A 70958-nucleotide genomic window follows, 5' to 3' on the forward strand; every position below is an offset into this window, starting at 1 on the left:
CAGAATAATGTCTGTTTAGATCACAGTTCCACAGAGACATCCTCCAATGCTTTACATGCACCAGGTTTTGAAGATCAATGCAGTCGTCTCTTTTTTTTTAACTTTTATGAGTCAGACTTTGCAATAGCCCAAGAATTACATTTTCCTCTGAAGTGAAAGTGTTGCTGCATTTTTAGCCCTAACCCACTACAGAAGATATGCTCATTATGCTGTGTCCTTAAATATAAGTTTGGAACAAAGTTCTTAAGACAAAATACTATGGGCAAAGAAAAACAGAGGCTAGCAGGAACTATCTGTAGAATTAGGTCAGGCATCATGAAAGAAAAGACACTCAATGGTTCCAAGACAAATCTGGATACACTTATGACATATATTGTATGGGGTCTTATTTTTGTCTCTCAGTCATGTTTTGCCCAACTCTTAGTTATTGGGGGGGGGGGCGCAAAGGGACCTCCTTCCTGGGAAGCATCAGGGATTGCCAGAGCTCCTGATAAAATGCTGAGTGTTGACTGGCTTCTACCCCAATGAAAAAATAATGTTGGAGAGACCCTTCTACCCTCAGCTTTAAGTAGATCAAAATACATGGAGGAATTCTTACTCGGATCAAAGGGGGTAGTAATCCTCTCTTTGACCAGCAATCAATAGTCCAGCTGCTAGAAGCATGTAGAGCTCTGCATTGTGCACAAAAACTAACTTTGGGGTAGGTACCTTGTTCATTCTTGCTCTTTGCTTACAGCGCACTGTGGTCTGGATTATGTGGGTTAATTTAGCTCTTAGGAAGCTTAAGCAGTAGCCTTCCCAGACAGACATTCTCCTCTCATTTTGAAGCATCTGGGCTTAGAAAGCCTCTCCACCTGTCAGGGCTGAGCCATAGGGAGTGGTAGGAGATGAGCCAGAAGTCGGGAGCCATGGGTTGCACCAGGGAATCAGAGGTGAGGAGCAAAGCCAGTACTCAGAACCATAGGGGAAGCCAGGAGGATTGAGCCCACAAGAAGCCAGGAACAGGGGACAATCTCTCATTACATCCACACCACGTGTAAAAAGCACACGGCTCTCCCCACAGAATCCTGGGAGCTGTAGTTTGTGAAGGGTGCTGGAAATTGTGGTGGGAGCATTACAGTTCCCAGGATTCTTTGGGGGAAATCATGTTCTTTAAATGTCTGGTGTGGAGGTGACCAAAGGATCCAGGAACATACTAAAGCTTGGGAATACTGTGTCCAGCCCATCTGACTGAGCTAGGAAGCCCTCCTTGTACCTCTTCCCATTTGGGAGGATCCAGTGGTAAACTGGGTGCATGGAGTCAGTCCAAGGCCTGCATAGACAGGTGCTGCAACCTGAAGTTCAGGTGTACTGAGTCCCAGCAGCTCCTTACACAACCTACCATGTTGTCCCACCAAGGTATGGGGCCATCTTCCCCAGGAAGAGCAGCTCTTTGAGCTCATCCGCTTCCCAATGCTTGCCAGATGTGTTGCAGGTCACATTAGGTGAACAACAGAGAGCCTTGTGGCACTTGAAAGAGAAGCAAGTTTTATTAGCCATAAGCTTTTGTGGACTAGTTGCAAGGAAGATTTGTTTTTGCTGCAAAAGACTGCTAACCCTCATTCTTAAGTGCAAACCTCACTGAATTCAATGGGACTTCTGAGTGCATATGCATAGGATTGCACTGTTGAATACTTACTCTCAGCTTTGTCTCTCTCACACAATGCCATTTAACTTATTGAACAAAGAAATGCTGGAGGGAAATACTAATCATACCAAGAATACACAAAGGGGAAAGAGGCCCACCAGGGTAATGGAACAAAGTCCAGAAGACAGGGCAACTGAGATAACGAGGCTGAGTTTCCAACCTCAGTGAACCCAAATAGCAGATTACTCCTTAGCTAGCAAGGGCTTCGTGGGAACTGTATCTTTATAATGCCTGCCTCAACATTCTTGAGAAAATATGCAGGACTTTTGGATTCTATAGAGCCCCTGTACATGTTCCTTTAATTACTAGCAAACAAGGGACAGATGATATATTGCAGAATGAAAAAGGGATGCCACCAGGATTACTTGGGCACACCATATTGTATATGGGTGTCCCCTCCTGCAACAATCTATGGGCAAGAACTGCTGCTTATGTATACAATATATATTTACTTAGCGTGGCCTATCACACAGGACTATTATTATTTATGTGATTTCTTACATGCCCTTCTAACATTACAGTTATAGGAATAAGATGAATCATGAATCCTCAAATTATAGTCACACTGCAGCTACCACAGCCATAGAGACGGGGCCTTCCCATTGGTGGCTTCTATCCCATGGAACTCCCTTCCAAGAGATACACAGCTGACTACAACACTTCCAAGTTCTAGATCCGTGGTTCCTACACTGAATTTTTTTATTGATAAGAAATACGTTGGAAAGCGCAACTAGGATCATCCTCAATATCACTTGATGCTCTTGCTCTCATTTTGAAAAGATATCTATCCATATTCTGGAAATAAAAATAATATCTTGATACTCTATTATAGTACACTGAAATACTTAAATGTTCCTTTGATTGCCCTTGAACCTTCCTGCCACACTTGCCACCCTCTCCTGGCACACCCTTTGAGAGCCACTGTTCTGGATAAATGTTTTTAAAAAAACAAAGCCAAGACCTCTGCTTCCCCTGGCTTTTAACTGAAGTGTTTATTATTGTACATGCTTCTGCAAGAAGCGTTTGCCGGGTGTCAGTTTCTGCTACTTGGGACTTCAGGGCTTGCTTAAACCCGCTGCTTTGTTGCAATCCGAACGGCGTCTTGCAGCTTCCATGTTTATTTATTTCTTGGTGGGGCTGTCTTTTCGCTGTCAAGCGGAAGCCATCTCGAGAAGGCGTTCAAGCCTCGAAAGGCGACTGGGGGAAGCAGCTAACATAAATAAAAGCAAAGGAAAACTAGAGGGAGAGGGAGGAGAGGGAGGGACAGGCGCTCTGCCTTCTGCTCGGCTTTCTCTGCCATTGGCTCCCTCCGCCGGTTGAGGCTGCACAGAAAGCTCTGTAATTAGGACCCCGCTGGCGGACACAGAAGAGGAGCCCGTCTCCTGGGCGAGGAAAAGACGCAGCAAAGGAAAAGGAGCGGGAGGGGGGGGAGTCCGGACACCCCTCGTTTCCCTGGTTTCGTTTCTTTCCCCGGCATTCAAAGTTCCCACCGCTGAGGGCTGAGCCGGGAAGACTCCTGTTGCCAAGGCAGGTGGAGCGCGCGGGGAAAGAGCTCCTCGCCGCCTCCGCCTCAGAAAAAAAGCAGCGTCGAGGGCGCGACTGGCTCCTGCCGCTGCGTCCGCCTCCTGCGTTCCCTCAGGAAGGAGCCGAGCCCGGGGGGGAATCCAGGGCGGCAGCAGCAGCAGCAGGTAATGAAGGTGTCCGGGGTGGCTTTCCGCTGAGGAGGCCGGCGGTTTCCTGAGGGGCCACTCTCGGCGCCCCCCCCCCCGGGAAGCCTGGGGGCTGTGGGGAGGGGGAAGCAGCGGGCTGGGTTGCTGGTTTCCTGGTAGAGGAAAGGGACGGGAGACGCCGCCTGCGACCTGAAAGCTTGTTAGTCTTCCTTAGCTGGAGGAGCACCTGCTCTGCTGGCAGAAGGGGCCTGGGGGTTGGGTCAGTCCCCGGCGTCACCAGGTAGGCCTGGGGGAGACACCCCCCCCCGTTGAGAACAGCTGCCGGTCAGTGTAGGCAGTACTGAGCTAGAGGGAGCCGTGGTTTGAGGCTGGGCATGAAGTGGTTCAGTCCTGTGCAGGTTTACCAAAGTGCTGTAACAAGGGGGTAATGAGGCTCTGTTAAAACCAGTGCAATTGTTGGACAGACTCTGGATTGCACCAGCAGCACCCTGGAGGTCTTGTGTCTGGAGAGAGAGAGAGAGAAACGGATAGTCTGGGATAAGGGATAATCCTTTTAAAATAAGGGACATCTGCTGATGTTTATTTTTCCCAGATTGTTGTTGCGAGCTTCAAACTATTTACGGTAAAGCTGCAACCCTTACATGGGAATAAGAGATCCCTTGGAGCTCATTGGAACTTCGACCCTGGTAAGTAAGAATAACGTTTCGATCCTAATTGGTCACAAATATCACATTTTGTTTACTTGGGATTACAGGTTACATCTTTAGTCCTCTTCTAAATCTTTTGTTGCAAGTGAGTGTGTACTTGTGTACAGGCGGCCTGTAAAAATGTTTCCTGCCTTGATAGTTACTGAAAACAGAACCAGATGATGATAATTTGGATGAGAAAGAAATATTTCTTCATTAACCCTCACCTGTGGACAGAAATAACAAGACATGCAAAACCTTTCCCCTCTTTGTGGCTCCATAGGGTACAAGTTACATTATTAACGTGTGGCTGCACCCATGTCTGTTTCATTGCATATACAGGAACATGTTGCCAGCTGGAACCTCCTCTAGCATGCGCATGGAGCAAAACTTGTGCATCCACCACATGTGTATGCATAAGATCAGTAGAAGACAAGTTAGTTAGTGACAGCAGCACACAATCTGAAAGGTATGACCCAGGGTGCATTGCAGCAAAGTCAAAGATGCTGGGGTACATTTTTTTAAATAGATTGCACATTGTCTGGTTGGTAACTTCAGAATATTGCAGCCTTGGAACACACATAAGGTACATGTGAGTTTCAGTACAGAGGATATACCCATGTAGAATTTGTGCATTTGTGAAATATGCCCCTTTCAAAAGGTGGGCCTGTAGCCTTTTATTCCTAAAGCAGCCTTTGCCAACCTTGTGCTCTCCAGATGTTTTGGACTACAACTCTCATCAGTCCTAGGCTGGGGATGATGGGAGTTGCAGTCCAAAATATATAGAGGGCACTAGATTGGCAAAGGTTTACCTAAAAACTACTTTCTCTCTGTTACAGAGTTTAAAATGAAATCTGGAGAAGACAATGAATAGATTGACAGGTGTATGTAAATGTTAGGTAGTTGTTTTGAGTATGAGGTCTGCTGAGATTTGTGACTACAGTGCTGAGTCTAATTGCATTCAGGTGCATGGTGATCTGTCCTGGGCAATCTACATTATTGACAGGTGCATCTGCTGGTGCAGCACTGATAGGGGACCTGAAATAATGTCAAGATTGGTGTATCTGCCAGGTTTTTCTGTATTGCTCCAAAAAGAATTCTGATAATTTGAGAAGTACAGTTAATACTTCCTTTAGGGAAACAGGAGCTGTCAGGGCTTTAGTTTAAGCTTGCCTGAACTTTTAAAACCTGGAAATCTTTCCCTTCAATTCAGATAAAGGAAGGAAGGCTGGCTCTGCTTACTCCGACTTCCCTTTTAACTGCATTCTGCACATGCTCAGGGGGTGTTCTTTCTCAGATTCATCACATATTCCCAGAACGGGCCCTGTCAATGAAACAAGTTTAGAGTCTAAACTAGGGTGGGGAACATCAGACCTGGGGGTGAAATGTGCCCACCAAGCCTCTCTATCTGGCTCTTGGGACTCTGCATGCCACATACCCTCCCTAAGCTCCTCCAGCCCTTGCTGGCTCTGCTTTGCATCCTTCTTAAACGTTTTTGTCTGGCAGGACTATGTTCTTGGAAGGATGATCATGCCGCTTGCTTGCTTGCCTGGATGAAGAGCAGAAAGGATTGTATAAAGATTTAATTTGCATTCATTGCTCCACCATCTTTTGCTTCTGGCACCACCCACTACTGGCTTGTGGCTCTTTTGCTGGAAAAGATTATCCACTTCTGATGGTCACCTTCTTGGGTTAAGCCTGGGCATAATGTGTCCCACTGCTTTGGATCTACTAATGTATACATTACCTATGTCAATTATATTTTAGGGAGATTTCTGTTGGAGAGTGGACTAACATCAGGCTCCTCAGTTAATTCTGTAACGTCGAGGTCAATCCCTTCCCCACAGCCAGATAGTTCCTAACTGAGGTTGGTGCTATTATTTGCAGGGGGAGCTGCCAATAAACAAATTTTCCCAGAATTAAAAAGTCAGTGCCCAGGCTAAAATTAACAACCCTAATTCAGAACTATTGAGGTCCCCGCCCCCCGTAGGATTCTGGTGGAAAGGGGAAGCCCACAATCCAAAGCACAAGTAATTCCATGTTGGTCATGAGTAACTAAGTGAGACTTATTTCTGAGTAAACCTGTTTAGAATCAGTCTGCATTAACCCTTTTAAATGCTGGAGGCAATCTTTAGGCTGCAGATAGGATGTGTGCATGGAGTTTAAGTGTTCTTCAAAACTCCCTGCAAATTCATCTTCCAAAGGAAAAAGCTCCTGTTTAACCCTCTGCCTGATGTGCTAATTTTCTTCATGCGAGGAGGTTACATGGGAAAGCATTCAAAAATACAATCCCTTACGTGTAGTCATCAGCAGTATAGCCCTAAGAGGATATAGATCAGCCACTAATAGTGCAATCCTAATCATGGGTGGGATCTTGTTCACTCATTACATGACTGCAAGTATTTACATGTGTGCAACAGCACTTCCCTCCCTCCATCTGCCATGAGTACCCCATGCCTTCCCCAAATCTGCTCTGGGGTGTTAAGGAAATCTCAAGAACAGATTAGGGGGTTAGGCAGAGTAAAAGGAGTGGGTTTCATTGTTGAAGCAGAAATCATTTTGTTTATGGAGTGAATCAGGTAGCACCACTTTAGATACAATCCCATGCCTACTCAGAAATAAGTCCTATTCTGAGTAGACATGGTAATTGTTCCTTCAGACATTGCAATCAACAGTAGCAGGTGTATGATTGTTCACGGTAGGTAATTCACAAAATCAAGATTCAGAGGTTGTTATCACAAGGTAGTTATCCTGAATACTGTTTTCCATTCACACAAGCAAGTAATTCCAGACTATTCTAGATATACCCCTTTGCTGTCCACTGAGTATTCTAAATATCAGTGGTTAAATTTGGGGCACCCAAAAAGATAATCCCACCTTATTTTTTTTAGTGAAAAATACAACCTGAAAAAGAAATGAGTCCAAAGTTTTTTGTATTGTTGGGAGTGGTCGCTCTTTGTCAAAATGTTTCATCTGATTTATTGTAGTAGTCGTAATAATAATAATAATAATTTTATTATTTATACCCCGCCCATCTGGCTGGGTTTCCCCAGCCACTTTGGGCAGCTCACTGCATATATCAGAACATACTAAAACATCGAACATTAAAAACTTCCTGATACAGGGCTGCCTTGAGATGTCTTCTAAGAGTCAGATAGTTGTTTATTTCCTTGACACCTGAAGTGAGGGTGTTCCACAGAGAGGGCACCACTACTGAGAAGGCCCTCTGCCTGGTTCCCTGTAACCTTCCTTCTTGCAGTGAGGGGACTGCCAGAAGGCCCTCAGCATTGGAGCTCAGTGCCCAGACTGAACGATGGGGGTGGAGACGCTCATTCAGGAATACCGGGCCTATGCTGTTTAGGGCTTTAAAGGTCAGCACCAAAACTTTGAATTGTGCTTGGAAATGCACTGGGAGCCAATGAAGATCCTTTAGGATCAGTGTTACATGGTCCTGTCGGCCACTCCCAGTCACCAGTCTAGCTGCCGCATTCTGGATTAGTTGTAGTTTCCGGGTCACCTTCAAAGGTAGCCGCACGTAGATCACATTGCAGTAGTCCAAACGGGAGATAACTAGAGCATGTACCACTCTGGTGAGACAGTCTGCAGGCAGGTAAGGTCTCAGCCAGCGTACCAGGTGTAGCTGGTAGACAGCTGCCCTGAAAACAGAACTGACCTGCGCCTCTATGGATAGCTGTGAATCCAAAATGACTCCCAGGCTGCACACCTGGTCCTTCAGGGGCACAGTTACCCCATTCAGGACCAGGGAGTCCTTCACACCTGCCTGCCCTGTCCCTCAAATACAGTACTGTCAGAATGCAACCTCAATCTGTTAGCCGCCATCCATCCTCCAACTGCCACCAGACACTCACACAGGACCTTCACTGGTTCAGATTTGAAGGAGAGGTAGAGCTGGGTATCATCTGCTTACTGGTGAACGCCCAGCCCCCCCCCCCCGATGCTCTTTCCCAGCAGCTTCATATAGATGTTAAAAGCATTGGGGAGAGGACGGAGCACTGAGGCACCCCACAAATGAGAGCCCAAGGGTCTGAACACTCATCCCCCAATACCAATGTCTGGACACAGTCCAGGAGGAAGGAGCAGTGCCCCTAGCTCCTCTAGACTGTCCAGAAGGATGTAATGATCAATGGTGTCAAAAACCGTTGAGAGATCCAGCAGGACCAGAAAACTGCTTCCACCTCAGTCCCTGGCCCGCCGGAGATCATCAACCAGCACAACCAAGGCAGTTTTAGTCCTGTGATGAGGCCTGAATCCCAGTTGGAAGGGATCCAAGCAGTCCACATCCTCCAGGCATGCCTGGGGTTATTCAGTGACCACCCGCTCAATCATCTTGCCCAAGAATGGAAGATTTGAGACTGGGTGATAGTTGGCCATATTGGCTGGGTCCAAAGATGTTTTTTTAAGAAGTGGTTTAATAACCGCTTCTTTAAGCAGGTCTGGGAAGACACCATCACAGAGGGAGGCATTCACTACCCTGTGGAGCTCACCGCCCAGCCCTTCCCTTTTATGATCCAAGATAGGCAAGGATCAAGGAGACAGGTGGCCGGTTTCACTTGTCCAAGAAGCCTGTCCACATCCTTGGAGGTAACAGGAATTGACCCCACGCAACTTGACCTACCACAGTGGAATCTATGGTACCTCTTTCTGAATATGAGCAACTTTATCAGCAAAACACTTTGCAAAATCAATGCAGGAGATCTTGGGGTCCTCACTAGACCCCAGTGGCGAAGTTGGTTCCATTAGATTGCGGACCACCTGAAAGAGTCTCCTGCTGCTGTCTTCTGCAGATGCAATAGAGGTGGCAAAGGAAGTCTTCTTAGCTGTCACTATCGTCACTTGGTAAGCTTGACGTTGAGCTCTAACCTGTGTTTGGTCTGATTCAGAATGAGTTTTCCTTCACCAGCGCTTTAGCCATCTCAGCAATTGTTTTCTCTCCCTCAGCTCTGGGGAAAGCCACTGGGCCGTCCAGGCTCCATGAAATCAGAAGGAGCTTTGGAGCCAAACAGTCAATAGCCCTGGTTAACTCCACATTCCAGCAGGCCACCAGGGAATCACCAGAAAGGCCATCAACATGCAATAAACATCCCTTACCACTCTTTGGAAACCGTTTGGATCCATTAAGTGGCAGGGGTGGACCATCCAAATTGGTCCCACCTCTCTGCAGAGGGTAAGGGTCACAGAGAAGTCCAGTTGCACCAGGAAGTGATCCAACAATGGCACTTCTTTTGATTCACTTTTACTTAGTGTCAGATCACCCATGTCCATAGAGGTGAACGCCAGGTGCAAGGCATGTCCATGGCTATGAGTTGGGCCACACTTATTCAGGGACAGCCCCATGGAGGCCATGCTTTCCATAAAGTCCTGAGTGGCCCCTGGTAAGGCTGTGTTGGTATGGATGTTAAAATCCCCTAGGACAACCAAACTAGATGTCTCTAAGCAGGCTATATAGTGTTGCCCCAGCAGCTGGACCACGCCCAGCTGGGGCAGCAACTGTTCCCACTTTGCTTGCCTTCCCTTTTTTTTTTTTATTAAATATTTATTGGTATTTTTTGGTATTTTCAAAAAAACCTTCCCAGGGACCTGGTCTCTGCAGTCTTTTCTGCAGTCCTCTTCTCTTCTGTAGCAGCAGCAGTCCTCCAAGTGGGGGAGACAGTAGTCTCCCCTACAGCTGCCGCCGCTACAACAACAACAGAAGTCTCTCAGTGGGGAAGATGGCAGTCCCCCCCCCACAACTGCAGCAGCAGTTATCCCAGGATAACTGGTTGTATACATAAGAAAGTGCTTTTGAGGTTATTATGGTTGTGTTGCAACTTCAAGGTCTCGTGGTAATTTTGAATGTCATGTTGTTTTCCCCCTTATGCTGTTTCTTACCCACAGTTTCCTTATGCTATCACAGCACAGAGGTGTGTTAGGGTTTGTCTACCCTGCAGCCTCAGCCTCTTCCTGCTAGGTGTGGTGTCAGTTGTGGTTCATCATGAGAAGATTGCAGCCATTCCCCAGTTGGCATTCGCTCTGCTTCCCCATCTCAGCTACAATTCTCTTTTTTTATTTTTTTATTGCAGAACATTATTGTTTCTGATTTATACAAATCTGTTCTATTTGCTTTGGGGGAAAATTTGTTCCTCTTTGAAGAGATACAGTTTGGCATGAGATAAGACCATGCTGATACCACACCCAGGCTGATTACAGCTGTAAACTGAAAACATTGTTTTCAGGATGATGTTTCGGCCGTGGGGGGTGCTGCATGCCACATTGCAGCTCCGAAAGTCAAATGCAGGTCAGGATGGAAATTAACCTTTCCTTTCCACACAGTGGGGGCCAGAAGCACAGCCTTCGATTCATAGCGCCAGGTGGGAGTCATGGGAAAACACGGCAGATTGTGAGCATGAGCACAATTTCCTCTGGTGATGCATTCTGGATGTTTGTGCTGCTAGGGATTGTAGATATGAAATAACACCTGCCGTGTGTTTTGTCCAGGGATACTTCTCAGAGTTTCGACTCTTCTTTCCCATCCCTCCTTCCTTCTGATTCAGTGAATCCAGATCTTCCGCAGATACCAAGGATTCATGTGATGACAATTGTTGTTTTTGCTGCATATGGCTTTGCGGCTTGTCAAGAGAAGACCAATGTTTTTCATCACATTGTGGTCTGGGAGGCAGGTATACCTGTGTATTCTAGTAGGCAGGAATAGTATGATGTACATCAGAGGAGGTTTATTTAGAGTTAGGCTTTATTATTGGAGGCTACAAAACAGTAAAGTAGAACATTCTTGCCATCAACTCTAGCATGTGAGGGGGGCAGTTTAATTAAATTGTATACAGTCGTACCTTGTATCCCGAACGCCTTGCAAGTCGATCGTTTTGGCTCCTGAACCTTGCAATCCCAGATGTGAATGTTCCGGTTTTCGAATGTTCTTTGGAACCCGAACGTCTGACGGTGCTTCCATGGCTTCTGATTGGCTGCAGGAGCTTGGTTTCCAAACATTTTGGAAGTCAAACAGACTTCCGGAATGGATTCCGTTCAACTTCCAAGGTACCACTGGTGATGGGAGTGGAAGTAATTTGGAAGTGGAGTAGGAGGACAGGGTGAAGGAAGACATGAATAATTGTATTAATCGGATAAAATTGGTGTTGTTATAATGAGGCTGCTATTGGAATGATATTGGAAAATCAATAAAAATATATTTTTAAGAACATTCTCACCATTTTGCATGGATAATCTACAGGATGGATTTTCATGTTATACTTCTATAATAAGGGCAATGCAGATCAACAGAGAAACGCAGGTGTGGTGGGTTATTTTCCTCACCATTGTTGAAACTTCCCTTGCCTGGCCCAGGGCTCCATTAGAGGGGAATATAATAATAATAATAATAATATCATTAATATCATATAATATCATTGCAGAAGATCTTTTAGATAGATCACTTGAAGAACAGAGGGTGCAATTTTCCTTCCCATTGCAGAAATGAGCCAGACAGGAAAGGTTTAAACCTGTCCTCTCAACCTGGTGCTGCCGTTTTATTCACACTGTTGCTTTGGTTTGGAGTGCCTTTGGGACTGGACCTGGCCTATGGGTTAAGAGGTTCACCACTCATGAAGTCATAAAAAGAGCTTGCTGGGTCAGGCCAATGGACCATCCAGCCCAGCAATTGTGTTCTCACAGTGGCCAACCTGATGTCTATGGGAAGCCCACAAGTGTGACCTGAGTACAAGAGCACTCTTCCCTCCTGCGGTTTCCAACACCTGGCACTCGCAGTTAGAAGGATACTGCCTTCAACAGTGAAGATAGCCATTGTGGTTGGTAGCCCTTGAAAGCCTTTACCTCTTTCAAAGCTGTCCCAAGTTGCGGTGGCGTAGCGTGGGTTGTCAGCACCCGGGGCAAGGCAAGTAATTTGCGCCCCCTAACCCGTGGATTTGCGCCCCCTAACCCGTGGATTTGCGCCCCCTAACCCATGGATTTGCCCTAACCCCAGATGTTGCGCCCGGTGCGGCCGGCCCCCCCTGCACCCCCCACGCTACGCCACTGCCAAGTTGGTGGTCATTGCTGCCTCCTGTGGGAGTGAAGAAGTACTTTCTTTTCTGACCTGAATCTTCCAATGTTCAGTTTCATTGGATGTCCATGAGTTCCAGTGTTAGGAGAGAAGAAAAGAAATTCTCTGCCTACTTTCTCTGTTCTGTGCCTAATGTTCTACACTTGTTTTGTATCACCTCTTACTGGCCTTAACTAAAAATCTCCATATGGTGGGCAACCTTTCCTGATAGAGTTTCTCCATCTCCTTGATCAGTTTGGTTCCTATTTTCTGAACTTTTCCAACTCTTTTATAAAGATGCTTTCTGGGTGAGGTAACCAGAAATGTATACAGTATTTCAAGTGCAGTCGCACCATAGATTTGTGTAATAGCTTTTTAAGACAGTGGTTTACAACCAGTGTGCTGTGGCACTTTGGGGTGCCTTGAATGGTGGCCAGGATTGTTCTTTATTGTGTCTTGTGTCTTGGAGCAGCACTGCCTCTGCTTGCTGCTCCAATCCTGTTATTCCAGTGTTTGGCCTACAGGTTTCTAATCAGACTTATTTTTACTAAGTTCATTGTCTTCAGCATTGTTTCCTCTGAGCATAGGCTGTCCTGGAAAATCCTATAGATGGATATTAAATTTGGTGATGGGGTGGAAGTAATTTGGAAGTGGAGTAGGAGGACATGGTGGAAGAAGACATGTGCTAATTACTTCCATAAAGTAACAATTTCTCTTTATACTGTTCATATGGTTTGTTTGGGTTTTTTAATGTACTTTTGGTGGTGGTGGCTGCTTTGGTTTTTCATTTTGAAAGGAAAATGGGATGTAAAGTGGGGAAAGGAGTAAGTTTAGTAAAGGAAGCCATTCCCTTTGAGCTGGTAGGCAGGATGGAATTTACTAATTACCAGGACTGATTACAAAGAATTGTCAACAGCCAACAGCCGGCCTGATTGATTAGTCACATAAAACCATTGAGTTAGAAGCACATGAAAGGATTAATTCTCACGGAAGGATAGTTGCCAGATTAAGCCAGATGGTAACACAGTTTTGTTTATTCTTTCAGCTTCGTGTTGTGGGTTCACAACATTTTTGATGAGTTACACTTTCTCCCCAGCCACCCCTGAATTAAAATTGAAGGCACATTTCACCCTTACATTGCAGAAGATTTATTTCAGATTATACAGGCGACAACCATTCCATGCAGGGGTTCCGTCCCTGTACCCTGTGTGCATCGGTGGAGCTTGTATAAGTGCCCTCCCCATCCCATTTTGCCCCGTTCTTCCTTCCTCCGGGTCCAACCCGTGTGTCTGCGATTACACGTCAGTTGGATGCATCTAAAATGGTCATGCCTGTATAAGAATAAAGGTTATCCACCCTCAGCAATGTTTCTGTATGAGTTCCTGTTTTAGGCATTACTTTTGACTCAAAGAACAATGATATAGGGCCATCTTCTCTGAGGCTGGATTAATCTGCTATGCACCTGCATCATGAGTGACTGAATGAGCAGGTACACCTGATGGTAGAGACATGGTTGAATCACCATGCCCCAGCACAAACTGCTGATTAAATACCGTAATACAGACAGGAAACTTATAACCTCTTGGGTGGGTACTTGGTTCTCTCTAGACCCCTTGTTTTGACTGATTTATTTCTCACAGCATCTCTTTCTCTCATCACCATAGCACACAGTTATCAGAATGCCTGTTTTTAACAAGTGCTACTAAAGCTTTCTAGCTTTATGGCGCTGCTGGAGACCACCCGAGCCATAAGCAAAGCAGGTAGTGCAGATGTCATTGCCACTTCTGACCAGGTGGAAGGTGGGAAAGCTTGGGTTTTTCCATTGCTCAGTCAACCTACTTTGTCATGAGAGAATGGATGGGGTGTGCTTAAAACAGGTGTAATAATTCATCATATATGTGACCCGCTGAATCGCAGTCCAGTGCTGGCTGAGCTCCAGTCCAGTAAAGCATCCTTTGTTAAGTATCCTGTCATGGGGCATTACAATAGGGATGGTCCTCCCAGCTAGGAATTATCCACTGATGGTGTTCTAGGACTATTAGAGATTAATTATTTCCGCTTCCAGCTATTCAAATACCATAAACTATGGTGGGGGAAAGCACAAGCTGTTTAAAATTGTTCTTTTAATTTGTATTTTTGCTTTTGGACCCATGATGGTATTTATAGGTGAGGACCCAGGGTAGCAAGGCTGGTCTTGCCCGTATGTTATGATTGCAATGTGCAAGCTGTTTCAAGTGTGGATCCCCCTTGCTCACGACACGGACTCTCTTCACACAATGGCAGTGATCCACCTGGCAACCTATACAGATGCTGCATAGAAAAAGCTGTCAACTGAAAGCTGTCTCAAGTGACTGTCGTGTGACAATTGTACTAAGTCAACAGTTGCCTTCATGTTTTGTGGGTGGTCAAGGTGTATGGAGCTTTTAGTTTTGATCCAAGGCCCCATCCTGCAGAAATCTACTTGCAGAGAGAATGGGCATTATGTGCTGTAGTGTCCTGAATTCATAACTGAAAAAGCTTTGAAGCAAAACAGATGTAGGGAGATAAGTGAGGTTTTTACTCTATTCAAATCTCTCAACAATTTGCTGAACAAGATTGCATCTCTTGAATCCCTGTTGAATATGCATTTTGTGGTGCAAGGTTCTTCTCACCTGCATGATTACACCACCTTCTTTGCATGATAATGCCCTCCTGGTGAAATCAAGCCGGGCTTCGTTTTTACATGTTAAAATGTACTGGACTTGGAGAGAGATGTGATATACAGCTAGACAAACCTTAACATGGTTGTTTCTTGGAATCCAGAGAAAGAGCAGTCTTCCATGCCTTTTATTCCTTAGCTAGCACTTTAAAGATTAACAACTGTATTATGACGTAATTTGTGTTTTTTTCATCAGATGAATGAAGTGTAATCCTAAATTAGCAAGTGGAGGGGGGATGTAGAGGAGTGAGATCAGAGGGAAATTAAACACAAAAAGAACAGACATAGAAATTACCTGAAAGCAAAATTCTTAGGGTCATCAGTCAACAAAGCACTATTGGTGATGCTGGCATTGGTAAACTAGTTAACAAAAACAATGTGGTGATAAACCCCCAGTCTTGATTATAGCCACAGCTGGTAGAATTTAATTGTCTGATAAAATGTATTTCAGCGGTTTCCTGCTGAAGGTTCTCTTCCATTCAATGTTCCTTTATTCAGTATGGCCATCTTAGAAAGTGCCCTGGTGGGATTACATTTTAGGCTTTTGCTCCATGCAGTCTGGTGGAGCAGACTGTGGTTCACAAAACAAATCTACTGTAATAGATATGTTGGTCTTTATGGTGCCACAAGACTGTTGTTTTTTCTACAACAGACTTTGGCTGTGAATATGTCATACATCTAAAACATATTCCCCGTCCCCAAGAATCCTGGGAACTGTAGCTTAAGGGTGCTGCAGTTGTAGCTCTGGTGGGGCAAACAGTTCCCAGGATTGTTTAGGGGATGTGTGTATACGCAGCCTAACATGACTACCCTTCTGGAAACTCCTAAGTTATCTGTGCTACTACTGCATTCTGGGAAGTAAGGTGCTGGGAACCAGCAAAATCTGAACTTTTTGTTTTCCCTCCTGTTTGCTAGCTAATTTGCTGAGTTAATTATTGACCCAGGTGCACAGCAGCATAACCCGAGCTCTCTGCGCTAATTACATTGGAAGAGACAGCTCTGAGCCAACGACACGCATGTGTGGCTAGACCCGAGAAAAATAACAGCCTGCTTATTAGGCCAAGGGATTTCAGTTTGAGGCTGAAGCTGAAAGTTTGCAGCTTGGCTCTTCCATTCTCTAAGCTGCAGTTTGCTCCTTCAGGTGCCTAGTTGCCCAGTGTACTTCTGTGAATGGTGTTGAAAAGGGTGAGAGTAATGGTATAACTAACAGGACTGTAAGGGTGAATTTGTGCAAAGCTGTTTTCAGTCTTATGTAAGCTAACCATAGAGGTCAGGGAATATTTTTATTAAAGTACAAAGCACGTGTGTGTATGTGTGTGTGTGTGTGTGTGTGTGTGTGTGGTGTTAAACTATAAAACAGACTTTCTAGAACCCCTCTGTGTGTGGCTCAGTGAAATGTCCCTTAAACAACCTTCTGCATGAAACAAGCCCTCCAGAAGTTTGTTGCCTACGGTTTCCATCCTTCTTGACCATTGGCCATGCTGGCTGGGGCTGATGAGAATTAGAGTCCAACATTCATCTGGAGGGCCACAGGCTATGGAAGGCTGTCTTTATATCAGACAGAACTCCTGTGTGTCTGCCTCTCTGACTGGACAAGGAATTTTGTGCTAGTTAGACAGAAGGAGCTTTCACATCCCTGCATGCTGAAACAGTATCCTTGTTGTTGTATATATGATCTTGTCACCTCCTTCCACTCTTTTTCTAAAAGCATGGCTGCTGATCATTCATCATGACTCTGTTGCATCTAACTAACCCTTCCCCAGCCCCCATCCAGAATCATCTCTTTTCTCTCCTTCATTTGGAGCTGGGACAGGAAATCTAGCTGGAGAGTGTTAGACTCTGGGAAGACATCCAAGCAATCACAGCAGTTGAACTGAGCCATCAAACTGCAATCTCTCTTTTGTTTTGGAAACAGATACACGGGAGGAAGGAAATGAGCAAGTTCTGGAAAAGAGAATTGGGAGATGAGTCCACTTCTTTCCATGGTGTAACCATTAACCAGGAAAGCTACCCAGTGTAAGCCCCCAGTGCCCCAAGCTTCAGGGAATGATTAACGCTGCAGGTTTGTAAGGGTGTGGAGGGGAAAAATATTTTTCCCCCCACAGAGGGGAAGAATAGATTACAGCTCATCCTAATGCCCAAAGTCAAAGTGTGCCTGTCTCCCGAAAATGAATTTATGGGCAGCAGCAACATACTTGGCTTGCAATTATGGCAGCACTAGAGAAAATAAAGCAGAGTTAGCTCTGACTCACACAACCTTTTTGAGAAGATTCTATGGCAGCCTCATCTGAATTAGCACAGTCACAGTGTTGATAGGTTTGCTACACACCCAGATGCCAGCATACATATCAGCAACTGTATAACATTTTGCACACAATGGTAATGGATTATGCTGGTGATCTGGGCATGTGCCAAGCATATGAAGGCAACCAGTCACAACACGAACATTAAAAGTGTGTTGATTGAAATTTCTATCCCGCCTCTCAAATCCCTGAGGAGGCTTAAAGACCAAATAAAAATAATTGCAGCAAATTGGCAGTATTGAAACCCTAAAGTAGCAAAATTAAAACCGCAGCTAGATTTCCAAAGGCTTGCCTAAAATGGCAGGCTTTGCAAAGCATTAGGCCTAGTTAACAAAAGCAACAAATGTTCCTGGACTTTACCATTTCAGACTGCAGGCAGGGGATGCCGGAGAGACAAATTCCAGCTTAGCCTTCTCTCACATCCCAACCCCCAAAACAGAAAAGCATTCAACCATCCAATTTCCCTTCCACAATCTGAAGTGCTACAGGTCTGCTACAGTTTTGTACTTCATTGGTTGCTTGTGTAAACTGTTTGGCTTTACATCAAGGGGGTAGGGGAGAGAAGGTTTTAAAGGAAAGTTATCAAGGTTTGATCCAAACTTTCAGCAGTTTTTAACACCCTTTTTTCTTTTTAAATAATTCTTTTTTTAAAAAAAAATCTTGGATTACAAAAGTACATACAGCATCTCTGTTTTCCACTTCTGAGGGTCCTTTTTCAGAAAAACAGAACCCTTATATTTTGATGTAACAGTGCCATCTAGAGTGTCTGGGGTTTCAAACTAAGGTAGCAGATGGAAAAAAGGACAGGGGCTTCTGCACCTTGTAACAGCTGGAGAAAACTGACAAGCCACCTCTGCTGGAATTCTGTCTTCTACACAACTGTTAAAGTTCACCTGGTAACCCTCTTTAGAACCCCTGCAAGGAATTCCTAAATGGACCAATATCATGGATTTTATTTCCAATACAGTACATCTTTCTAGTGAAATGCTTTTCATACAACATCTCAGCTGGTCTACACTGGCTAGTTGTTCTGTAATGGAAGTTCAGAGCTATTAAGAAAATGGAACCCGTGTCTTTCTGATTGGCTACTTATACCAATGACATCAGAGACAGATAGCTTGTTTCTCCATTGGTTCACACCAGTGGTTGCTTGTGAGGAAGGGAGGCATAGGCAGTTGGGTCTTTGCTGGAGGCCACCACCACTCCAGAGTCCCCCCCCCCCCGTGTCACAACCGCCTCATCCTGCTCCATCGCCATATCAACAAATGTAACAGAATTACTGCAAGAAAGATGCTACTGCCTCTGCTCAGTCCTGTCACAATTCACTGCTGGCTCATACTGTATTCTTTCTAAGGAAAAGGTCTCAACTTCCTATAAATGTGTGAAGTATTTTCTTAGCTGCCTTTTCTCCTTGGAGCTACCCAAAGACCAAAGATGCTCTGTAGGGACTTGCACTCTTTCTCTGAACATGTTTTCTGCATCTTTTTTTAGCATTCATCTCAGGGTCCCAACACTACTCAAGTAGATAAACCCCAAGACACTGCTTAAGAAGCTAAAATGCAGCTAGGTCATATTGTTCTTTTTATTTTGAAAATCTGTGTGTGATTTGTTGCCTTCATTTCCCCCCAGTGAGCATTCTGCACACATAACTAAGTCCTTCAGGTGATACTAAAATGACAACAGCACCTGAACTCTAACCCCTTGCTAGTTATGGAAGCAAATCTCCAAAATTTTGTGCAGCACTTGGGAGGATCCCGGTTCCAGGAGCCCATGCAGCACAGTGTTCTTCTGGATATGGCAATATTTTGGCTGTGCTCTTATTTTTGTACTGCATTAACTCCCTGCCTCTTACTGTACACCAAATGATCCTGCTATAGTTTTAATGCTCCTAAAGTTCTCAGTGATGCTTCCCATTGAACAGATGGATGACCGAGATGATCACAGTTATTGGTGACTTTGCTATGTGCATTTGGGGAGTCTATCCAAGAGGGGCCCAGTCACTTCACACAGGCACTTCTTTTCCAGCGCTTCCGTTCTGCTGATGTCTCAACCAAGCCCTACTTGGTCCCAGAGAGAGAAGGCTCCATGCGGTGGAACACTGGCATACCTACTACCTGCTTCATCTTCAGACAGTGATTCTGGCTGCGCCCTGGAAGATTACTCGGGGCCTGTCACGGAAATTCCCCCAGCAGAGGTAAGGCAGAACTTGATGATATATTTATGTGGAAGACTGTTCTAAATGTTGCAATAGTTTTTCCTGGAAATCTCATGGCAAGTTTGCCTTTTCTCCATTTTCATCACTTCTAATTGCTGACAATGGCAAGGCTGCTGTTGATTATTATTTTACTTCCCTCTGGGGTTAGAAACCAAAAGCACCCAGGACAATTCCAGACAACCTTTTTTATTGAGCATTCATCTTGATTTGTTTGCAGGTAGATTAGACCAGGGATCAGCAACACTTTTCAGCCATGGGCTGGTCCACTGTCTCTCAGACCTTGTGGAGGGCCGGACTATATTTTGAAGGGGGGAAGATGAATGAATTCCTATGCCCCACAAATAACCCAGAGATGCATTTTAAATAAAAGGACACATTCTACTCATGTAAAAACATGCTGATTCCGCGAGCCGGATTTAGAAGGCGATTGGGCCGGATCCGGCCCCCGGGCTTTAGGTTGCCTACCCCTGGATTAGGCAATGTTGTCTATTTAATGAGTGAATTCCTTCTTATATGTCTGTGGGGAGGTTAGATGACATTGCGTCAAAACAAGTTGTTGTTCCACACTTTCCACTGCCTGTCCTCATCACCTTTCCTCATTCCCTTGTTACTAAAAGTCCATTCTTTTGGTTAGGTTGCACAAAACTCCCAATCAACTCTAATTGTGCAATCTGAATTTGATGGTATGTGATTCAGCTCCACTCCAAAGCAGCAACAGCTTGGAAGTACCCCCAGATCTGTTCCATCAGTGCTGTGGCATACCCTACCTTTTCTGGGTTCTGATTCCATGGAAAGAAGAAGAGTTGTGGGTAGGGCAGTCAAAAACAGCAGAGCAAATTTGGCTGTCTATTGCTGCTTGCCCAAGTACAAATGCAGCAGAGAAAGGTTAGCTTTTGAGAAACACAGCCTTTTGGGGGATAGGTTTCTATGCTGTAAATGCATGCTAATGCAGACGAATGCTAAGCCAGCTCTCCTCTCCTTATTCTGCCAGTTCCTTTTCATTAGTCCTTCAGCAGGAGACCCAGTTCCATTGGGCTTTACCCTTTCCCACGGGAAACATCTCAGATCTCCAGCCAACTCTGCCAGGGGGAGGGTTGTGAGGGAAGACAGCGGTGCAAGCAGGCATTGTTCCCTAAACTCATAGGGAAAACACAACTCCATCTCTGCTTCTCAATCTTGTTTGCTTTTGCAGGTGTCACCAAACTTTGACTCTCACTCATCAGATGCAGTCCCTGTTGCCACCCAGAACCAGCTCCGCATCAAAACTCTCCTTCAGCAGCTGCCCCCGCAAGACTGCGATGTAAGATTCCCATTCTTACATTCTGTCTTCATTAGGCAATCTTGCCTTGGTTGGAAAAACTGATTAAAACTCTACTCTTTTCCAGACCACAAATAGTTGGGTACTCATTTTATGCACTAATAAATGTTAACACAGCCAGTGCATCTAAAGTGGTTTGGGACAGATTTGTGCTCTTATTTATAGTCTTGGAACCACACTGTAATTCTAATTAAAGTCTAACCACACAGCTTCATAGTTGTTCTATGGAAGTACTGCAAAAGAAGCCCCTTTATAAGTGAAGGTAAAAGTGTAACATTGGTTCAGTTCAAATCTTCTACCTTCATTTCCTTCCTCTAATGGAATAAGACAGGTAAAGGGTGCTACTGGGAAGGAAGAACAGGAAACGAAGATTGACTTATTTAGCCCTTGCTATTTGTTCCCAAAATTTAGCATTCAGAAATTTAGAGACTGTGTACTTGTTTCTGCACTTGCTGATCCCCTTGGGTAACATACATATTCCTATCACAAATTCTTTGTTGCCTCAAAAGTTTTGTAGCTCTAATGACATACTAGGACCAGTAAGCCAGAGTTTGCTATAAATACTGTACTAATGGAAGGCTTTATAAGACACACCAATTAGGAAGCTAGACAGAACAGCTACAGGAAAATCCTGACTCCACCTGTCAGAGTCTGCTGCCACCTAGTGACCGGACCATGCAGTGACACTGTCCACACAAATAAGTTCTCCTTGCACTGTTTGAAAGACTGGCTCAATTAAACCCAATAGTGCAATGCCTTTGTTCTTTTAAAATCTTAGTGTAAAGATGTATGTGATGGACAAAAACATTCCAAGGCACTAAGGAAAGTCAGTTAGCCTGCAGTCATATTCAACATACTTGTTAGAAGTCAGTCCCATTGAGCACAGTGGGGCTTGCTGAATAGACACGTGCAGCATTGCATGTGTTAAGAGTTGGGTGACAGTTGTCCACGGTATCAGGATTTACTATTAGAAATAAAGTAGAATTTACTTTGTTATGTACTGAAGTTCTCACCCTGGGCCAGCAGGGGGATACTGTAGATAGTTTTCACTCGGGTCCACATATGCAAATAAGGGATCGAAAGTGACGTTCAATGATTGGATAGTTACAGAGAATGGTTACTGTTGCGTTCTAGTGGAGCTCCATCTAAGCAGGCTGGCTGAACACTTCAGTTCAGTTCTGTTCTGGCCTGTGAATAAACAAGAGCTGTTTGAAGAATCGCTGTGTCGTCTGATATGTTCACCGACAGCTTAACATATTTGATGTCCAGTTCTTCTGAAATCAATTATGGATTGTTTGATAGCAGCTGCCTGCCTGAAGAAAATCTGAATGCTCTTTTGGGTCTTGACACAATCTTGTGCTTTTATTTAAGGCAAGATATTGCCCATCCATTGGTGAGGAGGAAAGGGAGCAGCTACGGACATTTGCTTCACAGCGACGGCAGGAATCCTTGGGACAGGGAGTCACATGCCTGGTGCCCCCCATAACTCACGGGTGCTTTTGTAAAAAGGTGAGCCATCCTTTCCTTAAAACTGAACACTAGTGTTCTCATGACTGAGATACCCAAGTCTAAGATCTGGGTTTGCTTTCCCCTGGCTAAGCATAAGAACTGGAGAAGATTGACACCACACACACGTTTTCTATGGATTGCCATTTGCTCCAGTTGAGCTGAGTGGGTTTTAGTGGGGAAAGGTCCAAAGCTGTAAGCTGCCCAGAAATGCTGTATACCACCCAGAGTGGCTGAGGAAACCCAGCCAGATGAGTGGGGTATAAATAATAAAATTAATTATTATTATTATTATTATTATTATTATTATTATTATTATTTATTTATTTATTTATTTATTATGCAAAGGGGGGCTCTTAGATGCAGAGCTTTAAAGTGCGGACTGTGCCAGGAAAGGTAACTGTGGATAAGCCTTTTATTATGTATTAATTTTCACTAATGTCAGGAACCTTGGAAGCCTGTTGTGAGGCAGAAAGACACAATATTTAACGAAAAACTTTTTCACAAAAAATTGTTGAAACGAAAAAGTTGATTTCCCTCTCCCCCCTCCCCAAAAGGCTAATAAGATGGTATCACATGTCCATGAAGATCACAACCTGGGTTGTGGGTAGTCAGCAATATTGTATTGCAGGAAGAGCAGGTAACGATGCACCATAGATAAAAAGGTCCTTTCTGCTTGATTTACAGTGTGGTAAGAGGTTGATCAGAGGTGAAAAGGGGGTGTATGCACCTAAGCTGGGAGACCAGAGCTACTGGCATCCTGCCTGTTTTGTCTGTCACACCTGCCACCAGCCCCTAGTAGATCTCATCTACTTCCAGCGAGATGGGAAGATCTATTGTGGCCGGCACCACGCAGAATTCTTCCGCCCACGCTGTGCTTCATGTGATCAAGTAGGTATATGCAGAATAAAAACACTTGGGGTCTTGTGTCAATTCCTAATCTCTGCTTGAAACTATTGATGATCTTAATCTACCACCTTGAATCGGGTTAGGACTTGCAATGAAAGATTGAAAATTTCATAGGGATTGCAAGATTTCTTTCCAGAGATCACCAGTCACCTTATTTATAATCACCACCTATCCACAATGAGGTGGTTATTTGCTGTCTCCAAAAAACCAAACTTTTCTCTCTGTAGTAAAGTAAAGGACCCCTGGACAGTTAAGTCCAGTCAAAGGCAACTATGGGGTTGTGGCGCTCATCTCGCTTCAGGCCGAGGGAGCTGGCACTTGTCCAGACAGTTTTCCGGGTCATGTGGCCAGCATGGCTAAACTGCTTCTGGCACAACGGGACATCGTGACAAGTGCCAGAGCACGGAAACACCATGTAGCTTCCCACCACAGCGGTACCTATTTATCTACTTGCACTGGTGTGCTTTCAAACTGCTGGGTTGGCAGAAACTGGGACAGAGCAATAGCATCTTGCCCCGCCGTGCAGATTCAACCTGCCAACCTTCTGATCAGCAAGCCCAAGAGGCTCAGTGGTTTAGACCACAGCACCACCTGCATCCTCTACCTTTTTCTGTAGTGAGAAGTATCAATTAAAACAATGTTATATTGTAAGCAGGGAGGTGAGGTTTGTAGTTATACACGGGAATGAAGTTTCATCCACCTTGTGTGTTCTTTTGACTATCCCATGAAGGCATCCAGATAGCGTGGAGGAGCCCTCCTAAATTTAATCTGAAAAGTGCTATAGTGGTATCTTACAGCAGGCCCACTGGTTCTCTGTGGTATGACCTGCTAAAGGCACAAAACTTATTTCCATGCTAAGTAAATATAGGCATACCTTGGAGATATTGTGGGTTCAGTTCCAGACCACCATAATAAAGCAAATAGCACAATAAAGCGAGACACACTATTTCTGGAGGGTTTCCTGGTGCATATAAAATTTACATTTATACTATACTGCAGCCTGCCCACCCTGGTTGCGGATGTAGGAGGGGGAAAACCCAGCTCCAGCCCTAGCCAACTCCATTGCTGTAGTGGTGTGGGGCTTCCTTCCACAGGAAGTGGCCGGGCTGCCTGCAGCTGCACCTGTGTCTTTGAAAGAAGCAATATCTGCAAAGTGCAACAAAACTAGGTCTGTGTGTATATACTAGGCTTGAGGCTAGTGCTATACATTCTGCATTTCCACAAAAATAATAATACCCAAGTTTGAAAATCTGTTCTGTTTTTATGAGAGTTGGTGTTTAAATTTCTGTAGTTGCGAAGATAAGTTAGAAATTACATAGGCTGGATTTGGTGAAACCTTCAAGCCTTAAATTCCAGTAGCCAGGAAATAAGTGTTACGGCACAGTTCCCATTAAGGGAAAAGTCAAAATAAAACAATGCATGAATAAATATATGATGTTTCCACAATGTGTTCAGTTCAGAGAATTTTATTTTGGGACAGAGTAGGGACGCGGGTGGCACTGTGGGTTAAACCACAGAGCCTAGGACTTGCCGATCAGAAGGTCGGCGGTTCGAATCCCCACAACGGGGTGAGCTCCCGTTGCTCGGTCCCTGCTCCTGCCAACCTAGCAGTTTGAAAGCACATCAAAGTGCAAGTAGATAAATAGGTACCGCTCTGGCAGGAAGGTAAACGGCATTTCCGTGCGCTGCTCTGGTTCTCCAGAAGCGGCTTAGTCATGCTGGCCACATGACCCGGAAGCTGTATGTCGGCTCCCTCGGCCAATAAAGCGAGATGAGCACCGCAACCCGAGTCGGCCACGACTGGACCTAATGGACCTTTACCTTTATCTTTACGTACAGTCTTGCTTTTAGGTACAATAACTATGCTGCCAATTTTGCTGAATGTAGTAAAGCTTTGGTGCAGAAAGCTTTAATTTCTTGGTCTACAATGACAAAAGTACCTCAAAGAATTAGGAGCCAAAAAGGACCCCTCAGTACACTGCATGCTTGATATCTGGCATTCTCTTTGCCTCTTTAGCTGATCTTCACCTCGGAGTGCATGGAGGCAGAAGGCATGCGCTGGCATGAAGAGCACTTTTGCTGCCTCGAGTGTGACTTGCCCCTGGGGGCACGGCGCTATGTCATGAAGGGTGGCCAGCCCTGCTGCTGTGCTTGCTTTGAGAGTCTGTACGCAGATGTCTGCCAAGCCTGTGGAGAGATCATTGGTAGGTGCTGAGCATTTCTGTGGTCTTGCATAGAATGCAGTAGTGTCTGGCTGCTCAGTGACAGATGGACCTTTTCTGTTGTAACTGCAGTCCTATACTGAGTAATATCCAGTGAACTCAGTAACCTGTTGCTCACATAATACAAAGCTAAACCATGCCTTTGCATGAAGCTGCCAGCCAGGATATCACAGCTGCTTTGCTCTTCCTCTAGTACTGCTGCCTACTGAGCCGTGGTTTGACTTACCATGCTTTTCACACATAACCTGGTGGTTTGTCTCACTCCAGCCAAACCGCAAATCATAACAAACCTTGGTTACGGCTCATGGTTTGTCTGAAATGTAACAAACCATGAACCCAGGTTCAGATCCAAATAATGGATTGGCTCACAGCAGTAGGACTGGAGAAGGAGCAAAGTGGCTGTGATCTCCTCTCTAGGGGCCCACAAGCCTGCACACTGACTAAGCTATGGCTTATGTTACTGTAGCATGCAAGATGAGCCAATGGATCTTCTGAGTAAGGTATTGCACTGCACTATTATTCTCCATGCATTTCACTAATCCCAAACCTTCTAAAATAGTGACCACATTTGCAGTATTTGGTTTAATCATACATAGTATGGTTTTAGAAAGCTTTCCCCTTGGTATAAGCATTTAAAGCAATCTTATAATAATCAGACAGATTCTAAACCTTTCAGTTAATATTATTCACAAAATTGTTAAATGTAAAAGTCTTACAAAAATCCAGTCAACCCCCCTCTTCAAACTAGAGGCAATCTGGTAAATGATGAAGAAACACTGGTATGACTCTGTAGCACCATTGGCACTACAACTTAACTCTCTTTGTGATCAAGCAGATGGATGGTAAAAGTTTAGCTTGTATCATGCAGGGGCTCCTGGTGGAGAATGTGATAAACCATAGGCTGGCTGGGTGAAGTGGCCAAATTAATTTTCAGCCTGTATTATCTCATCATCATACTGTCTTAGCAGTATGAAAGCCAGTTTTCCTTTTACTTCCTCATTTGGGGTCTGAAATGTACCTGGACATATCCCCTATTTAACCGGGGGGGGGGGGCGGCGAGGAGGCCACATCAGCAATAAATGCAAACGATGTTCTGCATTGAAATTGCCTATAGTTAAACTAGTGTGCTTTGTTCTGCTCTTGCAGGTGTCGACAGTGAGCAAGCCACCCTCCAAGGCCAGCACTGGCACGCCAAATCCTGCTGCTTCTGCTGCAGCATTTGCAAAAAAGCACTGCAAGGCCAGCTGGTCACTACTCAAAATGGGCTTCTCTTCTGCTCTGAGGCCTGCAGCTTAGAGAAGGAATCGGCCTTGTCTTCCACTGGCTCAGATTCCTCTGACTCCGCTTTCATCTCTGTTCCATCCCCTGACTCAACACCCATCTCTAGAATTAGATACAGCAGCCCAGGCTGCTCCTCTGCAGCTGCAAGAACCAACCCTAATGCCTGTGAGGAAACAGCAGATTCAGATGGTAAGATGCCTGTGGTGATCAGCCTTCAGCAGCAGGGATAATGATACAGGCACCTTTGAGCCAAACCAATAGAAGGCTTCCCAGTCCTACCTTATTCTACTCCAAATGTAGATTCCAGGTGTTTTTTTTAATGGTGCAGGGGGGTCTCTTGAGTGACTTAGTTAGCTGCCCTCACCGAGTGAGCTTGCTGCCGTAACCACAGTACATTTGCTTGCCATGAGGCCCAATCCACACCGTTGCACAGAAGGGGCAAGAGAGGCTTGCTTGCTCCTCCCTTGTCAAGGCTCAAAAAGAGGCCACACACACACACCCTGCCAGGCCTCACACTAGCTTCCCAAAGCTGGGTAAGCAAGATGCTGGGCTTTGGGAAGGAGGCATGAGGGTTCTGACAGGGTCCTTGCATCCCTTTCCCAAAGCCCGGCACCTTGCTTAGCCAGCAGTTGTGTGTAAAATTTTGGCCTTGCTCCCACTTCCCCTTTGGTGCCTGCAGGTCCCATGTCAAAGTACTCTTGGTATATAAAGTTGGACTGCCCTTCTCTAGATGTTGCTGGACTGCACCTTCCTTCATTCCCAACTAGTTTGTCATGCTGGGTAAGACCAACAGCTGGAGGAGAAGCCACACAGCCTCCCCCGCCCTTGCCTTATAGACTTTATTCAGCAGTCAGACTTGGGAGTTTAGGGTCGTCATACAGGTGACTTCTGTCTTTTCAGACCCAAGACCCACTATTAAAGCAAACCTGTATTTGGGGATCCATTTCTTAATACTTTACCATATATTTGCATGGCGGTGTGGCTGCTCCTGTTGCAACCCACCTTGGATTAAGGCATGGCCCACCAGTTGAAGACCAGTTCTCTAATATATGCTTGTTCTTCTTATTACCAGCAATGGAAACACTTCACACATCTGGGGATTCATCACTGTGTCCTGAGTTCAGGAGCCAAGAAGAAGCAAGCAATATTTTCCGAAAGAGAGTAGCTTCCCAGCAGTTTGATAAAACTGAACTTCTGACTGATTCTCCTCAAGCAGAGTGGGGAACCTCTAGCCCCTCTAGGCTAGAGGTAGTTCACAGCACAGTCAGTTTAACGGAGAACCAACTGCTAGGGTCCACTTTCCCACTAACACCTCAGCAGCAAGTTGGAGACGATCCCTTTAGGGGCAGCGCCTCCGAAGCCCCATATGCATCAGTGTGGAAAAGGGACTTCTCACAAATGCCACCCGAGGACAGCACGGGCAAGCAGGAAGCTGTGGTGGAACAAGACGATGCTTGGTGCCCTACTTGCTCGTCCTCTTCAGATTCTGACTCTGAGCCAGATGGCTTCTTTTTCGGAAAGCCCATCCCAAAGCCTGGGGCCAGACGGATTGTTCTACCCGATATGGAGCAAGAGACACTTGGCAAAGGCATAGGGTGGGCAGCCAGAGCACGTTCGAGCAACAAACACTGCAGTATATGTTAGTTTGGGCTGGTGGGGAGGAGGGAGAAGAGAAAGGGAACGTAGTTCTTGGATACCCGAAAAGTGTTTGCGGGGGGGAGGGGGAGTGGAAATAGTGTCACAAGCAGACATCTTACGTAGCAATGCGGTTGATGGGTGTGTGTGCTGAAAAGTGAAAAATCATCTCCCTACAAGTGCAAAGCTGAGGAAGAACTGCGAATAAGCAGACTTGAGTGAGAAGCCAGACTTTCACATATACAGAGGTTTGCATTGCCAGTTTGGTCACATTGTGCATTTTCAGAGGCTTTAGAACTGGCATTTTCCTCCTCAAAGGCCTGCAGCTCCTCCTTCCCCTTTTTTCCTAGTTGCACAGGGAAGAAACATGTAAAGATTAGTATAATTCAGCAGAGTCTTGTGGGCAGGACACTCTCAGCTTCTAAACTCTCTACTACAGCATGAATACTTACAAGAAGCTCACTGGCCAGCACATGCTGTAGTGTAGAGCGTGTGAAACAAGCCTGTACCCCTTTGTTCACCACCTGCACACATTTTGCACAAGTTCCAAGATCCTTCTGGCTCCCTACCAGCTCATCCTTCCAATTTCTATGTTTTCAAAAGGTGCAGTGTGAAGAATAAATAGGTTAACCCTGCCTTAATCATTGAATGCTTGACTTGGCAACCGTAAGCAGGATGCTAAAAAAAAGTTATACAATTTTATCTATAGCTGTCTGAACAGTGATAGTTCAGGGAAGCCACACTCAGCAAATAAAGGCAGCTCCAAGAGATGTGTTGTCTCCATCAGTCATTTTTATTTAAAAAGATGTTTTAAAGTTCTTGGGAAACAAATCTAAAAGGCATTTCACAAGAGTTTTGTGGGTGGGGGGCTACTAAAGCTTCCGCACTGGCAGGAATCCTCCATTTTTCTCTCTGCAGGAGAGCTGTGTTTAAAGAGATCTAAAAAATGCAAAATTAGCCACCCTACTTGGAAATCTTGATGCAAGATTAAAAGGCAAACCTTTCCAATAGCTAACCCTAACAGGGTAGTATGCCAAAACCAGCTTACCACTCCCATTCTACTTACTCCTGCAATGAATTTCTGACACCTTCAGAAGTCCCTGGGGTAAGTCAACACTTCTCAAAACAATCTACTTCTGAAAAAATATCCTTATGAGGTGGTATTCTTTTTCTCCCATACTCTTAAGTATCTGCACAATACTTTCAAGCCTCACCCTTGCTGCTGCAGTCAAACCCCTTGAGGTTTCTCATCTTCCACCAAAAGGAAGCTAACCTCAGTGCCTCAGCTACCAAATCCAAAAACATGCAGCTTCCCATCCCATTCACTCTGTTGCGCAACATGCCTTAGACTAGTCAGATCATCCTATTAGATGGCATTGGCCAAGTCATAGCTGTCAATGAAGTCCTTCAGCATGCATTCATAGTAGTTCCCGATCCTTCTCAAGTTGGCCCGCAAGGCTGCTTCCATCGCCTCCTCCATGCATGGCTTTGTTTCCAGCAGCATGGCAGTCACCACTGCAAAGTTGAGGAGGACTCGCTGATAGGCCTGCAGGAAAGGGCAAAGTGTCTGTCAGGCAAAAGCGCCAGCGATCTGAAGACTGCCACTCTACACCAGTTCTACCTCACTGGTCACATTCAGCCCAGAGTCCTGGCACACCAAAAACCCAGATTGTAAGAAAACAATTTTAGATGTTCACTCATTTTTCTAAGGAATTATTTATTTAATGCTGTAGTGGGGAGATAGGCTGTAGCTCAGCAGTACAGTATCTGCTTTGCCTTCAGAATATCCTGGGTTCAATCCCTAGCATCTCCTGGTAGGGCTGGGAATGCGCTGCCTGAAACTCTAGAAAGCTGCTGACGGTGTAGATAACACTGAGATAAATTCGCTAATGATCTGACCAAGTATAAAGCAGCTTCCTACGGTGTTGCCCTGTGTATGAGGACCAAGACATGTGCTTGCAAAGTATTTGCTGCTTTGTTTAATTTTAAATGTCAGTCAAGACAATTTGAGATGTCGCAAAGCAGTATGTATACACTTCGCAAACTTGCTGTCAGAGGTGTGAACCTTTTTTGAGTCTTGGGACCATGTTTGTTTATAGGCGCCCCACTGGGACCCTCCAGCAAATATGGCTGGAGGATAGGACTACTCCCCTAAAACAGCCTTTGTCAACCTGGTTCCCTCCAGATGTTTTGGACTACAACTCCTCTTAGTCTGCGACAGGCCCCTTTATGCTTGGCCTCGCACAAGCCTTTTGTGTCTGATACAGGAGCGAAAATAGCATGTGACCTTCACAATAATCGTGCTTCGGATCTCCTAGTTCATGCTGACATGCCGAAGAGGCTCAGTTACCTGCTCTATCTCTTCCTTTCTTGCTAGTACAGCTGCAGAACGGTCCTCAGAAGTCCTTGAGGATGATGAAAAGCCATCTTTCTCTCCAGCACACAGGGGATGAGTGGGGTCTGCATCCTCACTGCAGGTTGCTGCCTGGATCTACAGAGATTTTCCCAATGGGATAAGGTGTTAACATGGCCTAAAACGAAACTAGGGGTGTGTCAAATAGTTTTTGCTCTTGCACAAGGAAGACAAGATCACTGACTCACAACAGAATGAATTTAAGTATTTTTCTGGTGAGGCTGCTGACAGTAGACCTAGAGTGAAACCCAGGTGGGGGGGGGGCTGCTTTCAGGTGTCACAACTAAGATCTAGGTATCGCACAATGATGTTTCATTAAGCCAGATGCTTCTATGGGCTGTGGAAATGATTCCATAACCTTTTGCATCTTGGCCTTTACAGTGGGAGGGACAGGGACCTCAGGTCTGGGGGTTGAATGCAATCCTCTAGGCCTGTCTATCTGGTGGTCAGAACCCTTTCCAGGCCATACTTCCTCACTGCTCTGCACCCCCATAGTTAAGGGAGGCCACTCACCAGTTTGTCCCCAGGTAGGAATCAGTTTAAATAATAAACAAGGTGCAGGATATCAAGCAAGGCACTCAATAGGTATCCCCTTTATTTACTGCTGCAGCAGGACAGCACCCCCAGAGCAAGTCTGAAGGGAACGCCACTGAGCAAAGGGTTTTTACAGCTTTTATACATTTCCATAACTGGCAAAATAAAGCAAGGCACATGCACACATCAGTTCCCTTTCTACTTGTTACATAACATCCCTCTCCTGATGTCTGGCCTTCAATTGTGTATGTGCCACAAAGTACTTGATTGTGTACAATACAAGCTAGCAACCTCTACTCAGTGACATTAAACAGAAAGTTAAAAATTAATCAAAAACTACACAGGAAACTTTCCAACATTCTTTCCACAAAACCAAGCACTTTTGCCTGTGGAATGTGTCCTACTCCTTTTCGAACATGTCCTTGAGCTCTGGTTACTCCCCTCTCGCTTGTCTGGATGGAGGATAGAGAGGGGCATTTGAGTGTGTATAGAAACTAAGAGGGGGGAAACACATTCGTTGCTCCACCCACTCTGGCCTCTGCCCCTTCAACCTTGGCTTGTGACTCTCCAAAGGTTATGCAGAAGGGAATGTGGCCCCCAAGCTGAAAACTGTTCCCAGTCCCTGTTCTGCAGCAAATGACTTGTACAGCCAGCAGAACTCAGAAATAAATGCATCAGTTGCAAATACCAACATGCGGAAATCAGTGAAGAGAGGACTAAGGGGAAAGACTCTTGCTTAGTCCAGGCCGAAGACCAGCCATTGCAAGATTGAATCCTCCTTCCTACCGGTTCAGGCAATTCTGTTTCCACCGGCTGTAACTTTTGTGCAGTCTCTGATGAGACTGGTGTACCACCATCTTGGTCCCCTTTGGTTTTCTTCTTAGTCTGTAGAAACCGAAAAGAAAAGGACCTAATTGGATCTGCTCACTAACAAAGCAAGGCTTTGTTCATGCCAGAAAATTAACACAGTTACCCAAGCAGGAAACTCTGTAGTGCATACTGGTTGCTGCAACTGGATTCGTTTGCCAACAACCCAAGGAGGATGCAAAGGATTGCACCAACCTTGGCAGGATATCAAAAAACAAAACCTATGCCATATACCACACCTTGAATTCTTTGAGGAAAGGGTGTGACAGACCTAGCTTTCCAGCAGAGCTGGTACCGACGAAAACAAAAGATGAGCAAATGGATGGAGGGCCAGAATGACTGGGAGATCAGTTAAAATCTCCACTCACATAATGAAACTTACTAAGAGCAGCCACTCTCCAGCCTATGTGAAAGGGTTATTTCAAAGGTAGTGGTATAATCCATATCCATATCCTGAGCTCTGTAGAGGAAGGGTAGATACTAATCTGAGCATCAGAGTGAAATAACTCCAAGACACCTAAGGACACCAATGCATTTGTTCTTACCGTTTACTCTGTGGACTAAAAATCCCACCATGAACTCCCAAGGATGTTGACTATCCTGTCAACAGAGTATACCCACTAGTCTCATGACTAGTTTCCAAAACTGAGGGGTAGATCTCTTCATGCTGCTGAACCAGTTGGAGCATTCTGAAGTGCCTTATGTTAGAAAAGGTATGATCTAGTGAACTGATACCGCTTGGAAAAGTCCACTTATTAATAGGCAATCACTGCCACCTCAACTTGCCTGCATTTACATGGTACCACAAGGGTAAGAGGTATAAGGGAAGCACATTTGTTCAGCTAAAGAAAATGCTGGAAAGACACATGCCACGGTATGATGATGATGATGATGACAACCACCACTACTACCACCACCTTCCACTAAGAAGACAGCTCTGTACTGCAGAACCTCTATTACTGAGAGTTCATGCTATCATTGGGACCATGCAGGTTTTATACTCATTTCACTGGCTTGACTTGGGTTATGTACACAAAAACCCTGCTGGATCAGATAGAAAGCTCATCTAGTCCAGTATACCGTTTCCTGTGCTGGTCGACCAACTGCCTACGGAAAGGCTAGAAGCAGGACACGAGATCACATACATCATCATATTAAGACACCCATACATTTCTTCAGCTACCTTGGTAGATTTTCTTGCTGTCTCTGAAATTGCTGTTGCCTTCTTCTTCTTTTCAGTTTTCCGAGAGGATGATATTTTTTTCTTTAACTTCTGTGAATTGGATTTCATTTTACAGGCCAGGAGGAAGAAATAAATAAATAAAAGGGAGTCTGAAATAAGCCACCACCAGAGATTTGTTGGATAAATGCCCACCTTTGTAAAACTAGTGCACCATGTCAGACCAAAAGCAGGAACAGGAAACCTGTGGCCTATTTGTTGCTGGATGCCAACTCGCATCAGTCCTAGCCAGCATAGCCAATGGAGAGGAATGATGAGAGCTGTAGTCTTAACAAGATCTGCATGACCAAAGCAGAGGTTATCTTGGCATTTAAGTGGAGGAATCATTATACAGTGGTACCTCAGTTTTCAAATGTAATCTGTTCTGGAAGACCGTTCGACTTCCGAAAGGTTCGAAAATTGAGGCGCAAAGGGCGGTCTGCCAATTCAATAGAGACAATTGTGGAAAACAACAGATACATGCAGCAGAAGCCGTTCCAACTTCCAAGGTGCGTTTGAAAACAGAAGCATTTACTTCTGGGTTTTCGGTGTTCGAAAACCGAAACGTTCGGCAACAGAGATGTCTGATAACCAAGGTACCACTGTAATGGCACATGAACTGTACGTGCTTAAGCGCTCATTTCGAGAGACAGGGAGAACAGGAATCTCATTTCAGCTCATTTCCACTGATATTGTTAGAGATCTATTCACAGCTTAATGAAGCATAACATGCTGTCTTGTGGAGAAGAAAAGGCTAAGGAGTAAACTCTACACAAATACAGAGTGGAGTCCCTAAGATGGCTGGATGGTGCCTTCTACACTTCCTTCTGGCAACTCCTGCAGCCAAACTGGTGCCATATGTAGTGCTCTGCTTTCTTTTGGACCACATCAGCAAGGCCAAGGGGGTGGGGTCTTGTTGCCTGGGCAGCCCAGGATCTCCATACACATTGCCCAGGCTTGCATCCTAAAGAGGTCACTTCGGTGCTGCTAGCACAGCAAGAACAATGAGGAAGGCAGCTGTTATGAGTTACCAGTCTCTGCAGCCCCTGCGGGTGCTGTGATTCTCCAATGGTTTGACTTCACCTCCAGAGATGCACTCCATTGTCTTTTGAGGCAGATGGATGCCAACAATTATCAAGCATATGCCAATTTAAGCCAATAAGATATAGGCATCTTCTCTTACCTCTCTGGGGCTCTCACGATTGTAGGAATGTGGTGCTTCGTACAATTCACTTCTTGCTGCAAAACAGAGATGTTAGATAGCATTTGCTTTGTTGGTGGGGAGACATGGCTTCCTAACTCTGGGGATAAAAGAATGCTAATGGTGATTAAAGACCAAGTTCTTTTTTGGCTCTAGTGACCTAAGAAGTGCAACTGGAAATGGACCCAAGTGCCAGATTATGTATAAAATGGACGTGAGAGCTTTACTGGTATTGCAGCATACAAATGTTGAAACTCTAAGATCAACAATAAAATGTGTAGGAATATTGAAAAGAGAGTTATATCCATGGAATAATTATATAGAAAGTGCATAAAATGGCAAGAGAATAAGGTTATATAGAGCTCTATTAACATTGCTTCAAAATATCCTGTGTTAAGCTGCTATATTCCTCCTACTATTGATTAAAATTAATTCAATAAGAAGTCTAAAAAGAACTAGGCTAAAGAATATTTTAAAATGTATTCATAGCTACCAAACTGACATGGAGCTGATGGATAAAACTTAAGGGAAATCCTACTGTAAACGTTGAATAATTTGAAAGAAATAGTTTATGAAAAAGATATAAATTGTAGAAGATCAACAACAAATATATATAATGCCAAATGGGGGAAATAAGAATTTACTCAGAAAAACAACAATTATAAAATGTAATATAAAAAGAACTGAACAGTAAGAAAGCATGTTAATAGAAAAAAAGGAAAATGAGGAAATGTATGTAATCATAACTGTGAAAACAACATGTGAAAACAATCCATGAAATACTCAGTTCAGGGAAAGAGCAAAAAACAAAGGGCCTCAAGAAAGAAAGAAACTCTTTCCCCTTCCTCACATATATCATTTTCTTCTCCTGTCAACACTGCAACTTTTTCAGTATCTCAGCCATATGCACCCCAATTAAAGAACCACATTTGCCCTTACCAACAGCCAAGCCAGGATACTTTGTAACATCAATCCCTCATTGCCAAAAGACAACCTTTTGCTTTGTTGTATCATCTTAATTGAGGAAACTGACAAGACCCAGACCATAAAGTTTACAGAGGCACCATTTGCTGAGATCTTATCTAGATCCTTCCTTGGCACCAAAATCTCTCGTTCACATTCCAGTACCAGGAATGAGAGTCTCTGATCTTTTATCTAAGCTGAAAGAGAACTGTGGCTGCTTACGAACCAAGTTGTGTTTCAAGGTTTCTCCCTTCTATCCTCCCTTTTTTTCAGTACACCGGGGTCCAAACTGGTTCAGACGAAGTGATTGTACCAAACACTTGGATAACAAAGCCCCTAAGTTATGTGACAGTCAGATAGACCTGATATGCTAGGAAACCTGCTCTTTCACACACTGACAGTTATCCGACAAGGGGCATTTTACACATTCCTGAAGTCTCCGAGAGAATAACCAGTCATCTCTGCAACTGCATTTGAAATACTGCTTTCTGTCACTGTGATTCCTGCTTCCATGAAGACATGTCTTTTGCTACTGCTCTGCTGGGCAAATCAGGTGTTTTGCGGGCTAGAGCAGCAGCAAAAGGCGTGCATCTTTTGCTCCCGCTGTGTCTGGCAGACCAGCAGACTGGAGCCGGGCAGGGGTGCAGATCCTAGGCGCACCCATAGCTCCTAGACATCTCCATACAGTCACAAAAGGTTGCTTGCTAGTGGCAAAATGCAACTGGCACAATGGGAGCATCAAACGTTGATCCAAAAGGCTACACAGCTTGGAGAGGACCCTTTCATGCCAAGGAGACAATATTGTAAACACTCTTAGTCCCTTCAGCTGGAACATGAAGATTCCCATTCTGAACTGCCCAATAAAAACAAACCTTCTGGGGAATAGCAATGACTTCTTTTCTGAACCAAGTAAGAGGGAGGGGAATCTCTCTCGTATAAATTCTTTCGGTGTGGATTGTAGCAATATCCACAGTGACAGAAGCTGGAGTGCTCTCTCCTGTGAAAAGAAGCACATGACTCACTTGAAAAGTTGCGCCCGCCTGCATTTTGAACACATCATCAAGAGCCTGACTGTTGTTGCTTCCCTGCATCCCAAAACTCTAGGAACAGGCCAACTGGTAAGGTGGGTGGCTAAGACTAATTTGCACAAAACTACAGTCCCCATGATTCATCAAGGGAAGCCAGATAGCTAAGCCAGTTTCATTTCAGTTTGCAGTACAAATGTAGCCATTGAGTTCAGCCTGAAACCCATTCAATTCGGAATCCTTTCAATCTATCCTATTTTGCAACAGAACTCCCCATTTCCCATGGCTCACTTCTTTCTATGCATAAGCACCACCAAGAAGGCTCCAAATTATCCTAGTTCTCTCAGACTCCTTTCTTCTCTATGCCTGGCATCAATATCATTTTATATGATTCAAAACTACCCAGTTTCTAAAACAGAAGCCCGCTACCCTGGTGTTCCCCCACTGAGTTCCAAGAACTGTAGCCTTCTTGCAGGGCCGGCTCGTCCCATTTTGCTGCTTGAGGCAAAATGGGAAGTGCCACTCTGCTGAGCCCGGCCACCCTGCCGTCACTTGCGCTGTCTGCTCTGCTACCTCCACTGCTGGCAGAGCAGCAGTCACCGGCACTGATTTTGAGTGAGATTTCACCTGAAATTGCATGAGATCTTGGCCAAAATCAGCACTGATGCTGCTGCCGCTGGCAGAGGGGTAACCACAAGCACTGATGCTTCTGCCGCCTGAGGTAGCAGCCTCATTCCACCTTTCGGATGAGCTAGCCCTGCCCTCTAGCTTTGAGGGAATCTCGGGTTAAGTTCTTGCCTGCTAGGGGACAAGTTGCTGCTTCCACGGGATCGTTCTTGTCTGTGAGGAGATCTTGAACGGCGAATATGCAGTTCCCTTGAGGCATGGCTTGCTCTAGAATGCTGTGAATCACTGCTGTGTTGGCCCTTTTGTGAACGAGGGGACCGGTCGCTGCTTCCACGGGATCGCTCTCGTCTGTGAGGGGATCTTGAACGCTGAATACGCAACTCTCTTGAGGTCCTATTTGCGCTAGAATGCCTCAAATCACTGCTGTGTTGGTTCTTTGGTGAACTAGAACAGTATTCCAACCATCTTTCAGTATCACTTTTTTGATCACAGGAAATGAGGCTGTGAGGTGGGGACTGTGAGAGCACCTGGCAAAGGAGCAGGGTGATCAAATAAGGTACAATAGCAATTTTGTTTATTTGACAATATTTATTTAATTGCCAAAAATCTCTAAGAAGTTTTTATAAGTTAATATAAAACAAATCTCCCCCTTTCCTAAATATCTTACTGCTTTCAGTGAGAACTCAGGAGAACCCAAATGCTAAGCAGACACAGCTAAATTTTTCCTGATCCGGGCTAGGACTTTGTAGTCACGGACTAACTGCTGCCTGGTGCTACCAGCTGTCTCCTTTTTCTCTATCCCTCTCTAGCTCTCTTCCAAGGACCCTTTCCTTGTCTCAGTTTTGAGTCTCCCATCCTTTCCTTGCAGAGCCCGATCATTAGTGCTCTTAGTTTGATTATCCCAGAATCCTTACAAACAATGATTAAAACCACAGTCATGCATTTAGGATGCCCTGAAAGCCACGTTTTTCTTTGTGACCGGAAGACTAGTGAGAGTGTCCCTCTTTTCCCATTTTATTTTTAATACCCCCCTTCATGTCCTTTAGAGCAATAGCAGGGAACCTTGGGCTTTCCAGAGGTTTTGCTGGACTACAGTTCCCATCAGCCCCAGCCAGTGTGGCTAATGATAAAGGATGATGGGAGTTTTAGTCTAACAACTTCTGGAAAGCCAGAGGTTGGTTAGAGAGTTGCTTTTCTTGCTCCTCTCTTGCCAGCTATTTTCCTTCCACCCCTTGCCTGCCTTCTTGATTCTATTCTTTCTCCCCCTACACCCCCCTCCATAAAAACAATTTTCATCATTTTTCAACTTACCAAGTCACTGTCGTGTTCAGAGACTCTGTGACACTTTCCAGCTTCATTCACATTGCAGGGTGGCGCCTGACGGTCTTCAGGTGCCCATACATTTTCAGCCTGGAAAGAAGCAGTTTCCCAGGAATAAGGGTAGGAAGATTAACGATGACAGATTGGAGAACAAGGACAGCAATGAAATATAAGGATAAGCAATATTCTTCTAGGTAATAAAAGAACATCCCACTTGTAAGATCCTGCCCCTTATTGTTACCACCATTTCTGCCCCACAGGAAGCAGTGTACTGCAACCAAACCAAGGAGCTTCTGATTTGTTGCCATGCTTGGGGAAGGCAGAGCCTAGTGAAAAAAGAGACATCTTCCTCAAGCCCAGTGGGGGGGGGAGAGAATAAAAACCACTACAGCTGAGAGAAGGGTCACATGGAAATAGGAAGGAAATGACTGAAGGTTCTGAGATGGCAGCAGGCAGAAGAGGACAAGCTAAAAAAGTATGAAAGGGGAACATTTTGTTCATTATGTTTGCTGTGGTATTTTTTGCCTAGTAAAATGCGTAGTGTGGAAGAAGCCCTTGTTAATGAAGCACTAGAAGCCGAATTAAAAGTTCCATTTGAGTTGCCCCTTTGGGATTTTCTATCCCACCTTGCGGAACTGGTTACAAATGGATTGGCTAGGGAAACCCAGCCAGATAGGTGGGGTATAAGTAATAAAATTATTATTATTATTATTATTATTATTATTATTCAAAATTTACTAAGTTGGCCCAGCTATGTTTTCAGGGATCAAAGACACAAAGAAGTTCCCGCAGTCTTACCTTTTCTTTTTCTTTTCTGTAAATGATATTTATTAAATTTTCCATTTTAACAATCCAATCAAACCACATTAAACATTCCAAATTATACGAATTATCCAATAATCAAACAATCCAAATGTTATACCAAATTATAAATTTTTGGGCGGACTTCCCATGTTCTGAGGTTGGGGGGGTTCGAATCATCTCATATTTCTGTTGGTTATTATGCAGATTAGTTGTGCTGCAGAAGGTATGAGTATGACCCATTCACCAGGGTACTGAGAGAGCTACATGCTGCTCTTTATATACTATACCCAATTTCTGACACTGCTTGATTACCACAACTCAACAGCACCTGCTATACTGCTTCACAGCTGTAAAACTAGGTCATGTTATTTGCTCTGGCCTTTAAAGAGATACACATCTTGTGAAACAATAATAAACCTTAATATTTAAAGAAACCATTCAACAATTTCTGCTGCTTTTCATAGTCATTTCCGATAGTTCCCATAAGCCATTCTGATGTTAATCCTTCATTGTTTTCAACAGCCTCTGAGTTCATCCGGCAAGCGAGATAAATCAAAATAGTGTGTTTCTGTGTGGGTTCTTATGTCTTTCTTTCTTTCCTTCTTTCCTTCCTTCTTTCTTTCTCTTTCTTTTTCTTTCTTTCTCTTTCTTTCTTTGTGCTTCCAATCCAGCTATGGCATTCCACTTTCACTTTCTGATTTTTATAGTTGCCTGCGACATTCCAATATGGAGGAGATCTGACTTTCTGCCACTTGTACCAGGCATATGTCCAGAGTTTCTCCACCTTATCTCGTCCAAGCAATTAACGCCAACAGCCTTGATTTTTCACTTGCAAAGCCATTTCCACACAGTTAATAATTGTTAGAACCATATTATATCAGTAAATGCAATATTCTCCAGTCTCGCTTGCTTGCATAAATAATCCAGTAGTCAGTCCTTCCAGAGATTTTGTCAAGTAACATAGCAAAACGAAGTATCAAAGTGAAACAAAGAAGGCTCACCCCCCCTTCCATTCCGACACACCAGCTCCACGCAGATGATAATCCTTCCTCCACTTGAATCCTTTAGCACCTCAGTGGCTGAATTAATTAACAGAGTAATTCCCCCCCCCCAACTCAGAGCATGTCCATGACTTAAATCCAATTTTTCATCTTAAGAAATTGAAGTTTGTTGCTCACAGAGGCGACTTTGGAGAGTTGCCAAGAAACGCACGGTGCTTTCCATCCAGCGGCCCCTGCCCCCTCATTCCTTCCGGATTTGGGGCCAGGTGTTGGGCAAATGAGGATGAGACTGCCACCCCTGACCCTGGGGGAGTTGGGAGGCTGATTACTCCAATCTCAGCTTCTAATTACCCGTGCGAACGGCTGCGATGGAATTCCAGCCTCCTCCATGACACCAAACCGGAAGTCCCTCTCAATCTTACCTTTTCATATTTTTTCTCTCTCACCAGCACAGGCACAACACGAACATCACTCAGGGTACTTGGGAGGTTGGAGGAGCTAGTAGCTAGCACAGCAGAGGACTGATAGAGGTCTTCATCCTTAAGACTGCTGGTGATTTGGGTCTGCATCAGTTTCAAGTGAAAACAGGGTTAGCATAGTCTGAGATGAGTAAATGACTGGCTAGTGATACACAAATGAAGTTTTGTTTCCTCATTTCTAGGACATACCCTCCCCCATCTCTCTTGCCAATTCTTCCTACGTTATCTCTATTACTTGTAACATAACAATCTGATGCAGACCATTTTTTAGGCTATAAATATTGAACTGGAAACTTAGCCAAAGCAGTGAGGTATGATGGAATTTCACCCCTCCTTGATTCTCACTCTGATTCCTATGTGATTTAAAATTAAAACAAGACAGTTTGGCTCTGTAGCAATATAACAGGAGTTGATAAACACTGGGGTGAGAAAAGGATTCGCCTGGTCAATATTTTACAACAGGTAATCCTCTCAGCTCAGCAAGTGGTTTTCCTCCTGCCAGATACAGGATTCTCAGACATGTAAATTAAAGTGGAACAATATGTGCTTCCCAGTAAGCCACAGACCAGTAGAAACTGGCCATAACCTAAAGTTAACTTTAAGATGAATTTTTTCACTCTTTTAGAAGGTTGCCCTCCACTCTATTCCTCCTACCGTACTTGATATTTTGCAAAAGGCTAACCAACTCTGACTTTAGAATCCTTACAAAAGCAGTTTACTTCCAGGGAAAGAAGGAGAGTGTAATTTAATACCAGTTCAATGTCTTCCTTTCCCTCTGAACGATTATCATTTGTGGTCTCAGGTAGGAATAGTATTTCTACAGCAGGAGGTGAGCCAACTGTCAGGAGTTTCATTCTCTCTTGTGCTGCAGTGTGTGACTACTAGATCACCTGCTCTGTGTGTTGACATTCTATTCTTTGGAAGTGTGTGAACAGAAGGAACTGTACGCCACTTCCGTCTTCTTTGTTCTGTTGTTGTCCTCTCTCAGAGAAGAGACATGACATAATGGCTCTGTTCTTTATTTTGATCCTGTAAATAAATCACTAAGCCCAGATGCTACATATCCTCAGTCTCAGCTTCTGCTAAGCTCTGCTGCTTGCTTGAACATCCGGAGGAGTGAATGCTATGTTCTGCTATGTATTCTGGACCGGTGCCGGAAGAAGGCCATCTCCCACCCAGAAGCACCAACACCAACATGGCTTTGGGTGGGATGGCTTCCAGCTTCAGGAAAGAAATAAATATTAAGGACTGTGGGTTTGCAGGGATAAGATCCTAATTGCAATCAATATGACCAAATATAATGCCTGAAAAGTTCCATTTGAGTTGCCTCTTTGGGATTTTCTACCATACCTTGCAGAACTGGATACAAATGGATTGGCTGGGGAAACCCAGCCAGATGAGCGGGGTATAAGTAATAAAATTATTATTATTATTCAGAATATATTAAGTAGGCCCAGCCATGTTCTCAGGGATCAAAGACACAAAGAAGCTCCCGCAGTCTTACCTTTTTATATTTTTTCTCTCTCACCAGCACAGGCACAACATGAACATCACTCAGGGTACTTGGGAGGTCTTCATTCTTAAGACTGCTGGTGATTTGGTTCTGTATCAGTTTCAAGTGAAAACAGGGTTAGAATAGTCTTAGATGAGTAAATGACTGGCTAGTGAAACACAAATGATCAGTATTGTTTCCTCATTTCTAGGACACACATTCATCCATCCCTCTTTGCCAGTTCCTCCCACATTATCTCAGTTACTTGTAACATAACAAGCTGAGGCAGAACATTTTAAGGCTATAAATATTGGACTGGAAACTTGGCCAAAGCAGTGAAGCATGCTGGAATTTCTCCCCTCCTTGATTCTCACTCTGAATCCTATGTGATTTAAAATTAAAACAAGACAGTTTGGCTCTGTAGCAATACAACAGAAGTTGATTTACCCTCCTCCCTATTCCTCCTACCGCACTTGATATTTTGAAAAAGGCGAACCAACTCTCACTTTAGAATCCTTACAAAAGCAGTTTACTTCCAGGGAAAGAAGGAGAGTGTAATTTAATACCAGTTCAATGTCTTCCTTTCCTTCTGAATGATTATCATTTGTGGTCTCAGAAAGGAATGGTATTTCTACAGCGGGAGGTGAGCCAACATGACTGAAATCGTCTTTGGGTGGGATGGCTTCCAGCTTCAGAAGAGAAAGAAATGTTAGCATGTTAGGAAAGAAATTGTGGGTTTGCAGGGATCAGATCCTAACTGCAATCAATATGACAAAATATAATGCCTGAATGTTTCATGCAAGGGCAGTTCAAGTACTTCATAAACATGTATCCATTGCCACCAACAGAAAACTGAACAAAAAGCATGAAAAGCAATTGTAGCCGCTGCAAAGTACAAACATTCCTTTTGCCATTCCTCCCACAGCTTTAGCTCACAAAAGTCACTGCAACCTTAAACAAAACTCATGTCCCTTTTGTTTTAGAAACTGGATTCCGCCCCCCCCCCATTTGTTTTGCTGTGTGATTTGAGTTTAAAAATATATATATATATATATATATATATATATATATATATATATATATATTTAAAAGATCTTACACCTGAAAGGTGGGAAAGCCCCACTGCACAAGCAAAAGCCATTCTACTCATGCAATGAATTCATTGGATCCTACCCAAAGTGATTTTACTTGATGGCTTCAGTTAATGCAAACCCTAAATCACGTGAGAAGATTAGATAGGCTTGTGGTCTGTTAACAGCCTGTGGATTATTATTTATTAAAGTTACCTATCACTTTTTTAGCAAGGTAACTCAAAGCAACTTACAATCAATCACACACACTAAAACTGGCATATAACAAAACAAAGAAAAATGTAAATGACAATCCTGTTTTAAAAGGCAGGATGAAAATATCCTACTCACTTAAGGAGCCCACAAATAATGAAAAGTCAAACACTTGGTTTGCTGTTATGCAGAAATAAGAGCAAATCACAGTTAATACAAACTCCAGTTTGCTGATCACCTCCAACTCATTGTTTGAGATCATGGTTTGTCAGGACCAAAACAAACATGGTCTGTGGCAGGGTCAGAATTTAAAACAAAGCATTTGTTTTCATGCTATTTCTGAACCCAGAATATTCTCCAAACCATTAGCAGAGTTTGTGCATAACTTCCCAACAATTGTCATCTTATTCACAAGTTTGCCTCCACACTTTAAAGGGCTAGAAATATCCATTTTTTAAAGCAACAACAAGAAATTTATCAAGATTTGAACAAGACCTTGTGGAACACAAACAGCCTCATTGCTTATCCCTTTTTAGGACCACTCCAGAACATGACAAGGCTTACACATTTGCAGAGTCTTTTGTAAAATACCAGCTCCAATTAACTAAGAACTTAGCGCCAAAGAATGCCCTAGGCCTAGGCAAATATTCACAGAACTTTCAGCAGAAGATGGGCAGCAGTTTTCTAGCAATCAACTCAATGGTGACAGCTAACTAATTGAAAATAAAGCCCTCATCTCCAAAACAATAGGCAGGATAGCAATTTCATCCTAGCTTACTTCACCCAAATAGTTGACTTGCAAAGGAAAAAAAAAGTGGTTCATACCAATACAGGCAGTTCCTTTTTTGTAGTATGAATGCCTTCTGTGGTCACAAGTGGTGACTGGTCTTCTATAGATGCTTCAGCAGATGGAAAAGGTAAGGCCTGGCTGGGAGGTTGTTCAGCTGCCTGCCTATCTTTCAACTCCACCTGCAAAGTTGTATAGGTAAGGAGAAATTCTGTTGTTCCAGAGGGGAGTGGAACTCAGCCCAAGCTTCAGAGAGAAGACTTCAACAAGACAAGAGTATCCCTATATCCCAAGCAATCTTTACAATCTTATTACAGTGGTAACCCGTTCGCATCTTGAAGCGAACGCAACCCGCATCTGCGCAGGTTGCGATTCGCCGCTTCTGCACATGCGTGTGACGTCATTTTGAGCGTCTGCGCATGCGTGAGCGGCAAAACCCGGAAGTAACGGGTCGCCGCGGAGCGCAACCCAAAAATGTTCAACCCAAAGCTACTTCAATCCGAGATATGACTCTACTAAGAGTGAGAGTCCCCTCTTCTCTTTGAACCACAATTAGATACACCCAAACAGTACCACAGCCACAAAGAAAAAGAAGCAGGAAGATTGCAAGAATAGAAGAAATAAAAAGGGCTTTCGATTTTCTGTCTGTCAGTTTATATATAAAAAGATTATTCAAAATATTTACTCCAGGATGATATCCAACTGTTCCTCCTTCTGTTAGATTATAATTGCCCAGTCTTCAGACCCAGACATCTTAAGTTCATTCATTTTGACACCCCAGCCTCCCTAGTCATTAAAAGGCACATCTCATATAATATGGCTGTAGAAATCACTACTAAGGGATTATACAACAGCAATACAGAATGAAAAAACAAAGTATTTACACCTCACCTTTCTCATCCTAGCTACCCATCTCCTTTGCAAAGTAAATCTTGTATTCTGTTTGCAAATCTGGGCTGAAGATGTGACCTCTAAGAGAGTTTATTTGACTAAGGGCATGGGAAGAGAAAGATGAAGCAGCAGTGGGCATGAAGAGAGGAAAGAAATCCTGTAGAGCATTCAGGAAAAGTAAAAACAAAAACAGGAGGAACCTCTAGAGAATACACTTGAGTACATCACTGCAGCAAGGCTATAGGAGGGAAGAGTTTAATTGGTATGCTCATGGGCTTTAACACAACTGGAGATTATACACAAACATCTCGTGAAGGAGAGTGTGGCAGGAGGAGTCCAAATCACCAGCAGTTCTTATTTGACAATGGCAGCACCAGAAGACATAGTGGAGGAAAGTATAAAAGGCCGCAAAGCAGACTGGGCGGGGGGACATACAGGGCCCCAGGTTGCCTCAGCCTCAGTTTCAATCTTTCCACTGGCTCCCCACAGTAGTGATCCTGCCAGCACAAGCCTCCTTAACCAGGAGAGCTGGGCATAGGGAGGTCTCTGCCTAATCCAACACTACCCCAGTCTGGAGAAGGTGCATGTGTGGATAGCAAAAAATAAGCTTCCATGAAAATTCAGAGGACGACTCTATAAGGCCTATGAGGGTCTCAGAGTCTGAATGGATATGAGTGAGTAAAGCCAGATGGCATGTGACTCAGAAGATAAAGATAAAGAGATTGTTTGATTCTGAACATAGAAATAGATTCTGAAGAAGAAAAAGGGACTGTTGAACCAGCTAATGTAGCATAATAAACAGGATGGGCAAGCAGGATGTACCAGACCAGGGGTCTGCAACCTTTAAGACAAAAAGAGCCACTTGGACCTGTTTCTGAAGAGGAAAAAAAACTGGGAGCCACAAAACAAGCCAAATGTAAATAACCACACATTCTTCCCCTTCCCCCATTCTCTCTCTTTTCCCTGAGTCTATTTCAGATAGCAAAGAGGGGTATGGTACCTCTCATATCCATTTTTTGCAAAGCACCATGTGCATAGAGGGCATTATACAAATTAATACACAGAAAAGTGTCTGTCCCTCCCTGCAGTTCAACTCCCTCTCTTTTTACTAACAGCACATATCCATTCCTTCTGCTGGTGCAACTTTCTCATCATTTCTACATAGCAACATTTATAAACCACTGCCAGAGAAACTGGGTGTAAGGAAGGTGAGAGGGAAGAGATATGAATATTTATGTGTGTATATGTATACATACATACACCTACACAATTACAGGTTTGAAGCCAACTTAAAATAAAAAGAGCTGGTAAGCAAAGGAATCTGTGGTGCTTTCCATGGGATCCGGGGACATGTCAGCTAATACTCTTCCCATTCTTCTTCATTTGCTTGTCTCTGCAGCAAATCTCAAGGGGGAAGGGAGAAGGGCAGGAATTGCATAGGCACGAGAGAACGGGGGAAGTCCCGCATGCAGGATTTTGGTGCCTAACAGCCCCCCCTCCCTCTGCAATTGCTCTCGTGCTCCCCCGCCTCTCTCTGAGGCCGAGATGCTGCATCACGGCACCTGCTGACTACCTCTGGACCCCCTCCTCGTCACTGACGTAATTCACCCCTTCCTCCCTGACAGGGAGGGCGGGCCCATTTTGTGGTTCACCTCAGGTGCTCTCCCTCAACTCGGCGGCCACTCAGAAGCAAGGCACGGAAAAGGATCCCAAAGCACCACCGCCACCCCTCACACACACAAAACCCCTGCCCCGCCATTGCCCTCGAGCACGCACGCTCTCTCTCCCTCGCCTCAGGTGCCTCACGCGCGGGGCTGAGGAGAGCATGGCCTGGGTGGGTGGCTCTTGACGTCACGCGGCGCGCGGGGCCTGAGGGCGGGTGGGCTGCCGTGATGGCGAAAGGGAGCGCCCCTGCGTGTGGACGCGCCTGTGTGTGGCAGGTGCCGGCGGTGGCAGTGGCAGCCGCGTCCACCTGAGGGGAGAACCGCCGCTGCGCCCTGGTGCGCCTTCCTGCCACCGCCCTCCTCTTCTTCCTCGCTCCCTGCACCATGAGGGAAGAGGCGCCGCCGGCGCCGCCGTGAGCTGCTCGGCCGCTTCCTCACCGTCCTCCAGACGAGGCGTCCCCCTCGCCGCCGCCTGTCCTACCCCGGGGGAAGCTATGACCCATGAAGCCGCCTGGCAGAACTTCCCTCCAGTGGCAGAAGCAGCAGCAGCAGCAGCAGCCCTTCTCTGGCCGCCGCCGCCTCCTCCTGCATCCCAGCAGCCGCCGCCTCTCAAGCTCCGCTGCAGCCGCTGCCTTGCTTTGCCCGGCTCGGCTGCGCAGCTCCAACCCCTTCCTCTTTCTGGCGCTTCTGCTTTTCTGCTCAGGGTCCCCGAGGACCTGCGGAGCTGCGGCAAAGGTGTAAAAGAGCCGCATGCGGCTCCGGAGCCGCGGGTTGCCGACCCCTGTACCAGACGTTTCGATGTGTCAGAGGGCATGCTGAGACAAGTAACTGTTCTCAAAGGACATGCTGAGACAATACCTATTCATGAAGATAATAGGGGGAATCAGCATGACAGAGGCTATCACCTAGACCAACCCCCTGCAATACAAGAAGGTGTAGTTGTCCCATACAGGGATCGAACCTGAAACTATATAAAGGCTGGAAAGTCCCCGGCACAAGGTGTTGCTATCCTGCTGCTGAGGTGGCAGCCCAAAGACTCTTAAAAGAAACTGATAAATTCTTTTAGTAGGTCCACCCATCTGGTAAGTATGAATGAGAGGAGTGAATAAGTTCTTATTAGTTATTACCTGCTAATCAATAAAATTATTTCTAAGATGATTTGGGTCATTTTGTTTTTCTTGAAAACGCTCTGATCTAAAAGAATCTCCTGTCACTAATGGTATGACAACTCCAACTTGGTAAGAATAGCATTTGCATAGAGTTCTCTGTTACACATGTGTCTACAGTCAGCCAATCATATAGTTACATCAAGGCATCCTGTCACAATCACAACCCACTGTGGCAAATCTTAACTAATTAACATTAACTAATTATTAAGTAGTTGTCTTCATTCATTAACCTTTGATTAAATATAACCAGTCTCAATGGCTGATTCCATTGTTCCAAACTGACTAATGATTACTGACATTACTGATTCAGTGCGTGTTGTAATTCAAGTTTTTATAGTGATTATGAACACTCTTCTACTGAAGATTGGTTAGCTACAACTCACATACTTATGCTATGCTACAAAAATGGATTCAAATGACACAAGAAAATCTGAGCTTTCTCCTTCATGTGTATGTACATAACCACACACAAAGAGAGAATGAAAAAGGTAGCTAACGAAACAATACCAGGTCACTTTTCACACTTCCTGAGCAAGGGTTGGGCTCTCCAGTCTCAAGAGGTGCACATGGCTCAACTGCAGAGGAGGAACAAGTTATGCCTGGAAGAGTCCCAGCCCAGAGAAAAACAAGTCTCAAATCCCCACTACTCACTCCTGCTCAGGACTACTCCAACACATGGGCACATTTGTACATTGGCAGGCTGCACAAGCAAAATACTAACAGCAGTGAAATTGAAGCCAAAGAATCCACACCCCTATGCAAATGAAAAAGAGAAGGTTTTTCATACCACCACAGGTTCTTCCTTTACTGTGGCTGGAAGACCTTCTGCTGTCTTGGACGGAGAATGCACAGGTGACAAAGGAGCAGTCTTGCTGGGAGGGTCTTCAGAGGTCGGACTGTCTTCCAACTTGACCTGCAGAGATTCGTTAGAGGATGATGATCACAGAATTATAGAGTTGGAAGGGACCCCAAGGGTCATCGAGTCCAATCCCCTACAATGCAGGAATGATGAGGATGATAAGGACTGCTTTCTCAGTGGAGAGTTGAACTTAACCTAACCAGTGTTGAGAGACGATACTTGAACAAAAATGGCCTTGTATCCCAATAAAATATTACTGCTAAGGTGTGGGTTTTTTATTATTTAGAATACCTACATCCAGCTTTATACCTGATGTAAAGTTCTCCCAGTCACAACAGCTGATACCAATTTTAATGGGGTTTTGAACTACTCTTGGGAGCCTCTCAGGTTGCTACATTTTAGTTCAAGATACGTCCCTGGCCTTCCCTTATCTTGAGCTCATGTTGGGCATAACCAGCCTTGCAGATGAGACCGTGGGAACATGATTATGCAGGCTCAGCAACTCAGCAGACCGGACAGCTATGTACGTGATATGCTCGCTTCAGGGTTATGGTGCCCAGCTATCAATAGGTGAAAACATATAAGGCTGGGGGGTGGGGTGGAGAAGGAGGGCTACTTTCGTCCATTTAGAAGAGTTTCTGGAAGCAGTGGTCAGCAGTTGAAGTTACACTGAGATGAAACACTCACAGATGACTGACCAACAAATGCTGTCTGCAAACTGCTGAATCACAACTGCCGATAGACTGTGTCTGCCTATGTTGTTGCTAAAGAGAAAGGACTGAAACCTAAGTATGCCGTTACAGCTATTGCTATTATGACTGTAAACGGTGCTACCATGATGCATTTATGACCAGTCAAGCAATAAATCACTTGAGTAAGTTGTACAAGGCCTGTGAGTGTTTCTTCTCAAAGTGTAGCTTCAATTGCTGACCACTGCTTCCAGAAACTCTGCTAAATGGAGGAAAGCTTCTAATGAGGTGCCTACACATGAGTATTCTCATGCAGCGAAAGTGTGATGTACTGTGACCTTTAATAGAGACATGGAGGTCACTAGGGATGCCATCTTCCTCCCAGATCGCATATCCCAGCTACATCTGCTCTTAGTAATGTGTAGGGAGCTGTTTACCTCAATTTCTTCTTTTTCCTTTGATGGCACTTCCGGTTTGCTCTGTGGGCATGTTGAGGAAACAGAGGGCAAATGAAAACTGAAATCCTTTGCAGACATGATGGTTTTGCTGGACTTCTGATCCACCTAAAGAAATGCCAAGCAGGAAGGGGGATATGTGCAAATAAGAGACACTTATATTACTGCTGCCAGTGCTGTGTTTGCTTTAGGATCCAACACGGCTCTGGAAAGACTCACTGAAAAACTGTTTTTGATCCCAAGAAATCTTGTGAATTATAGAACTATGAGAAGGATTGCAAGGTTATTTCATTTTTAAAGGGTCTGCCACTGAAGAGCCACTGCCAGTCAGAATAAGAAACAATGACAGACAGATCAGGGCCTGGAGAACTGGAGCCAGCTGGTGGGTCAGATGCTGTGTTTCCCCCTCCCTCGGTGGGTCATTTTGAAAGGTGGGCAAGCTGGCTCATCCATCAATCGCCTGATAACACTACAACATCAAGTGATCCATTTTCCCTTTGTAGCACCGGGGGAGGGCGGATTTTGGCCCACTTAAGTGAGGATTGAAGTTACAACCAATAAGCACTGACTTCAAGCAACCCTTTCTGCTGGGGTCTGTTGTGCTAGAGAACCCCCACAGCAGAGGCAGGGAGGGGTGAAACAGAAAGACAGGAGGTAGATCTAGGTGGAATCATGGGAGAAAGGGAAGGAGGAAGAAAAATAACTCTCATTGATTGTGGGGAGGGGGGATGAGAGAGAAATGAGCTCCCACAGAGTGCTGCAACATTACTTAGAGGTTTCCTTTCAATCAAGCAGTATGCAGGTTTTGTTAAATAAGCCACATTTTGACAAACATCAGAACACATTTCCAGGATTTGTATCTACATTTCCATTCAGTTAATGCATAAACCTTTATTCTCTCAGCAACCAGGTAAAGCCATGTTACTCTTCAAAATGTTACAAGTTCTTCCTGCCCTGAGAAACCACAGGGAAAACATCCCTTCACAGATCGAGAACTCACCACCTTCCTCAGGAACTACCTGTTGCAAGGTGGCCCAGACTTCTCCTACAATTACCTTGGACGTGTCAGTTTCTTTCCTCAAACTTGTTGAATTCTTCTGCCCTTGTTTAGATTCTGGTGTTGCTGATGGTCCTCCAGTTTTTTCAGAATTATTTCCCTTTTTATTTGGCTGTAGCACAGGAATAGAAAGATGAGTCTAGTGCTGCGAACTCTAGCTTGTTCTGACAGAGCTTCAGCACCTTTACCAACAAAAATGTAGCAGGTGAAGCCTCCCCCTGCCCCTGCCTTTGGTGTTGTCACGAAGTGATGGGAAAAGCTTCTCTAGCTATTCCCCCCCATGTTAGACAGCTGTTCAAGGCACAAGAGCCCTGTTGGAAAATAATGTTGACAAACCCTAAACAGTGGGATGTCAAAAAGAGGCAAAATGGCAAATTTTGCTTGTATATCTCAGAGGCCGTCTGAATTAGTTAGCTACTTCTTCAACCATACAGACCAGGCACATAGTCATGAGAAATCTTCTTCCCAAACTTTGCCCCACATCACACCATCCCTTGATCTCTGCCGCACGTGTAAGAGACACCCTCCCTGTAGGAACTAGCCACAGCATAGGTTCATCGCTTACCGTCATATTGATTAAGCACGAGGAACGGGATGAGTTTTTAGTACGACCTTTTCCTGCAGATAGAGAAACAAACTCAGCATGCAATGCCTCTGCCACAACCTGAGAGTTTGGATGTGTGGGACAACTTTGCTTTGTTAAGTCTTTCCAGGGCAAATGGATGAGTACTGGAGTTTCAGTTACAGATAGATGACATGCTATTCCAAAGATCAGGTAAAAGAGAGGAGAGACTCTCTCAGTGGATAGAGCAAATGCTTTGCACTCACAAGGGTGCCACTTTCAAATCCTAGCATCTTCAGGTAGAGCTAGAAAAAGTTTCTACTGGAAGCTTTGGAGAGCCATTGCCAGCTATAGCGTGACTAGGTAGAATGCAGTTTCCTACGACATATTCCTGAAAACTCCTTCTGTTATTTATTGTACAGTGGTACCGTGGGTTACATACGCTTCAGGTTACAAACACTTCAGGTTACAGACTCTGCTAACCCAGAAATAGTACCTCGGGTTAACAACTTTGCTTCAGGATGAAAACAGAAATCGTGCTCCGGCAGCACGGCAGCAGCGGGAGGCCCCATTAGCTAAAGTGGTGCTTCAGGTTAAGAACAGTTTCAGGCTAAGAACGGACCTCCGGAACGGATTAAGTACTTAACCCGTGGTACCACTGTATTTATGTACAGAGCGGGAAATCTATGACAAGCTTTTAATTTGAGCCAGTCTTCATTCGGGGCTCACCAACCTGAGCTTTACTCTACAATTCTAAGGACAGCTCCAGGCTTTCCAGGTTTGTGTCCAAACATGATTTTTTGCCACACTGCTTTCCCCATGAAAACCTACGCTTTACCGCTGAATTGAAGCAAATGGCAATTTACTCAATTCAGTGGTAAAGATCAGATTCTCCTGAGGAAAGTGTAAGGCAAGAGGGGGGAAAAGCCCTCAGACAAGGACCGGGAAACTGCAGACCTGTGCCTAGAAAGCACAGGGCAAAAGTCAAGTATGGACAAGCTCCAGATCTCCACTCTGGGATATTTGAAGCAATATTAACGAACACTACTTTTGAGTACATGCTAAATGCCAGTGTCTTTTCTCTAAGCACAAAGCTGTCCCTGCCACACATCTGGAACAGGCACTCCTAGCAGAATTGAGCCCCAAAACCTCTCCTTTTTTATTTAGCTGCTTCGGGCTTCAACTGCAGATCCTAGATCTTGGAAGCTCAATGAGCCAAACAGGTCAGCCTAGCTGGGCCATTCTCTCAACCAGGGAGGCTGGTTCTAGTGAAAAGCAAGCTTTTGATATTGGGAGAAGTGAACTAGTACAACTGAAACACAGAAATACAACCCCAAAGAAGATAGCGTGTACATTTCGCCACATTATTATTATTTTGTTCATGTTTGTACCACTTAATAAAAATCTAAAAATAATTTAAAAGTGGCATTCAGTAACATTTCCTAAAAGATAAAAACAAAACTATCTATCACAAATAAAACTGTGCTCCTTCAACCACAAACATAGCATGGATGAGTAAGATTTTACGGGGGCACTGTCCACCACATAGCTGTGAAATGGGTAGAGGATCAGAGAAGGAGATGGTCCAATATTCAATCCCACATACATATTTTCAGCCTTGCCTCTGTTTTTGGTTGTTGCTCCCAAATATTTAGCACTACTTTTAGCTCCTCTATGATGGCCTCGGCTGGAATGTGCCCCACTGAAATATCCTTGAGAGTGATTCCAACCACGGCCTCGGTAAGCAACGTTGTAGTTGTGAGGTTTGCCGCGATGTACCCTGAAGAAACACAAACACAGTATTCTGCATAAGTTGCCTTTACTGCCATCAATCATGAGCTGTAAACCAGAGTTGGTCAAGTCACCTTAGTATATTCAGCTCAGCATAGCTACAGGGATGGGGATCTGTAGCCACACATATGTGGTACAACTTCAGCTCCCATCACTCCTAGCCAGCATGACCAACGGATGTTTTGTAGTTTTTACTTTCTAGATGGACCAACAGCCTACTGAGCTGCTTTTTTAGAAATGTTAATTTTAACATCTTATTAGTTTTTACGTCGCTTCATAACTTAATTTTAATTCATAAGCTACTATGAAAATACATTTTGTTAAAAGTGTGGGATGAACATATTCATGTTCTTAGAAAGTTTAAAGTTCAGCATCTTTTAGTTTGTTTATTAACTTAATTTTGTCATTAATTTATATTACACTTTGAAAAAGTGGGGACAAATATGTGTACATGCATATATAATATGAATAAAAATAAAATGCAGAAGTCACTTACCACGCAGGTGGTGTATCTGGGCAGTAGTTGTCCTGCTGCCAGTCCCAAGAGCCCCTCCAATAGTTTTCATTTTGCGAATTCTGGACAGGGGAAAACATTTCACTCTGTTACTAACCCACAACTAGACTAACTGGTCAAAACAGGAAAAGGGAAAGAACAGTTTTGCAAATGCAAGAACTGCAACTTACTAACAGTGGATAGCTCACCTCCAAATCTCAGGTACCAGAAGCAATGCAGCAACCCCAGTTTCCCTCCTTTGTAACTTTTATAACTTCCTTGATGATTCTTGTTTATATTATTAATTGGTCAATGCTGCCAGCTCTGCTTCTTTCCTTCCTCCTTTGTCCCCATGCCATGTCAGATGTTATTCTGACCCATTTCTACCCAAACGATATTGGAAGTTATAGTCCAACACTGCCTGGAGAGCCATAGGTCCCTTTTCCCCATCATAATGAATGGTGTTCAAGGTAGAGTATTGTGAGTGCTGACTCCTAAGATTCTGCTAGCTTACTGGAAGCATTGGAACAGGGAGTTAGAATATGCTGTACAGTCTAAACAATTGAATTTGCTTTAGAATCCATATTTTTATTTAGATTTAAAACTCAGACTGATTCAGCAAAAAATGATACTTTGGGTATACTGAACTCCACAACGTCTTTATAGGAAGGCACTGTTAATTAAAACTTTAAAACTACAATTTGACTGGTATTATATACATTTATTGTGTTTCCAATTAATTTTATGAAACAACTCATTTTTAGAATTGGAAATATTATTGAGCAAAAAACAACAGTAGAAAAGTTTTTGTTAAAGCTCTTTTTCTGCAGAAAATGATCAAGTTCCCTGCATGTTATCTTCATTCCCTAGGGACAAAAGCCATTCTAGATCGCTCCAGCTTTCAGTAATAGATATTCTGTTTCTTTTACAGCATCAATATATGCTAAAACTACTTGAGTCAACCAAAGATCAAGACAGTGTTAGGGAGGGTAAAGAAGACTTAACCAGAACAGCAACAACATCAACTTACGGCTGCATAAAACCCACGTCCATACTGTTGCCTACCCCAGAACATGGGGTAACCCCTCTCCATATTTCAAGCCCTGTGGAAGGAGGTAAAAAAAAGACATTTCAGGATACTTTCAGCTTTTCAGCCACTACTGTGCAAATGAACCAGGCAATTCAGAGTACAGGCCAAGCCTCTTCCTTCCTCAGTTGAACAGCTGCCTCTCATCTGAGGTCACATTCAGCCAGTTGACCTAGGCTCTGCCCTAGGGAATCAGACTGAGATAAAAGCATCAATTCCAGATTCTAGGGCAAGGCTGGGAAACATTTGGCCCTCTAGCTGTTGCTAAACTACAACTTCAATCAGTCCCAACATACCCAGGTAATGACCAGAACTATGGGACTCGTAGTTCAACAACATCTGAAGCAGTAAAGCGTCCACACACCTGATCTAGGGCATGCCCAGAAAGTGAAGGGAGTACAGTGGTACCTCGGGTTAAGTACTTAATTCGTTCTGGAGGTCTGTTCTTAACCTGAAACTGTTCTTAACCTGAAGCACCACTTTAGCTAATGGGGCCTCCTGCTACCGCCGCGCTGCTGGAGCACGATTTCTGTTCTCATCCTGAAGCAAAGTTTTTAACCCAAGGTAATATTTCTGGGTTAGCGGAGTCTGTAACCTGAAGTGTTTGTAACTTGAAGCATATGTAACCCAAGGTACCACTGTATCTGCTTTAAAACAGAAAGTTACAGCGGTACCTCAGGTTACAAACGCTTCGGGTTACAAACACTTTAGGTTACAAAATCTGCTAACCCGGAAGTAGTACCTCGGGTTGAGAACTTTGCCCCAGGATGAGAACGGAAATTGCGCGCCAGCAGTGGGAGGCCCCATTAGCAAAAGTGCATCTCAGGTTAAGAACGGTTTCAGGTTAAGAACAGACCTCCAAAATAAACTAACCCGAGGTACCACTGTACTCTAAAAAAAGGTAAAGGTATCCCTGCCCATACGGGCCAGTCATGTCAAACTCTAGGGTTGTGCGCCCATCTCAAGAGGCCGGGGGCCAGCGCTGTCCGGAGACACTTCCGGGTCACGTGGCCAGCATGACGAAGCTGCAGCTGGTGAGCCAGCACCAGCGCAGCACACGGAAACGCCGTTTACCTTCCTGCTATAAAGCGGTACCTATTTATCTACTTGCACTTAGGGGTGCTTTTGAACTGCTAGGTGGGCAGGAGCTGGGACCGAAATACGGGAGCTCACCCCGCCGCGGGGATTCGAACCGCCGACCATGCGACCGGCAAGCCCTAGGCGCTGAGGTTTTACCCACAGCGCCACCCACGTCCCTACCACTGTACTCTGCTTATGCACAAAGGTACTCAAGCGAAGATGACAGAATTGTTTTTAAAATAAAGCATGGTATTTCTAGTTTATAACTAAGCTCAAGAGTTGCCCATAGCTTCTCACTTCGTTGCTATCTAGATCAGAAGTGGGCAGACTTTAGGTGTGAGGAAGGTTGCATCCACATCATACATTTAAAGCACTCTTATACAACATTAACAAACATGGCTTCCTCCAAAGAATCCTGGGAACTGTAGTTTGCTGCTAGGGGAACTGTAGCTCTACTAGGAGTAAACAACAGTTGCCAGGATTCTTAAGGGGAAGCCATGATTCTGAAAGTGGTATAAATGTGCTTTAGCTATATATGGTGGAAATCAGTCTTGTGCTATGATGAATGTTTGTTCCATCTGCATAGGCATTTCAGCTTGTGAGGTGATGATGCCCTCAACCCCCCACCCAGCACACTGTTTTGGGGTTCTCCCAACTCTCCCATGTGGGGGGAAGAGGGGGTCTGCATTGTGCAAGCGGAAGTCATTGCACAAGACTTCCACTGAAAGGGCTCAGTAGCTGAATCCTGCCCAGAGCAAAGCAACAAGATGCCATTTAGAGTAATCATGAAATGATAAATGGTGCCTGCAAAGTCCTTGCATGGTGCTCTTCAAGATCCACACACATATATATTTTTTTGCCGTCACGAAAAGGGTTCAGCTGGTATCATTGTCAAACTTGACCTGTGGGAGCATGTGGAGCTAACAGTCTGCCACACTGGCTAAACCCAGTTCTTCTCCTCTGTCTTCTATCCATCTTCCTACTGCCAAACTTTGTCATGCCGTCTGCTCTAGATCTGGAATGGTTTGAGCTACAAAATGATCCAAGGGTAGGAGCAACTCCTCTATGAGGAAAGATTTCAATATTTTCAGTTTATTAAAAATGTGAATAGCGAGGACATGACAGAAGTTTATAGGATTTTACATGGTGTGGAGAAAGTGGATAAAAAGGGTTTTTTTTCTCCCTTACTCATTATACTAGAATGCAGGGTCATCCAAGCAAGCTGAATGTTGAAATATTTAGGACAGACAAAAGAAAGTACATCTTCACACTGTAGCCAAATAGCCACATAGGTAGCCCCTCTGCCCAATTTAGAATGTGCCTTTCTGTATTGTATGCTTCTCTCTGTATTTCTGTATTCTTGTTATTCTTTTCAGTTTACCAAAGCTGTACCATTATTTGCAAGTGAGGAGAGCATGTAGCACTTGTAGGGCCCCCTGCCCAGTTAACAGAGTTTAGGTATGCATACTAGTGTAAAGGAAAGGCTGGTACAGAGTCAATTACACTGACCAGAGCCAGCTGGAAGATCACAGAAATGTAGAGGTGGAAGCAGAGTGGATTTGATTTAAATCATGATTTAAGTCACTAGTCAGTAAAGGCTTGATTTAAATCATTTTTTTACAGAAAGACTAATTCTTGCTGGTATAATCTTAATATTTACAACCATTTGAAGATTTCATTTTTGGAATAATAAATTTTCAGTGTCATTTTTACATTTATATCAAAAATTACCGATTTGGTTATACGATTAGAAATACATAGGCCAATATTTATGAAATTATTGTGAGGTTTAATAAGTTAACTGCTTATATTTGGACAACTTTTCTGCTGTACTTTATTGGAAGGAGAAAAATAATCACTTCCTTAATCACAATTTAAACAATTTAACTAAAACAATAACATTATAGCATATGTATCCATGTTTGTAAACCGATGTGGTTAAACAATTTAAAACAAAAACAAAAACTTAGACTGAGTTTAGCACACATGAAAAACAAATCCTTATTCCTGATGAACAGCCTTTGGACTATAATGTAACTTAAATAGAAAACTCTCTTTAGAAAGATGTTTCCTCCAAAAACATTTTATTTTTTAAAAATCCGATTTAAATCTAAAAAATCTGATTTTTTAAAAAAAATCATTGATTTTTATCCACCTGGTTAGAAGAGACCCTGAGCATCATATAGTCCAATCCCCGATTGAGGAAGAGACCTTGATAAGATACAGGGAGTTTTAGGTAGAAAACAACTCCAAATATGGGGTGTCTAACTTTAAGGCCAGATAAAGAACCATGAGCTGTTCAGATGTTGCTGTAACCAATAATACTGCAGAGATGATACAGGCATGAGGGCTTCATGTATTTAGAATGCCATATAGATGCCTTGAATTATTGTATTGCGGCCTCAGCTTTTGGAATTATCCACTGGGGCACCTTTCTTTCTTGCTTCAGTAAGTAATAAAGCTACTCTTTCCACCACACCTTTTGTCTTGAATTGGGAAGAAGGACGAGGCCTATTTTCAGGGTAACAACGCAGCAGATAGTTAAATTATGGTATTTACTTCTACATGAGGCCACCAACTTGGATGGTTTTAAAGATTAGACAAATTCACAGTGCGTAAGGCTACCAACCACAATGGCTGCATACTATTTGGGTAACGGAGGCAGTAAGCAATCTGAACACCAGTTGCTGCAAATCACAGTGAATAAAGGGTGAGATGGAGAACTCTGGGTAATCCTCCGCAAAAAAAGCTTAACAACTCTGTGCCATCTCCCCCCATTTTTTAAAATTTGGAGGCGTCTCATACACAGAAAAAGACGGTACTCTGGTTGGCCTGTTATTTTCACCCACCCATAGGGAACCCACTTAAGGACTCTATACGGGCTCCGGAATACCCCATAAGGGAAAGGGAGCAGTTTTTCTTATAACACCACATACAAAATCAGAGGGCCTGAGGCATGGGCGTAGCAGGCATGCAGCTGTGCCCCCTAAATCAAATAAATAAGAATACTTAAAATGACCAATTGTGTTAAAGATAACTCTGTTCTGCCCACTCCCAAAATAACTCCTGGCTACGGCCCAAAACAGCTACAACTCCCTTGAAACCACGAAAGTTAAAATTCTGTAGTAGTATAACTTAAACGGTTAGCACTGAAGGAGAGGGGAACAATACCTCTGAAACGACTAGCCCTAGACTAAAAACTTGTGCAGCTGCATGGGCATAGCCCCAGGTCAAGTAAAACAATAGAAATACTTAGCTGACCAATCACGTCGGTTCTGCCCCCCAACAAAAGTCCTGGCTGTGCCCATGTGCAGCTTACCTTACAAAATACGATGATCGCAATATTTAGGAAACTAGTTTTGCCCTTCTGCGCGGGTAGTTTTTAAAAAGGGAAAGCCTTCTCCTTCCCAACAAGAAGGCCTCTTCCTTAAGGAAAGCATCTTCCTCAACGCAGCACAAACCCAACTGGTCGCTCTCCGCCCCGCCCTTCATACAATCGCTGTTTCAAGGAACAGGGATGCATTTCCATAGTATCGGCTTTTGTTTGGGGGTGGGGGCAGTTACATTAATGAACTTCATTTCCCAGAGGTCTGTCAGCAGCATATTATAGCCTCTACCAGCAGGATCCTGCAAAAGTCTTTACCTTTGAGCTCCAGTCTCTCTTTCTCTGTTGCTGGAAGAAACGTGGTTGGGAGGAGAGCTGCGCGCTGCGCGTTCCGCACCAAATCAAACCTGGCTGAAGCCTTTCGGTGTTGCGAAAAGACGAGTGCAGCCCATTGAAAGAGAAAACGAGGGGAAAACTTCCTCGATTTGTTGCTAACTTCCTCTCAGCGCCTCGGCTGCCGAAATGAGGAAGAGGCGCCCAAAGGCGCTCCAAATCAACGCCGCTGCTTCTCCTGCCTGTGTACAATTGTCACCCACAGTAACCCTGGCTCTGCTCTCCCCTGCAGGCAGATGGGAGAAGTGAGCCGGAGAAAACGCGCGCGCTGAAACCGAAAGTCAGAGAAGGAGAGGCCCGCTTTTGAGAATCCCCCTCAGCTGCGAAAGGCTGTCGGGAAAGCGATTACGTCTCCCTGGGGCTGCCAAACGGGCAGAAAATCTATATGGGTGTGATTTCTTTAGAGATCGCTGCAGGCCTCTTCTGCATGGGAGGGGAAAAAGAGAATTGCATGAGGCGATTGATAAGGCTTAGCTGCTCAAATAGCGCCTTGCACGGGTACTTTCTTCTCCATTCCATTAACTAGTTAAGGCTGTGTCGTTATCTGCGCATTTCAGCTACTTAGGTAGGAAGATGGAAGGCTGAGGGAGATGACTGCTTGCAGGCTGTTCGCCGAGTTCCCGCCCCGACGTGGGTTGTGAATCTAAAACTTGCAACTGCACCGCTCCATTTCCTCGCCCAGTGCCCGATTTAGGTATAAGCTACACACGCCATAGCTTAGGGCCCCATTCTGTTGAGGGCCCCCCCAAAAAATAAAGAAAAAAAACACCTGAATGTACATTTTCAAAATTTTAAGATAAAAAACAAAATAAAACCTACAGCTGGACATATAAAGGGCGCCATTACCTTCAGTAGCATAGGGCCTCATCAAACCTAAATCCAGCTCTGTCCTAGCCCCGGTTGGAGGGAGCACTGAATAAGACGCAGTAAGAATCTTCTGCATACTACACATTCAAAGTACTTAGCCTGTTGTTGTTTTTAAATGAAGGCTAAGTGCGTTAAATTGCAGTGTAGTAATTCGTGCTTGAACTAGGACCTGAGAGACCATGGTTCCAATCTTAATTTCACATATTGCCCTTGTGGGGTCAGAAATGGCAGTGACAAGACCTTGGGGTCGTGGTAGATGTCAAACTCGTGTGGAGGCTGTGAAAAAGGCAAATTCCATGTTAGGGACTATTAGGAAAAGAACTGAAAAGAAAACTGCCAATGCAGTATCATAATGCCGTTAGTGCAAATCTATGGTGTCAGTGCAATTCTGGCTGCCTCAGCTCAAAAAGATAAAGGAAAAAAGGTTCAGGAAAGGGGTGCAACCAAAATGATCAAGAGGGTGGAGCGATTTCCCTATGAAGAAAAGTTGCAGCGTTTGAGACTTTTCAGTACGGTGGTACCTCAGGTTAAGAACTTAATTTGTTCTGGAGGTCCGTTCTTAACCTGAAACCGTTCTTAACCTGAGGTGCCACTTTAGCTAATGGGGCTTCCCGCTGCCGCCACATGATTTCTGTTCTCATCCTGAAGCAAAGTTCTTAACCCAAGGTACTATTTCTGGGTTAGCGGCATCTGTAACCTGAAGCGTCTGTAACCGGAAGTGTCTGTAACTCTAGGTACCACTGTATATGGAAAAGGTGAGTGAGAATTAACGGGATAGAAGTGTATAAATTTATGCATGGCATGGAGAAAAACGGGTAGAGAAATGCTTTCCATCTCAACACTAGGTCTCCTGGATATCCAGTGAAGCCGAATGTTGGAAGACTAAAAGAAAGCACTGCTTCAACCAGCACATAGTTAAGCTGTGGAACGTGCTCCGGCAGGAAGCAATAATGGCCACTGACCTAGATGGCTTTAAAATAGGTTTATACAAATTCATGATGACTGTGCTCTGGTTCCAGTGTTTGGAGCAGCACTGCTTCTGAATGCGAGTTGCTGGAAACCGCAGAAGTGGAAAGTGCTCTTGTGCCCGTATCTTGCTTGTGAGTTTCCTGAAAGCATCTGGTCGGCAACTAGATGCAGCCATTGGCCTGATCCAGCTGGCTCTTCTTAGTTTCTTATGTTCATAAATCACCACTAAGACTGGCGGGTGCTGGTTTCACTCAGTTGATAGAGCACGAGACTCTTAATCTCAAGATTGTGGGTTCAAGCCCCACGGGCAAAAGATTCCTGCATTGCAGGAGGTTCGACTACATGACCCTGAAGTTCTGTGAAGAGAAGAGCTAGTCCTCTGAGGCTGCAGTCCCATGCCCACTCACCTCAACAGGTCTTCCTTCTGAGTAGATGTGCATAGGATTGTGTTGTAAGTAGCTATATCTCGTGATATGAATGTAGATGGCCTAAGTAAGTTGAGAGGTACCACTCATGAAAAGGACTGAACGTGCCCAGGTTTGGAGATCTTCAGGGGAGGCTTTTATTTCAGTCTCACTTTAGAATCGTAGAGTTTGAAGGGACCACAAGGGTCATCTGGTCCAACTTCCTGCAATGCAGGAATCTTTTTGCCCAGTGTGGGGCTTGAACCTGTGACTCTGAGATTCAGAGCCTCATGCAATCCTGCAGTTTGGCGAGGGGCCTTCCCATCCGCCTTCTCCCTGCTTTCTTAATGGCCCATCACCTTTCCTTTGTTCTCTTAATTTGTGTATGTATGTCTGTGATTGCCACATTGATGACCTGTGACAATAGTAACTAATCAATGCCACCTGTTTTACAGTCATACAGGAAATCAAGATCAATAATAGTGAAGTCCCAAGTAAGGTCACAGTGAAATCATATGGTCAAAATGCATATAATAGTGGTTATTTTATATATTTGCAGGTTTTTGTTAGAACTATATGTAATTAAGGGCCACTAGGTGGCATAGAAAGTCTGTGGTTGTTCCTTTCCTTGAAAATTATGTGTGATTATTTTTTCCTGTTACCGCCACCCAACAGGCATTCCTATACCATGCAGGTAAGTCCAAATTGTCCAGGGCTTTCCACATTTGGACAATGGTTTCTCTGGCAGCCATCAACAGAAATTACAACAACTCCTTTGCTAAAACATCCTTGTTCGGCCTCTAAAGATTGGTAGCAGGAAAAGCTCAGGTGTAAAGTGGAGGTCCTGGTGATACTAATTCCTGGCATACTTTTTACTAAAAGTTGCATATGCAGGGGTATTCCCATCAAAGATGGCGGTGTATGCCCTTAGCCTTACATCCTGTCCATATTCTGACCAAGGAAGTAAATGTGACCTAACTTTATCAATCAAATACTTTTAGTGAAGTTGCTTTGATGCTAGCTGATATGGACTTTATGGGCTTGCTGGACCAATGCCTATTCCAAGCAGCTTCTTCCATTTAAAATCCCAAGTTGTCTTACCACACTATCTTCAGACCCAAGAATGGACCAAGCTCCAGGAAGATCTTATACATGAAGAGACAATGCCTTTCCCTCACCCAACACGTACCAGGAATGGCGGACCATTAAAAAATTGTTGTTGTTGTTGTTGTTATGTACCTCACCCTGTGACCAGGGGTATTGTGTACTGTATATAGTTTTCACTCAGGTCCACGTCAGTTAATTTACGCGGGAAACCCTGGTGTGTGGTTGTTACAATGTTGACAGCCGGCCGCCTATAAAAGCAGGCCAGCTGAGCTGTTCAGCTCAGTTCAGGTCCAGCTTACTATAAAGAACCACTTAGAGAAATCTGTGTGTCGTCTGCTTTGTCAACCCACTACATTATTATTATTATTATTATTATTATTATTATTATTATTATTAGAGGAGTATTAATAGTGAGTGGTAACTGAATAACAAGCAGGCATTCTAACCATATTAGAAAAACAAAACAATAACTGGTAATCAACAATCTGATTAGCTAACACTGTGGTCATTAAAGAAAATTAATACAGAGAGAATTGAGAACCTTTCTTCAGTTGGTTTTATTATTTATTGAATTTTAAACGTTTAATTTTTTGTTATGTGCCACCCTGAAAACTGTTTTAGTCTATAAATGTTGTAATTAAATAATATAAAATAAATTGACATAGCTGGGAGTAGGGAGGAAAGCTTAACAAAAACCTAAGTGCTACAGTGATCTAGTATGTGTTTTCACTCTCCTTTGGGGGAAGGTCTTACAGGCCCTCTTGGGGACATCACCATGAACTCTGGGCAGAACCTTCTCCCAGGCCACTTCCATGGCTTTAGAATTGGAAGCTAGCCTTCCTCATAACGCTGCAATGCTTAGCCAAGATTTGTTTGTTAAAAGTATTTGTATCTGCCTTATCACCAAACGCTCAAAGTAGTTGTCAGGGAACTGCCATCAGTGCCGGAGGGAGAGAGCAAAAGCCAGAGGGATTCCAGAGAGCGTCCAGGGATCGGGAGAAGCAGCCCATCTTCTGGGGAAGAGAATCAGTGTAGCACCAGTGGAGAAGGGGGGCAGATGGGGGAAGCGGCGAGGCGGTCCCATGACTCCTTGCCTGGGACCAGCGGGGAGAGTAGGGGTCCTCTGTTGCCCACGCCCTCCTTGCGCAGAAGGCTTTCGCGCAGAGAGAGTAGGAGGAGACTAGGCGTCAAAGAGCTTCTTTGCTGGAAGAAGTTTAAGAAACGCCCACTGACGGATTCTGCCAGCGATTGAGTCAGCCACGGGTGAGTGGCTGTCTGGACAGAAAAGGTTCACTTTGGCAACCCAGCCAGGTGTTTGCACCCAGCCGGGGAGATAGGCACCGGCTTACGCACGAGCAACCCCTAGAACCATTACAGTAGTTTACAATAAAAAGCTAAAAAAGAAGATGCAAAACAACACAAAATAGGATGTAAGAGCAGTAAATAAAGTACCACTAAAACAGCTAAAATCGAATTAAAAGAGCTTTCAGTCACTCTTACTGTTAAAAATCATACCCTCATAGAATTGTAGAGTTGGAAGAGACTATGAAGACCACCTATGTCCTAATCCAACCCCCTACAATGCAGAATTTTTTTGCCACTAGACTAAAATCCACAACCCTGGGATTAAGGGTCTCATGTTTTATCAACTGAGCTATGTGCTGTCTGTTATAGGTGGATGTCATTGGAATTAACCTTATTTCATAAGGGCAGTTGCCACAAACATCTGACTGAAGCTGTACTTGTAAACTTTTATTTAAGCTATGATGGATGAATGGATGGAGCAAGAGGGAAGAGGGAGAGATTACAAAAACATTTTGAATTAATAAAAATATGAAGATCTTCACATTACCTTTTAAAAAACAAGTAAGGCAGTAATTCTAACTGTAAGCTCCATTTAAATCAGTTGAGTTGAATTTAATTCTATGGACAATCTTGGTAACTGAGAATGTGTTTATAGAAGTGTTTGTTTGCTTTTTAAGCTTTTCCTTGGGATAAGAATTTATTTGAGTGCAAAACTCACTGGGTATCTTGGGATTGAGGTATATACATCTTTAGAAGTGCTCTTTGTGTGACATTAACATCCATTGCAATGTCCTTGGTGTATGAGCTGCAACTATGCTGCTGTAGTTTTTCTGCCATTAGCACAATCCTGGACATGCTTCTTTTCACACTGATACCACTGTGCTTGTTCTGTGGAGTTTGTTCCCAGGTGAATGATTGCAGCCTTGGGCAAGTATTGTTTTTTTGCTCCCTCCATTCTTAACTGTGGTGCCCAAAGGGTGGTCGTCTCCCTCAACCCTACATGGGGCATCTCAGTAGGGGGGGGGGGAATTAAAGCATGAGATTTGGTCACATCAGTGTTCTGATGACAATCAGTTATACCTCTTAGTTATATGCTGCTGAGATACTGTAGCATTGTTAAATTTTTGTGTCAAAAATGGTCTGGCAATGGACATGGGTAGAATAAATACATTCAGGGTAGAGTAGAGAGCTAAGTGGCAGGTACTATTGAGGTTTTAAAGTTTTATGTATGTACAGAGACTCCAGCTCAAGATGGAATATGCTAGAAAATTCTAGCTGGTCAGTAATTTTCCATTTCTACTAGAAGCAGACCGATGTTGTTTTCATATTGTGTAGTTTATCTCTTTCAAGGCCATTGGGAGCATATATAAACTACCCAGTTAGCAGCCTCATCTGTACTTTCACTTCTCTCTGTCTGGGTTTTACTTTTTTTGCTCTGAACTAATTTTTTTCAGTTTTTATATGCTGTACTGAAGTCGCCCCCTCCCCTCCAAGTTGCATATTGTTAGGGCTCTGGTAAAGATAAGATTTTTCAAGTAAACTACTATTAATTATTTTTCTGGGTGTCCAGTGTTGTTTTTGCAATACAAGCAGCTGCTACTCTGCTAATTGATCATTGAGTCGGAGAAGCCCCTGGACTTGAGGCTCATATCTCAACAGGTACAGGACCTTACTGAATGTGGGTAAGCTGACTGAACCTAGATCCAGAAAAACTGTTGGTAGATCCTGAGCCCAGGTTTTTTATTCTGGCTCACAATCCCAGTGAGTTAACCTATGTCCTATCAATATAGTTTGATCTGTGAAGGGGGGTGTAATCTGGCCACAGAGAGGATGGTTAATTTATTATTTAATTTATATTCTGCCTTTCTCTACTCCTCTTCATGCTTCCTCTTGCAGATGATAAATATGAGACTACCTGCATGGCTTTTGTGCCCAAAGTGAATGTGGGTAGTTAATTGCCACAAATTTCATCAGTGCAATCAGAAATGTTGAGAACAACAACAACAACAGAAATGTTGAGAATTTAAACTTCAATATATTGCTGCTTTGAAGGATTTAATAGGTTCGTGTAACTTTGGCAGATTAAACAATTAGAGACCAGCTAATTGAGAAAACAATTATGCCTCATTATGCCTAGAGAAAGATATTGCTTTGGAGCTGTATTAGACTATTGTAACTCAAATGGAGACAACCATGGCAGAAACCAAATTAGTGAGCATGGCAGAAACCAAATTAGTGAGGCAATCCCCTGCATTGAAATTCTGTTATAAGGTAGACACAGGATTGGTATGGGTTTTGAGTCTCCCTAAACTTCCATTTGTCTACTAAACTCTGTTTTAGTGCAAGGGTCCAACGAGTTTTAGAAATGGGTTGCACCCCAGCCCCATATAATTATCCCAATCCCCCTGAGTGTATGGAAATGTAGGCAAGGCAAGGCCCATCATGGACACGTGAAACAAAATGGTGTCCTTCGGCACCATGATGGACTCTCCTATTTGTCAAGGATGGTGGCCGATTCATGCCTTATATTCCTTTTTTTAAAAATCTCAAAGCAATCTCACAATAAACACCCAGAGAGTTGTACAGATACACACGCACATTGTGGAAACACATGAAGTCACACACATAACATGCGCTCCTGCTGGCATCCAGCTTTGCATCTGTGTCTGTCTGTGTCACATTACATCTTCCTGATCCTCCCTGCTTAAAGAAACAGCAGGGGCTAAGCCAGAAAATGACTGTAATAGTGGACAACTGTCTGTTAAGTAGTTTCTGTTAGAATTCCTAATCCATGATTGCAGTCATGGGATTTTTGTCTATCACATGACGGTCTATGTTTTGACTCCAGTGTGAGAAGTGACGGAGACAGGATGTTTGTGTTACTGTGTTCTGTGAAGTGGGACTATTGTCCTTTGTCCTTTCACTTGTTTGCTGTCTGATGCTAGAGAGAGAGAGAGGGAGCCATGTTGCAGTGCTCCGTGTGTGTTTATATGTAAATAAAGTAGATTAGCCAAAATGCTGAATTGCTGGGGTCTGTTACGCAAACTGTGAACGCTCTGCGGATCCCTAAGTGTGCTGGTGTCTGCTGGCATCGGTCGCTGTGATGTTTGGGCAGAAGAAAGCTTTTGAAGCTCTCGAACAAACGACCAGGAGGGAGAGAACATGCCAGTCAGGCATGTGTTTCTGCCAGGGTCCTACTCGAGTGTAGGATGAGCTCCTGACAGTTTCATGGCCACAACTGCTTGGAGGAAGGAGGGAAAACAAAGTGTACCCTGTAAACTTATCCCATCTCTTCACAGTCCTTCTAGGCAGCAGAGGGCAGGGACAGGGGCCATCAGGAACAATTATCCACAGGGGGTATTTAAACCAGCCTTTGCCAACCCAGGGCCCTTAAGATGTTTTCTACTACAGCAGCCCTCAGAGCACCGTCCATGCTGCCTGGGGCTGAAGGAGTAGCAGTGCAAAGCACCTGGAGGACCCAAGTTGGTGAAGACTGTTTAACGTATGTCACATAGCACAAGCTTCTGGTAGACACAGAAAGTCCTTGTTGCCTGTGACACACTTTTGTGCAGTGTGTTCTCACAGCGTCCCTGCTGAGCGCTGTATTGGAAGTGCTAAAATGGACAGCGATGGTTTGTGACTCCAAGCAGAGAACAAAGCTGTTTTGTAATGGTTTAAAAACTAGTTTCCACACAAAAAGTAAAGACCAGGGCACCTTGAAAGTTGTTGAAAGGTTCTAAAGAATTAGAAAGCTGGGCAATTAGAAGGTTAACATTGAGACTACGACAACTGTAATATGCTGACTGGCAAAACCTATTAGCCAAGCAGGCTTGGCTACAGGAAACATGCGGTTTCCTTACATCCTCTTACAGCGGGTGTTGGGGGAATGGAATAAGACAATTGCTGTGCAAAATTGATTCTCTTTTCAATTAACAACTACACTTTGGACCCTCTCCACACGATCGGGAATTTTGAAAGGTAGGATCTCTGAAATCTAAAATGTAATCTGTGCAAAGGGGTGTAAACTGCAGTCTGATAGGTGTAATTTATTTATTTATTTTTTTGTATTTCCACTTTATAGAATCTTCATGGACCTATAGCTGTTTGACTTTACTTTGCAGCAGTTCAAAAACCAAAGGAGCTTTCGCCTCTCCTTGTTTAAACAGTGCATTTCCACCCAATACGTTGAACTGAATCCAGATACATTCATTGAAAGGGCATGGATGTATAGTTTTGGTCCTTATTGCACTTAAAAGTACCACATAATAATTTTTTTTAAATATCCTTGTGGTATGTGGGTTAATACTAGCAGCAGAAATAAAAAATGTGAGATGCAAAAGCATACATTTCCTGTTCCCCCCCTCTACTTAATCTCTTAACTGCAGATGGGTATTTATACATTTTTTATTCCAATTTCTGAAATGAGAATAACCAAGAAAATATTAATAGAGTATGGCAACTGGTTGCCTATATGCCAGTTCACTCCTGGGCAGAGGAAGACAAAAAATGAGTTCTATTGCTTGGCCTCTTCCATCTCCCCATGAATCATTTTAGGCCTAGGAACACACAGAAAAGTATACCTGCTTCTACCTAGCCTTTCAGTGTTGACAAGTAAAAAAAGGCAGGTGTGTGTTTATGGCATCCTTAGGGGGCAGGTGTAAGAAAGGAAGGTATTAACTCATGTGTTACTTCCCCACTTGCCTTCCCTGACACTTTCTAGCCTGGAAAGGTAAAAAAGGTGTTTGGTAGGTAGCTGATCATAAGGAACCCCATTTTGCACACACTTATGCTCTTTCCCACACATAAAATCAGGGAGGGGGAAGGACTACTTATGCCTAAAAGTCATGTGGCATGAGTGTGTGCTTGCCTCCACCCAACCCCATCTCCCTCTCCCTGCCTTCAAAATGGATTACTTGCAAGGGTTATCTGCCAAACATGAGTGTATAGTTCACCTTGTTGGAAGACTGGAAAAACAGTATATTCTATACAAAACTAAGCTGAAATATGTTTGAAAAGGGCCTGGGACACATGGGAAGCAGCAGGACGTAATTTCCAAAGAATTGCAACTACCTAAGATCAGCACTGAACTCACTTAGATAAAACTCTTTCCAATAATGTAATTGTCAAGCTAAATCACATATACTGCGCTTCACCAAAGGAAGGGAAGTAGTCTTCGGCCCCCACCCTTGTGCTACTACTGACTGGCGAAACATGTTAGCCAAGCAGGCTTGGCTACAGGAAACAGGTGGTTTTGGGCTGCTGAATGGGGGCGGTGGGGAGAGCCGCGCTCCTCTGCCGGCAGCCTCGGCTTCTCCCTCCCTTTTCTCACCAAACCTCCTTTCCCCCCTTTTTTCTCCAAACCTCCTTCCCCCTCCTTTTCTCTCCAAACCTCATCCCCCCTTTTTTTCTCCAAACCTCCTTCCCCCTCCCTTTTCTCACCAAACCTCATTTCTCCTCCCCTTTTCCAATAATGTCATTGTCAAGCTAAATCACATATACTGTGCTTCACCAAGGGAAGGAAAGTAGTCTTCTGTCTTGAAGAGATCAGGAGGTTCATAAACTGTTTGATTCTGCCTTGAGGAAGATGTTTTGTTAAGGAAAGATGGCACATTGACTGTGTGTAGAATTTTTTTGAAAGTATTTGGGAACGTTCCAAGGTCTGATTCTGCCTTTGTGATCTGTTCTTCCATTCCTGACACACTATTTCCGACCATTTTTACAAAGGCCTCCAGTTTGTCGATCTTTCTATACAGTTGCTTCATTTCCATTGCCTTAGCATGAATATGAGGCACACTTTCACTTACTACTTGAGAGGAATCACTTCGAATCATGTCTAGCATCCCCACAAACTCATCCACTCTGGTCACTCTGGTTGGGGCGACTCCTCCCAGCGGTGAGGGCAGCAGGTACCCGGCGTAGTCCGCCGCGGCCGAGGTCAGCAGCAGTTCCACTCCACAGGCATCTCCTTCGGCCACGTTGTCTTCTTCCTCCTCCCCCATCCTGGAGGTGCTGCTGTGGCTCTGAGAGTATAGCCGCCATCGCCGCTCAGCTGCCGCCTCATCTATTCGGCCCCCACCCTCGTGCTACTACTCTCAGCCCGCGCGCATCGGGAAGCCAACCTGATAGGTGTCATGTTGAACGATATGTCTGGAGACTTTCAAATAAGCACATATCTTTGGGATGTGTCCTGTAAACCTCACCCACATGGGCAAACAAGTGCCCTGACCCTAGAACCAGATTACTGGAAAGACGCTGATGGAGAAGGATACACAGGGCCAGACCCAAAGTGCTTCTGAAAGATCAGCCTGTGATGGCAGTGCCCCATCCTCAGAGGACTCCACTGAGGATCATATAGAGTCCCTTGCTCTGTAAAAGTAAAAGACTGTTGAAGCCGACTGGGGTCTTTAACTGTAATGGCACCTTCCAGTGAGTGCAGGGCTAGCAACAGAGATAGGGCTGCTATATAAACCTCAGTCTCCATTTGATGCTTCCTGAAGCAGCATCAGACCAGTGATGCCCTAGACCCAGAGTAATGTCTGAGCCCTACCTCCAGCCCCAGAGCTTCACCTCTCTTCAGGTCCTGACCTGCCCTCTGG

General features: G+C 44.2%; 3 protein-coding genes and 1 long non-coding RNA gene across 5 annotated transcripts; 2 read left to right on the forward strand and 2 right to left on the reverse strand.

Moving 5' to 3' along the window:
• Positions 1-3555: 3555 nt before the first annotated feature.
• PRICKLE4 (prickle planar cell polarity protein 4) lies at positions 3556-28950 on the forward strand. The gene is made up of 8 exons (XM_083618035.1): positions 3556-3637; positions 19120-19288; positions 20502-20609; positions 21999-22136; positions 22821-23024; positions 25060-25246; positions 26411-26734; positions 27618-28950. Exons 2-8 carry the CDS (start codon positions 19136-19138, stop codon positions 28187-28189), a joined length of 1686 nt encoding a protein of 561 aa, XP_083474161.1. The 5' UTR covers positions 3556-3637; positions 19120-19135; the 3' UTR covers positions 28190-28950.
• A 4-nt stretch (positions 28951-28954) lies between these two features.
• Positions 28955-59690, reverse strand: LOC310764329 (uncharacterized protein). 2 transcript variants are annotated; one of them, XM_083617991.1, is made up of 20 exons: positions 59636-59690; positions 54856-54928; positions 53829-53908; positions 53164-53321; positions 51545-51597; positions 50978-51091; positions 49905-50030; positions 48707-48832; positions 44234-44377; positions 42692-42814; positions 42138-42236; positions 40577-40717; positions 38341-38439; positions 37201-37556; positions 36250-36374; positions 34397-34452; positions 33178-33267; positions 31914-32012; positions 30531-30671; positions 28955-29726 (listed from the first exon to the last, which is right to left on the reverse strand). In XM_083617991.1, the coding sequence occupies exons 2-20, from the start codon at positions 54916-54918 to the stop codon at positions 29547-29549; spliced, it is 2373 nt and encodes a 790-aa protein (XP_083474117.1). In that variant the 5' UTR covers positions 54919-54928; positions 59636-59690; the 3' UTR covers positions 28955-29546. The 2 variants fall into 2 exon arrangements, with proteins under 2 accessions (XP_083474117.1, XP_083474118.1); XM_083617992.1 differs by lacking the exon at positions 44234-44377.
• LOC310764380 lies at positions 37521-38569 on the forward strand. Its single transcript, XR_014549133.1, has 2 exons — positions 37521-37585; positions 38399-38569. It is a non-coding gene; the product is annotated as an uncharacterized lncRNA (long non-coding RNA).
• A 10101-nt stretch (positions 59691-69791) lies between the features above and the next one.
• Positions 69792-70438, reverse strand: LOC310764364 (biogenesis of lysosome-related organelles complex 1 subunit 4-like). Its single transcript, XM_083618084.1, is given in 2 exon segments — positions 69792-70393; positions 70396-70438. Coding segments are annotated over 2 exon segments (570 nt in total). The 5' UTR covers positions 70424-70438; the 3' UTR covers positions 69792-69851.
• Between the last annotated feature and the right edge of the window lie 520 nt (positions 70439-70958).

This window comes from Podarcis filfolensis (genome assembly GCF_964270895.1).
Source record: "Podarcis filfolensis genome assembly, chromosome: 6".
Lineage (NCBI taxonomy): Eukaryota > Metazoa > Chordata > Lepidosauria > Squamata > Lacertidae > Podarcis > Podarcis filfolensis.

What these genes read in the sequence shown, in the direction of transcription:
- PRICKLE4 (XM_083618035.1), top strand. Translation starts at nt 19,136, where the DNA reads ATGTCTCAACCAAGCCCTACTTGGTCCCAGAGAGAGAAGGCTCCATGC. An exon ending in AGCCTGTGGAGAGATCATTG is followed by an intron (nt 25,247 to 26,410) that starts GTAGGTGCTGAG and finishes CTGCTCTTGCAG; the next exon opens with GTGTCGACAGTGAGCAAGCC. An exon ending in GGAAACAGCAGATTCAGATG is followed by an intron (nt 26,735 to 27,617) that starts GTAAGATGCCTG and finishes TCTTATTACCAG; the next exon opens with CAATGGAAACACTTCACACA.
- LOC310764329 (XM_083617991.1), bottom strand. Translation starts at nt 54,918, where the DNA reads ATGGAGAGGGGTTACCCCATGTTCTGGGGTAGGCAACAGTATGGACGT. An exon ending in GACGTGGGTTTTATGCAGCC is followed by an intron (nt 53,909 to 54,855) that starts GTAAGTTGATGT and finishes TCCCCTGTCCAG; the next exon opens with AATTCGCAAAATGAAAACTA. An exon ending in AAACAGAATTGCCTGAACCG is followed by an intron (nt 30,672 to 31,913) that starts GTAGGAAGGAGG and finishes AAATCTCTGTAG; the next exon opens with ATCCAGGCAGCAACCTGCAG.